Genomic DNA, 72,089 nt, shown 5'->3' on the forward strand with positions numbered 1-72,089 from the left:
AAGATACCAAGAGAATGAAGAAAATTTGATAATAGGAGTAAATTAGAAAGTTGCTTAAAATGTCATGCTCAATCTGAATCACAAAAGAATTTTTTGGTACAGTGTCCCTTTAAATCCTAAAATAGCTACAATATAATTAATCGTTATATTGTAGCTATATTAGGGTTTATTTTACAGGTAAGTATTTAGTTTTAAATAGGAATACTTTAGTTAAGATTTAATTTATTTCGTTAGATTAAAATTATATTTAATTTAGGGGGGTGTTAGGGTTAGACTTAGCTTTAGGGGTTACTACATTTATTAGAGTAGCGGCGAGGTCCGGTCGGCAGATTAGGGGTTAATACTTGAAGTTAGGTGGCGGCGATGTTAGGGAGGGCAGATTAGGGGTTAATACTATTTATTATAGGGTTTGCGAGGCGGGAGTGCGGCGGTTTAGGGATTAATAACTTTATTATAGTAGCAGCGAGGTCCGGTCGGCAGATTAGGGGTTAATAAGTGTAGTTAGGTAGCGGCGACATTGGGGGGGGGCAGATTAGGGGTTAATAAATATTATGTAGGAGTTGGCGATGTTAGGGGCAGCAGATTAGGGGTTCATATGGATAATGTAGGTGGCGGCGGTGTGCGGTCGGCAGATTAGGGGTTAAAAAAATTATTATAATGGGGGGGGGACCTCGGTTTAGGGGTACATAGGTAGTTAATGGGTGTTAGTGTACTTTAGAGCACTGTAGTTAAGAGCTTTATAAACCGGCGTTAGCCCAGAAAGCTCTTGACTACAGCCTTTCCATGGGCGGTAGGAGTTTTGTCGGTAGAGTTGTAACGCTCACTTCAGCCAAGACTCTAAATACCGGCGTTAGGAAGATCCCATTGAAAAGATAGGATACGCAATTGGCGTAAGGGGATCTGCGGTATGGAAAAGTCACGGCTTGAAAGTGAGTGTTAGACCTTTACCTACACGACTCTAAATACCAGCGGGCAGCCAAAAGCAGCGTTAGGACCCCTTAACGCAGCTTTTGACGGCTAACGCAGAACTCTAAATCTAGGCGTATGGGTAGTAAATTTATTAACAAGCAAGAAAGTGCAAGAATGAATTGAACTTACTAGCTGTAAGTAAAAAGTAGGCATATATAAAACAAGTCTCCGTGTATTCCCCTGATCCAAAACTGCATCAGGCTTGGAGTGATTGGAGTGAAGATTTTATAGGGCTAACCTGCGATGTAGTGGCCCTCTATACCACACATCCTTGGCATTGTTGCAATCAAAAAGAGCTTTGAATCTAGGCATATTCCCCCTGAACAACTACAATTCCTATTGTCTAACAGAATTCATACTAAATCACAATTACTTTGAGATTGAAAACAACTTTTTTTCCAACAAACCCAAGGGGCCGCAATGGGCACCACATTTAAGCCCTCATACGCTAATATTTATATGAGTCTTTTTGAGAATAATTACATCTGGACCAATAACCCTTACAGAAGTCATCTCATACAGTATTTTTGCTATATTGATGATGATATTATTGTCTGGAAGGGCTATGAAGCCGAAATTACTAGTTTTATTAAACACCTTAACGACAACAACATGAATCTAAAATTCACCCATAACATCTATAGAGAACATATTGACTTCCTAGACCTGACCTTGTTCATTGGTCCAAACAACAAAGTAGCAGTTAGGCATTTTAGGAAACCCACAGATAAAAATGAGTTCCCGAGTGCTAAAAGTGAGCACCTATCCAGGTGGAAAAGAAAATCCCCCTTGGACAGTACAAGCGGATTAGGAGAAATTGCACACTACAGACAGATTTCGATAGAGAAGCTGAAATATTAGACAATACAGGGAGTGCAGAATTATTAGGCAAATGAGTATTTTGACCACATCATCCTCTTTATGCATGTTGTCTTACTCCAAGCTGTATAGGCTCGAAAGCCTACTACCAATTAAGCATATTAGGTGATGTGCATCTCTGTAATGAGAAGGGGTGTGGTCTAATGACATCAACACCCTATATCAGGTGTGCATAATTATTAGGCAACTTCCTTTCCTTTGGCAAAATGGGTCAAAAGAAGGACTTGACAGGCTCAGAAAAGTCAAAAATAGTGAGATATCTTGCAGAGGGATGCAGCACTCTTAAAATTGCAAAGCTTCTGAAGCGTGATCATCGAACAATCAAGCGTTTCATTCAAAATAGTCAACAGGGTCGCAAGAAGCGTGTGGAAAAACCAAGACGCAAAATAACTGCCCATGAACTGAGAAAAGTCAAGCGTGCAGCTGCCAAGATGCCACTTGCCACCAGTTTGGCCATATTTCAGAGCTGCAACATCACTGGAGTGCCCAAAAGCACAAGGTGTGCAATGCTCAGAGACATGGCCAAGGTAAGAAAGGCTGAAAGACGACCACCACTGAACAAGACACACAAGCTGAAACGTCAAGACTGGGCCAAGAAATATCTCAAGACTGATTTTTCTAAGGTTTTATGGACTGATGAAATGAGAGTGAGTCTTGATGGGCCAGATGGATGGGCCCATGGCTGGATTGGTAAAGGGAAGAGAGCTCCAGTCCGGCTCAGACGCCAGCAAGGTGGAGGTGGAGTACTGGTTTGGGCTGGTATCATCAAAGATGAGCTTGTGGGGCCTTTTCGGGTTGAGGATGGAGTCAAGCTCAACTCCCAGTTTCTGGAAGACACCTTCTTCAAGCAGTGGTACAGGAAGAAGTCTGCATCCTTCAAGAAAAATATGATTTTCATGCAGGACAATGCTCCATCACATGCGTCCAAGTACTCCACAGCGTGGCTGGCAAGAAAGGGTATAAAATAAGAAAATCTAATGACATGGCCTCCTTGTTCACCTGATCTGAACCCCATTGAGAACCTGTGGTCCATCATCAAATGTGAGATTTACAAGGAGGGAAAACAGTACACCTCTCTGAACAGTGTCTGGGAGGCTGTGGTTGCTGCTGCACGCAATGTTGATGGTGAACAGATCAAAACACTGACAGAATCCATGGATGGCAGGCTTTTGAGTGTCCTTGCAAAGAAAGGTGGCTATATTGTCACTGATTTGTTTTTCTTTTGTTTTTGAATGTCAGAAATGTATATTTGTGAATGTTGAGATGTTATATTGGTTTCACTGGTAAAAATAAATAATTGAAATGGGTATATATTTGTTTTTTGTTAAGTTGCCTAATAATTATGCACAGTAATAGTCACCTGCACACACAGATATCCCCCTAAAATAGCTATAACTAAAAACAAACTAAAAACTACTTCCAAAAATATTCAGCTTTGATATTAATGAGTTTTTTGGGTTCATTGAGAACATGGTTGTTGTTCAATAATAAAATTAATCCTCAAAAATACAACTTGCCTAATAATTCTGCACTCCCTGTAGGTTCCTGGAAAATGTGTATGATAATACTCGTCTGAATGAAGTGAAAGCCAGGGTTAGCAATATAGATAGATAGTCAATGTTACAACCATCACAAAAAAAACATACAATACGAAGGATGAGAACATTCAGTTCATTACCACATATAGTCAAGGCAGTAAACATACTGAGCACATTTTAAATTCACACTGGGGCATTCTCAAAGCAGACCCCAGACTTGGGAAGTCCTTACCCGACAGGCCTATAGTTACTTATAAAAAGAATAAGGATCTGAAAAACATCTTGGCCGCTACTAAACTTACACCTGTTACTAAACAACCCATAATATCTAATAATATTTCTACTAATTGGCTGACCATTTCTAAAGGCACTTGGAAATGTGGGACACCACATTGTGGGATGTGTTCTCATATTTGTCAAGGTGACTCATTTAAGGATACCAGTGGTGTTAACGAACATACCATTTAAAAACAGATTCACATGCACCTCCACCTATGTAGACTACCTACTAAGTTGTGAATGCAATTTGATTCATATAGGGTGCACACAAACTTCAGAGAGCACAAGAATAACATCAAAAACAATTTGGACACACAGTCTGCCACAACATTTCAAATAAACTTTCTGGATTAGACCTATGAGTTGAAGTAAAAATTATTGAAATCATTCCTCAAGGGGTGCCTAAACTTTGCATACAAGTGTGTATGTATGTATGTATGTATGTATGTATGTATGTATGTATGTATGTATGTATGTATGTATGTATGTATATATATATATATATATATATATATATATATATATATATATATATATATATATATATATATGTGTGTGTGTGTGTGTGTCGTAAACTTTTTTTTTTTAGATTCTCAGTCAAAAATAAATACATTAAATGGAAAAACAATTTTATGGTGTACTCTCCCTTTAAGTACATTTGCCATGTAAAGGTGAGACACTATTTCCCATAATTTCAAAATAAACAGAAAATTATGATAGGATTATGAATCAATTTATTGTAAATATTCATTGCAGGCAGCAGGAAATCATTATCAGTCTTAACAAATGCTTGGAAACGACACTGGAAATTTTCATGTTACACAGCTGAGTCATCCTGAAAGAAGAAAAAAAAAATTAAATAGGTTTACAAAATGCTGACACAGATATACATGTTTACTGCTAACCAGTCATGGGACAGACAAGATAAAATAATCAGCTTATAGCAAATGGTATATTTAAGTTTTGTTTATAATAAATATCCAATATTTGTTAAATACTTTGTTTTTCAGATTTATTCACAGCATTGACATTTTGTTCATATAGCAGCCAGTACTTATATAATATATATGGCCCCACACAGCAGTGGCCTAACCCTTGATTTTCAGAAATAGACAAAGAGAAGGGTATTTACCTGTGATAGAAAATTATAGTCTTACAGCCAGCTATTTACGCTTAGGGTATAAAGTGAGTGAGTCACCCATGAGTGACCGGACCCACACTGCACCCTCTAAAAGTATGGTGGCAATTGGACTTGCTAAAATGTTTAACCCCTTAAGGACCGGGCATTTCAGACTAAAACTTCCCCAAAAGACCAGAGCATTTTTACCATCACTCCATTTAAACAGAAATAGAGTCAACCATGAGTGACCGGACCCACACTGCACCCTCTAAAAGTATGGTGGCAATTGGACTTGCTAAAATGTTTAACCCCTTAAGGACCGGGCATTTCAGACTAAAACTTCCCCAAAAGACCAGAGCATTTTTACCATCACTCCATTTAAACAGAAATAGACATTTTTTTTAAAATTTATCTATCAAAACTATATATACATTTTTTAGTAGACAACCCAAAGTATTGATCTAAGCCTATTTTGGTATATTTCATGCCACCATTTCACAGCCAAATGCAATTAAATAAAAAAAAAAAATTGTTAACCTTTTAACAAACTTTAGGTTTCTCACTGAAATTATTTACAAACAGCTTGTGCAATCATGACACAAGTGGTTGTAAAAGCTTCTCTGGGATCCCCTTTGTTCAGAAATAACAGACATATAAGGCTTTGCCATTGCTTTTTGGTAATTAGAAGGCGCTAATTGTAGCTGTGCACCACACCTATTTCCAGTAGTGAAGGGGTTTATTAGGTAGCTTGTAAGGTTAATTGTAGCTTTAGTATAGAGATCAGCCTCCCACCCGACTCTTCCCACCCCCTGATCCCTCTCAAACAGCTCTCTTCCCTCCCCCACCCCCCAATGGTCACCCCCATCTTAAATACTGGCAGACAGTCTGCCAGTATGCAGTTTCACACTTTTTTTTTTTATTATTGTCCTTAGTGTAGGATTACCCTCTTACCTTCCCACCTCCCTCATCACTCCCAAAAATCTTTCTAACCCTCCCCCCCCCCCACTCTAACTAATTACCACCGTCTTAGGTACTGGCAGCTGTCTGCCAGTACCCAGTTTTCCAAAATGTGGCAATTTTATTTAATAATAAATATATTTTTTTTAAAAAAACACTTTTCTGTAGTGTAGCTGCCCCCCACTTCATTTACCCCCCTCATAGATCACTCTCCCACCCTCTAATCCCACCTCCACTGTATGATCCCCCTCTTCCTCCTCGGAGAGGTTTTTTTTTCCTGCAGCGTAACCTAATTTGCTTAATGTGAAAAAATGCTTAAAGGGACAGTCTACCATAGAATTGTTATTGTTTTAAAAGACAGATAATCCCTTTATTACCCATTCCCTAGTTTTGCATAACCAACACAGTTATATTAATGTACTTTTTACCTTTGTGATTACCTTGTATCTAGGAACCTTCTGACAGCCCCCTGATCACATGACTGTGACTGTTTATTATCTATTGTCTTAAATTTTGCATTGTTTTGTGCTGAATCTTAAATAACCCCCTGTGCCTGAACACAGTGTTATCTATATGGCCCACGTGTACTTTCTGTCTCTCTGTGTTAAAAAGGAATTTAAAAAGCATGTGACAAGAGGCAGCCCTCAAAGGCTTAAAAATTAGCATATGAGCCTACCTAGGTTTAGTTTAAACTAAGAATACCAAGAGAAAAAAGCAAATTTGATGTTAAAAGTCCTATCTGACTAATGAAAGTTTAATTTATACTAGACTGTCCCTTTAATGAGCCAAAAAATGTTTAAATATCAATTGTCTTAAAACATTACACAGGCTAAGATTACCACTGTCCAAGCCTATTCTAGTTTTTTGTAATAGCCACGTCTTTGAGGCGCCAGCTTCTGCTTGTGCATAAGCACAGAGTATACGTATACTAGTCTGCGAGTAGCTGATGGCTGTTACATGATACAGACGGCTGGAAAATGGGTAAAAATAAATTACATTTGTAAGGGAAAAAAAAGGTACTGCTTATTTGAAAGTCAGAGCTTTTGTCTTTTTATTGTGCACTTGTTAATTATGCAGTTCTACTGTTCCTAAATATGCTATAATACAATATTCCATACATATTAAGAGACCTTTAGGTGAAGCACACTGAAATTATACGCATTGAACTAAGCCTTCTAAAGTCCGCTGTGCCATAACCTCTCCGCCTGCTCTGAGGCCCACGGACAGACATCGCCAGACATCAACCCGATTGAATACGATCAGGTTTATTGACACCCCCAGCTAGCAGGCGATTGGCCATGAATCTGCAGGGGGCGGTATTGCACCAGCAGTTCACCAGAACTGCTGGTGCAATAATAAATGGAGAGTGTATGTTGTCAGCATTTATCAATGTGCAGCAGACATGATCCGCAATATCGGATCATGTCCGCTCGCACAATGGTATTTCGGCCCCTTAGCATCAATTTTGCTTTGTTCTGTGATATTCTTAGTTGAAAACTAAAACCTAGGAAGGCTCATACGCTAATTTCTAAGCCCTTGAAGGTCACCTCTTATTTCAGTGCATTTTGACAGTTTTTCACAGCTAGACAGTGCTAGTTCATGTGTGTCATATAGGTAACATTGTGCTCAGCCCGTGGAGGTATTTAAGAGTCAGCACTGATTGGCTAAAATTCGTGTCTGTCAAATTTGAAATAAGGGGGCAGTCTGCAGAGACTATGGGGCTAATTTATCAAGCTCCGAATGGAGTTTGATGCCCCTGTTTCCGTGCGAGCCGCTGCTTCATAACTGGTCCACTGCCTCTGAAGATGCGGTCTGCAATCAGCCCAATCCTATACAATCGGGCTGATTGACGCCCACCAATAGCAGCCGATTGGCAGCAAATCTGCAGGGGTCGGCATTGCACAATTAGTTCTGGTGAACTGCTTGTGCAATGTTAAATGCTGACAGCGTATGCTGTCGGCATTCAGCAATGTCTGTCGGACATGATACACTACAGCGTATCATGTCGGACAGACATTGATAAATCGACCCCTTAGATACAAGTTAATCAGAGGTAAAAAAAAAAAAAAAAAAGTATTAATATTATAAAAAACAGTGTTGGTTGTGCAAAACTGTGGAATTGGTAATAAAGGGATTTTCTATCTTTTAAAACAAAAATTTTGGTGTAGAATGTCCCATTAAACACATTTTTTGAGTGGCTTAATGGGATATGAAACCCAAACATTTTTCTTTAATGATTCAGATAGAGCAGCAAGCGCTACCCAGGTGCTGAGCCAAAAATGTGCTGGCTCCTAAGCTTACATTCCTGCTTTTCAAATGAAGATATCAAGGGAACAATTTTTTTTTATTTTTTTTATAATAGAAGTAAATTTGAAAGTTTCTTAAAATTGCATGCTCTATTTGAATCATGAAAGAAAAAAAATTGGGTTTCATTTCCCTTTAAATGCCCAAACAAATGCCCTTTTCAGGGCAATGGGTAGTTTAGGTTTTTTAGTGTTAGGTGTTTTATTTGGGGGGGGGGGGGTTACTGTTAGGGGTGGGGGACTTTGTGTATTTTGAATGTAAATGAGCTGTTTAACTTAGGGCAAAGCCCTACAAAAAGCCCTTGTAAAGGCTATTGGTAGTTTAGCATTAGATTAGGGGGTGTTTTTATTTTGGGGTTGCTTTTTGATTTGCATAGGGATTAGGTTTAATTATTTTAATTCTTGATAATTTGTTGATTATTTTCTGTAATTTTAGATTCATTTTAACTTCGTTTTTTTATTTTTAAAGTAGTTAGGTTTTTTTATTTTAATAGTTAGTAACTTTAGTATTTTGTAATTTAGGTAATATGGGTTAATTTAGGGGGTGTTAGGTATTTGCATTGTGGGGGATGGCGGATTTAGGGGTTAACAGATTTAATAGTTTTATTGCTTTGTGGGTTAATGGCGGTTTAGGGGTTAATAGATTTAATAGGTTAATTGCGTTGTGGGTTAAGGGTTAATAGATTTAATAGGTAGTTTGCAATGTTGTGGTTGGCGGATTTAGGGTTTAATACTTTATTTTTAGTTGTGGGGTGGGTTTGATGGCGGATATAGGGGTTAATATACTTTATTAGTTATTGCGGTGGGGGATTGCAATTGACAGGTAGCTAGATATTGCGCATGCGTTCGTTTATTTTTGCAGGCAGTTTCGGGAGTTACGGTGCTCCCATACTCAGCGCAAGGCTTGCTGCGGCTGCCTTTGTGTGGCGAGGTAAAAATGGAGTAACATTTCTCCATTTTTGCCACGTTAATCCTTGCGCTGAATATTTGATACCGATTTGCGACGTGCTTCCATGTTAGCTTATGGGATTAAAAATGGCGGGCGACGGGTGAAATAGACGTGCCGCATTTATATGCGGCGCTGTATATTGGATACTAAAACTGCGTAAAAAAATTTGTCAACGCCGCATATGTAATGGGGCCCCAAATCGTCTCAAAACTTTGCACAGGCGAAAACAAAACAAAAATTTCAGACCTTTGGGTAGAAGGTATTAAACATTATACACATTTATTTTTTGTTGCCAGTTCTAAATGTTTAATTTAATCTGCTTAATGTGAATAACTTAATGTATTAAAAAATGGATAAACATTGATCAGTTGTCTCAAAACTTGGCAAATGCTAAATAATAAAAGTATTAGAGTCCCAATCTGCAAATAAATCTGGTTAAGCACATTTTGGAGTGCTTAATGTACATAAATGTAGCTAAAAATGCAAACCAAAATGTATAACTGTCCAAGCTTGCTCTAGAAATTTTATTTTGGAGTTTTGGATTAACACAATTCAAATAAATTATTTAAAAAGGGACATAAAACCTCTTTTTTTTCTCTTTCATGATTCAGATAGAATATACATTTTTCCAATATACGTCTATTATCCAATTTTCTTCTTCTAATCCTTTGTTGAAAACCAGGGATGTGAGCTCAGGAGTGCACGTGTCTGCAGGACTTCATGGCAGCAGTTTGGTAACAATGCTATACATAAGCAAAAGCACTAGATGGCAGCACTATTTCCTGTCATGTAGCACTCGAGAAATGTGCCAACTACCTACCTAGGTATCTCTTCAACAAAGAATAACATAACAAATTTGATAATAGAACTCAATTGGAAATTCTTTTAAAATTGTATTCTCTATCTGAATAATGAAAAAAAAATGGTTTCATGTCCCTTTATCTATTTTTCCAATATTAAAACATTTAGGGCCAGGTTACAAGGGGAGCGCAAAATATCGATTTCTTGAAAGCAATATTTGCGCTCCACTTAGTAATACCAGCACACGCTAATAATTTAATGAGCTTTAAAAAAAAAAAAAAAAAAAAAAGGCCTAAACATCAAATCGTCTCAACTTTGCACAGGCGAAACCAAAACTGTCTCCCACCTCACCCTCCGCACCCGCCTACACGATGCCGGCATATGCGACAAAGCCCTGGAAAGAATCACCTCCTTCCTCATCGGCAGAACCCAGAAGGTTAGACTCCCACCCTTCACCTCCAAGCCCACAGAGATCAGCTGCGGTGTATCTTCACAGAGCCCCACCCTATTCAACATCTACATGGCCCCTCTCGCCACCATCTCCTACACCGACGACACCCAGCTAATCATCTCACTCACCAGTGACCCCACAACTGCCAAGAGAAACGTCCATGAAGGGCCAAAAGCAGTCGCCATCTGGATGAGTGACAACTGCCTCAAGCTGAACGCAGACAAGACCGAAGTCCTCCTCCTCGGTCCCACTACATCTGCCTGGAATAACTCCTGGTGGCCCACAGCCCTCGGACACTCTCCAACCCCCACCGATCTTGCACAAAATCTAGGCATCATCCTGTACTCATCGCTTTCCATGGACCGACAAATCAACGATGTCTCCTCTGCATGCTTCCATATGCTCCACTTGCTGCAAAAGATCTTCAAATGGATCCCAACTGAGACCAGGAAGACTGTCACCCATGCCCTCGTCAACAGCCAACTGGACTATAGCAACACACTCTACGCCGGCTCCACTATCAAGCTCCAAAAGAGACTCCAGTGAATCCAGAATGCCTCGGCCAGACTCATCCTCGACATCCCTCGCCAATGCCACATCACCAAACAGATGCGGGACCTGCACTGGCTCCCCATCAACAACAAAAAATAACCTTCAAGCTTCTCACCCACACATTCAAGGCCCTCCAAAACATCGGTCCCGAATACATCAACCACCACATTACCTTCTACACCCCCACCAGACAACTTCGATCGGCCGACCAAGCCCTCGCAGTCATCCCCCACATCAGAAAAACCACAGTCTTGCATCCAAGACTTGGAACACCCTCCCGCTGTACCTCAAACAAGCTACCGCTCTAACAAAGTTCAGAAAGGTCCTCAAGACCTGGCTCTTTGACTGAACTGCAACCCTTAGCGCCTTGAGGCCCTTACGGGTGAATAGCCACACTTTACAAGAACTCAATAGATAGATAGATAGATAGATAGAATGTGTACAAGATGAAAGCAATGTGAGCTTGTATTCACATTGCTGGGAAGCAATGCGCTCATGAGAGCACGCTTCTATAGGATCAAATGGGAGCCTTGCTCTCATGCTGTAAAACATAGCATGAGAACTTGTGCAGCACAGGGGGGGGTTAAGTAGTGCATCGATGGCAGCAATTTGTATCTATATATGTATTTACACAAATACATATGTATACAGTATAAGCATATACTGTACATATATTTACTGGGTACACGCAGTTCCCCTGCAATGTAAAGGCACTTTTCAGTGCCATTTTTTTTCTAACACCCCACAAACGCCAACAATAAAGCCCCAAAACTGCCTAGTGCAGTTATTTTTTTAAATTAAAGAAACTATAATGCCCTCTATTTTGAGGGTTATTGGGGCACTTTTAGAAAATTAGCCAGAGATCTACCATGAGCTTGCAGTAGCAATAACCAGCCACTTGTAATAGTTGTTTTTTTATCGCGTGCCCACAAACTGGTATATGTGTGGGCACGCAATGATTTAGCGCACCACTTGTAATCTAGCTCTTAATGTAATCTGGTAAATGTGAAAATGCACTAAATGTTCCAAAAACTTAATTTCGAAAGTTTGTACAACATCCTATATTATAAGGCCAGGTATGTTTGTCTGATGCAGTCATGCGCAGTTGTTCGAGACTGCAGCGCGAGACAGACATACCTGGACATAAGGAAGGATCAGTCAGTGAGGATCAGATAGCAGAGAGGGGGGGGGCGCGACTGCTGCACTACAGTAGAAAAAAAAAGTGGATAAAGCAGCAGGGAAGGGGAAGGGGGGGGGGGAGGGAGAGGGGATCCAAGTGGATGGGGATTTTGGCCCTTGTACATGGGCTTTAGGACTAATAAGTTTATATTTGCCCTAGTTTATTCTAAAATTTACCTATCTGACTTGAAAGGAAAAGTTGTAATTATAAAATTGTTCTGCAGTTTAGCAAACGTCTAACATGCTGGGTTAGTTTGAAAATTATTTGAATTAATTATCACCTTGTTTGCTGCATTTGTTTTCAATAGTCAAATTCTACCTTACCTTTGCCTTATAGGAGCTAGACCGGTGTTACAGGAGTGGACACAGCTTGCCACCGTAATTTTTCTCACAAAACTGATTTTTTTTTTTAAATTTGTTATTAAAGGTTGAACTCAATGTTTTGTCTTTTTCAACCTCATCTACTATGTAACGATGCTATCTGTGCCAAATCTAACTAGGGAGGGACATATGTGTTGCATGGTTGGATATGAACTGAAAACATTTTTACATTTTCAGACTTAAAATTATAGGGGGCGAAATGAATAATAATCAACATTTTATATTACAAGGTATTTACTATCACTTTCATTACATGTAGGCACAGTTTAAATAACTAAAGACTTACATTAATGCAGCTATGTTTTTTTATTATAAAAATGAGATGCCTGAAATAGAGCAAGCATGAAGGTTCTCACAAAGTCTGAGCAGCATGCTTGATTGTTAGGGATGAGAAAGTCCTCAACAGCAGGGTAAATGCCAACAGCTGGCACTAGTTGATATGAACTACATCTTTTATAATGACTGGCAAAGCAAGAAAGCCTACAACTCTCTACCCCAAAATTAGGGGAAGGTAAATTTTCATGAATGAGTGCCCGGTTTTTAAAAATACTATTAAAAACAGGGGCACTTTCATTCATGAAATTTTACATTGCAGCGGTTTTGTTAAAATACTTACCTTATTCTTCTTTCAAGCCGGACCAGCAATCCCCCGCCCGCAGCTGCTCTGTACTTACGTCAGCAATGACGAATCAGGCTTCCTCCAATCATGGCTTCCCCCCCAGAGCAAACATTTCCTGAGGCTATGCCGGTTTCGTCATTGCTTTGAAAGTACAACAGAAAAAAGTGGGCGGGGGATCGCTGGTCCTGCTTGGAAGAAGAAAAAAAAAGTTAAGTATTTTAACAAAACCGCTGCAATGTAAACTTTCATGAATGAAAGTGCAATTTACCTTCACTTTAATCAATATCAAGTTAAGGTTGATTGATGCTTAGACATTTGTGGCACATTAAGGACCTTTTTTACGTTAAAGGGAAATTGTACTATAAAACTTTTTTTACCCTTAATCCGTTACAAATGACTTGTTAAACTTATTTCAGAGGATTAAATGTATGGGAAATTGTTTCTTCAGGTTTCTTTCTGTGTAGAGGCTGAGGTGGCAACCCTATTTGTGTGTACTGTGGTAAATTTGGTGGCAACAGAGACACATTATATATATAAGAATTGGACAACCCAAAATATTGATCTAGGCCCATTTTGGTATATTTCATGCCACCATTTCACTGCCAAATGCGATCAAATAAAAAAAGGTGACATTTTATCAGAAAGCAAGCCCATCTAAAAAAAGCTAGCAGGCCTCACACTGTCCCAAGCCCACTGTAAATTGATAAATCTGGAAACATTAAAATCGCTCTTCCCGATTGGGGCGGGGCGTCTTACAGCTGCAGCAGACGCAGAGAAGAGTTCCAGAAGTGTCACTGGTTTGTTTTGCAGACGGTCTCTCTATCCTGTACACTGCCAGAACAGAATATAAGCTTATGATCCCTGAGACACCAAGATTGCAAGGCTGTGCTGAGCGGGAGCTACGATGCAGCACTTCTACATGATGCGGCCCTGATCTTGGGAACCATTACACCGTCCTCATTCTACCACGCTACCTGGCTGAGAAGGAACGTCTATATGAGTCACAGGCAAGTACACACTGACTGATCATTTATGCCACACAAACAGACTCTCCCCCTTAAAAGCTATTCTCAAGAGGGGCACGAAAAAAATTAACTTACCAGCTGAGAGAACAGGGCTGCGAATCTCCTCCCTCACTTTCACCAGCTACTGTACCCAAGCCCTACCTGGAGGGGAAGAGAACGAAGTAAAAATGGGAAAAAAGCCACAAACAGACATCAAGATTTATTTGGATATATGGGTGGCGTGATTGTGGGTGGACTATTACATTCCATACATATCACTCTGCGGCTAATCTGTCTTAAACATGGAGTACTTAGACAGATGGGAGACAAAAGGCGGTGCAGTTACTAGATGACCACTTTACCTCCCTAGAGCGAGAACTCTGCACTTTATTCGAACTGGCGGTGAGGGTGTCACACCCTAGGGAGAGCCTACCGACACCACACAAAGTAAGTCAGAAGCACAGGCGAGATAACAACACCCTAGAGGAGCCCAAAGCCAGCAGCCCATCGGCTCTAATACCAAGGCAAGATTTCTGCCATGCAACAAAAGTTACAGCTTTTGGGTGCATTTACTGCATCAACCCTATCGGCAGATAGAAAAGAGGTTACGACAGTGACCGGCCCTCCCAAAATCGAATGGCCAAGTAATACTGGCGTTAAACCTACTAATGGGGGTACTTCGAAGCATATCCAGAAATACAAGCCTCAACTTACTGAGAATGGAGCCCTCCCACAATGAGGAACCAGACAGAACACGACTGTCTGCTAGACGATGGCTGGGGCTCAGGGAGGCTCATGTCCTCCTCAAGGCAGACCTCAAGCACCTATCCAGAGAACCAGAGCTCTTTAGGAAAAGGAGACACGGAGGTCCGGCATATCCGAATTTGGACACAGAGTGAGGATGATGAAAACGGCAGATGCCTGAGATGCATAGAAACATTTTCCCATACCGCAGTCCTAGTGTATTATATTCCCTCACATGGCCCCCTACGTAAATTGATGCAAGGGTACACGCCACAGAGCCTCAGAAAGCAGGAGTTGGTTAACTGAGTAATCCTGAGCGGTTGGGAAAAGCAACACTGCTGTATCCTGCTCTTTATGTGACTGGGTTCTGTTACTCTGGAAAACTTAGAGATTATACAAGTGTCTGCTTTACTGGACCCTGTGTCAATTTAGTTCCATTATTGATTTTGTTATGATGGTTTCTACTGTTAGTATATAATATGTTTATAGATGTTCCACATGTTTGCCAATAGCACCTTACAGTGTTTTCAGGAGCGAAATTTTACAGCTACCTATACGCAACCTAATTTAATATGTCTTTGTTATAGTCATATTGATTGTCACAGTTAGTCATTTCTACCTAAAATTATGGATATAGGGCTCAATTAACCATAAAGTGTGCTATTGTGGAGGTATGCATTTCACCTAATATGTACCCTAAATTATATTTCTCCCCCTAACGGCTATGCCCCAGTACCCCAGCTAAATATTGCTTATAGGCACCCTGAATTTTATTGGCTGATTAATTGCTTCTCCAGCTCACCTTCGCGGTGTGTTGTCATCACTGCCTCACCTTTAATAAGCTCTTTCTACAGGAGTAGTCTCTACACTATGACCATTCAGTTGAGTTCTCCTCACTTTAAGCAATTACAGGGCATTACTAATATTCCCTACTACAGCTTATTTATGCTTCCAGTTCTCCTTTTATATTAGGCGGGGGACACTCTCACAATAATGTTACATACCTCTCTGGTTCTGTTTCGAACTCCCACTTCATGTTTAGAAGTAAAGATCAGTGCCCTACTTAGTTGTGCAAGTTTTTTTTTTTTCTATAATAAATGCTCCTCCCTACATATATTTTACCACTAGCAGCCTATTACCACATAGCTTATATATGGGTAAGGATTCTTGCTTAGATTAGTTATGGACAGTGTTGAGAGGGTAACTTATATCACTACTTGCCTCCTCACTGAGATAGTTTACAATGAGGTCCCCACTGTCAGCGGCCGAGATAGTGGGGAATGCATTTTCTGGTTTTGATTATCAGTGGAAGCGTCACTCCACTTAACAAGTTCATTGTCCCTTTCCCTGAACTAACGATTTAACTTGTCTTGTCTACCCTAGACCCCCAGCCATAATCTCTAACACTCATTGAGGGCTACATCAACCTAATGACAATGTTTGGTCTCTCTCTCAAAGGCTGTATTGATCACTCACTCTCTAGTTTTGGCTTTTCTACTCCTTATACTTGTAATTCCAGTTCTAGGTCTAATTCGGAGTTTTCTATATCCTCACTATTATATTAACACTTGCAGGCACTCCTTTATTGCTATCTAGATAAATGAAAGCAGTCGCCCAGTTTAAATATATATGTCCCAACTATAGAGATACCTCTAAGCCTTAGTATCTGTTCGTATTAGGGTCCTTAATGTCTGTTTTACATGTATAATCTGTATGTGACCCCCAACATGTGATTAGGTTGGTGCGGGACAGCAAATTTCTGTAGTATCCCAGCACAGAAATATTATATATACACCCCAGACTCATATCCTTACTGATACCATTACATCTAGGTTGAGAAACCTAATTTGTGGGTGCTCCCGGACTACAGGGACCTAGTATACATAGACATTCTATATAGGTTATTTTATTTATATATATATATATATATATATATATATATATATATATATATATATATATATATATATATATATATATATATATATATATATATATATATATATATATATATATATATATATATATATATATTAGAAATAAGAAAAGCGAGGAACTGCAAAACTCTTTTCAAAAGTGGGTAATTTATTGAGCAGACAAGTGAGAGACACAGTCACAGTGTGCAGGGTTAGATCTGACGCGTTTCCCGTATGCTCACATGCGCTTCATCAGAGATCTACAGGTGTTCACCTGTGGTCAGGTTAAATACTTATGTTAGCCAATAGTGTGTGAACAAAACCTAATTTGTCTCATGTGAAAACATTAAGTGAAAGTAACAAGGTTAAAAATGTGTATAAAGCTTTCATAAAAATAAGTGTTCTTAAGTGATGATGTGAGTGGCATTAAATAATATTTAAAAATTGGCATAACTGGGTATTTCTAATAGTAAGGTATAAAAAGTGATAAAAGTGATCAAATATTCCTAAGGACTGAATACCAAATATAATTATTCAACAAAACAAAAAGTAGTAAGAGACTTAAATAATAATGCTTGCTGAAAAAACACAATAAGGCAGATTGAAAAAAGTAAAATAAGAAACAACATGTTATAAGCACAAACTAGGGAGAAATGGGAGACAACATATTATTTAGAAAAACATATCTTTTCCACTATTTGCCACTATTGGGCACTATTCAAGAGCTGAAAAATAAGAACTTTGTTTCTGCCTGTATGTACTTATTGTCTGCTTCAATTTTTATAAAGAGAGACAGAGCAGGTCAAGTAATAATTATAATTAATATTTTGGTTGAAAAAATTATGAGATATACTTAGTTGTGATGTTTCTGCCAACCTAGGTAGTGATGGAATAAGCACTAACTGTCCTGTATAAAAGGATCTCTACTGATACATAGGTTCCTAAATGATGGAAAGAGTGATAAAAATAGAAGTTAAGTAGTAATGGGAACAATTCTAATATGGCGTGTATATAGTAAATACTCGTAGACTGCCGCTTGTAACCCAATCCTAAATGTACCAATTTGTAAGGCACTTAGCGAGCAATTCTGCTAAAATAGGAAAAATGCTACGACTAAACTATACCTAAAGGAACTATAGACCTGCGATGTTAAAAACATCCTACAGGCCTACCATTACATCTAGGTTGAGAAACCTAATTTGTTTGTGGGTGCTCCCGGACTACAGGGACCGAGTATATATAGACATTATATATATATATATATATATATATATATATATATATATATATATATATATATATATATATATATATATATATATATATATATATATATATATATATATATATATATATATATATATATATATATATATATATATATATATATATATATATATATATATATATATATATATATATATATATATTTACAGCCCTGACATTTAGAACTGAACAAAAAACCCCAAGAGTGTTCTACTTCCATTTTGGTAACCTTTAGTTACCACCCTCATACAAACATTAACCCTCTCGTTAACCTATTATTGATGTCTGACTGTTCGCTTTTACTCACTATGTAGATTGTACTATTTTCAATGTCAAGACTTGGGCAGTGATAAACTGAGAGCCCTGACAAAATACCAAGCATATGGCACAAAACGTAGGACTCTTGTCTGTTTGACCTATAGCGACTGCAGCATTTGCACTGTTTTGTTTTTAACTTGTCACTTAAAAACTAGGTTTTATTTCATAAAGGATGTCTGCTTGGATTTGTAATACAGAGATAAACTTATCCTGTGCAAAGTTTTGTGGCAACTGATTGATGATTAGGCACATCAAGCAACATTAAGCAATTTCTACATTAAACATTTTGGGAAGTCCTGTGGCATTTGCTGGAAAAAATAATGCAACTCTAAATATATCCCTACAAAATGAGCATTGTGAAAGAATATCCACAAATCTATATCACTGAAAATATTGGAAATAAACGTTACTGAGAGAGATTCTCAAAAGCTCACAACTTATGCAAGTATATCTAAAACTATCTGCAATTACTACAATGCCCATCACAGGATACTAGAAAGGCAAATGTTATACTGAGAGCTCTCAGAAAATTCACTTTGTACTTTACGATTTAATAAAGGTTTACTTTGTATTTTATTTTTTAAGGGGGTTTTCAGACTTGCTCAAGGGGTGGACAGTGGCTTGTATCATGTTTATGATGACTCAAATTAAGTCACACCAATATAATTTATGTATTTTTAAATTACAAACTACATAGAATAGGCTGGTTGTGTTTTGTAGTTTTTCTATGTAAAATCAGTTTCACAGTCTCTGCATGATTGACATTCCTTGGGTGTGACTGAAGTTCTTTCACTAAGCATTTTACCCCTGCAAGTCTCACTGATTTACCTTGCCCATGGTATGCTGGTGGTTTCTAAAATGAACAAAACACTTATTACGCAGACAAGAAAGGTTATGTAGAAACTAGAAGCAAGTGCATGCTAAACTTTACTGAATTTGATTTTATGGGAATAGGGCTACATATTAACTGTGTAACTCTTTCACTCCAAACTGGTGAGCTTGAGAATCTAGCCCTAAAAGAAGCAATTAGTTGCCATGGTTATTCTTCTAAACAATCAAATTAACAATATTCACCTTAGCATTCTCATTTTCATATTTTTTCTGTCCCAAAAAATATATTAAAAAAGGGACAGTGAGTCTATTTGAATTTTTTTGTATTGTTTAAAAAGATAGATATTTCCTTGAATACACATTCCCCATTGCATAACCAACTAGACATGTGCATGGCGAAAAAATTCGGTTCGGATCGATTCAGAATTTTTCAAAGTTTGGTTCGGATCGATTCGAATTCGGCAAATTTTGAATCGATTCGGATTCAAAGAAATTCGGCTGGATTTGGTTCGTAAATTCGGCATTCCGGGAAGTGTTAGGTGGGATTAGACTAGTATTATACTGTATATTAGGTGTTAACCTAACATACTGTACAATACTAGTGTAATCTCAATGGCCATCCGAATTTACGAATCGATTCGGAAAATTCGGCAAAATTTTAATTCGGAAATTCGATCCGAATCGCCAAATTTTCCGAATCGAACATATCTATAACCAACACTTATATTAATACACTTTTTACCTCTGTGATTACCTTGTATCTAAGGCTTTTTATATTAGTGATTTTTACAAACTTGCATTTCAGCCACAGCCAGTAAGTGCTGCAACAGGAGTGAGCAAAATGTTATCTATATGAACTAGCACTGTCTAGCTGTGAAACACTGATAAAATGCACTGAGATAAGAGTCAGCCTTCAAGGGTTTAGAAATCAGCCTATAAGCCCACCTAGGGTTAGCCTCCAACAAAGAATACCAAAAGAACAAAGCAAATTTTATGATAAAAGTAAATTGAAAAGAGAGAGGCCTATATCTACTATTTGGGGACAACATTTGTTTTATTACCGGTTATGGATATATTCAAAATTTCTATATTGTTTAAAAAAAATAAATAAAAAAAAAATAAGGCGCCGTACTATTGGTTCCTATAAAGACCCTTACAGAAAACGGTATCTACTAATATTTATGCTGTTTCATAATATTTGTCCATTGTGATACTTGCTAAGCTACATATTGTATTGAATATCTGTATTTCTTTTTTTTTGCCTCAATAAAAAAAAAAAAAAAAAAAAAAAAAAAAAAAGGGAAATTGGAAAGTTGTTTAAAATTCAATGCCCTATCTAAATCATGAAAGTTTAATTTTGACTTTACTATACCTTTAATTTTTACAAATTACTTGTTTTATTTTGCGATTCAGACAGAGCATTACATTTTTAAAAAGTTTCCAATTTAGTTCTATTATTAAATTTGAGTAAATTATATAAAAGTCGTTTAAAATTGCTTGCTTTATCTGAATCATGAAAGAAAAATGTCGTGTTTCATGTCCCTTTAAGTTCATTAACATTTTCTGTTCAGTCCAAAGATGTACATAAGTGATTAAAAACACTTTATATATTAGTTTCAATATATAGTAAGTTGGATATTCTTGAATTCCCTAGCTTTTTACAAATTAAATTGCTTTGAAGATTTATATAGATATATAAAGCAAGTGTCAAATTCCCCAGTGAGCCTGTGCTCAATGCTGCAAGCTGTCAAAAAGTTATAGTAATGGAAGAAAGGGGCCAAGAATGATATAAAAGGAATCACAAAGGATGGCTGTAATACTCCCACAGGATAAGGGTAAAAAACAACCTTACATCCAGACGCTCTGAGCATTTAACCACACGTTGTTCCAACGGCCGCTTCCGCAGCTCTATGAGAGACGGAGTGCTTCACGAACCGGAAGGTTACCTCCTTAGCCTTTCTGGGGAGAACACTTGCCTTCCAAGCCTCCTGGGTTCCCACGCCGTATGAAGCGTTCAGCGTCTTGAGAAACAAGATCCTGCCCCTTTCTTTACCTTATGACCAGTTCCCCCTCCAATGATCAAGTAGGACTGTGCTGTAATAGGATTCTATGCAGACCCAAAGGTGCTCAGCTTTATAGGGAAAGTTCTTTAAGTGATACGTTTGAAAAAAAGCCGGCAAACACTTTCTTCTATAAAAGTCCAAATTTATTTAACATCCATTAAAAGGAGAACAATTAACAAATATATCAAACAGCTTTAGGTAGTACTTTTGTCTGACATGTTTCAGCCGTAGCCTTAATCATAGACATAGTTAAACCCATATGTGCAATTAAAATATATACCCTTAGCTTGTTACTCATTGGTTCAATGTAAATCACTTCACAGTCATAGGAAATAACTCCCATTAATGGATTTAACCCTTCATCTACTCTACATAACAGGGTAACTAGGATCATCTCTGTATTCACTTTAAACACTGATTATTTCTTCCGTAAGAAAGCAACATTCACTGCTATATGTGATAATTTATCAAAAACCATTTACACATACTATATACAGTATATACACCAGCAAGAATTCTTAGACATATTGAAAGATGGAATACAAATATATATATATATATATATATATATATATATATATATATATATATATATATATATATATATATATATTGTTAAACGCTGCAGCTAATGGTTACAAAACTCCCACAAAAAAAAAAAGTGCTAATCACTGCCATGGAAGCTAATAGTGGTATGTAAATAGATATTTTGCTCTATAATTATGCTCCATAATATACAAATACCAACACTTTAACAATACTATGTCGGAGTTCTCTTAAGTTGCTCAAGCACTAATGTTATAAAAAGGTACTAATATATTATAATGCAGTTCATATGCAATTATTCTGAGGTGCTTATGTTGTCACCACTTACACCATGTTGTCACCACTTACATTTATTCTCAGAGTATTAGCTTGACTTATATAGTGTAATGCCAGTGTGATGGAGTGCTAGTAATTACCATAGGTGTGAACTAAAACACAGATAAATTACTATTCTTAGTAATCCTTTTGTCGTACTTATTCAATATTAGGATTTACCCTCTGTGCTTATCTTTCTTACTATTGACATAATGAAAAAATGGTAAAGAGTCTTTTCTAAGATTTGTCTGAATTGTATAGTTACAACTCTATGGGTTACTCAACTCTTACAGGCTTTTAACCATTACATACTGAGAGAGCAACTCTTCCTATCTAAATGGGAACCTGTATATAGAACTTAACCTCTAATATGATATGTATATCTTATGGTTCATCATCAACGTCTGAGGAAACAGCAAGCTAGCTGAGAAACTAGTTGCATTTTAATACACAGTGATATATGTATACACTGTGCTTTTAAAAACCATTGTTTTAATAAAAGGGATTTTAAAACTTATCACTTGATTGAGAGCCTGTCCATGTTTGTTTGCGGTTGGAGACTACAGCCTAGACTGAGACATGTGGGAAAAGAACAGTGAGCTGGGACACTGTGAGATTCCAGTATGCACTACTAAGCACGAGTGAGTGCTGCCACACTTGTGAGTACCTGAACATCTGTTATCACATATTTGTACACCATCTGTACTTTATTACACTAGGAGGCGCCCTTCTGTGTGTTTGTTTTATACCATCACAGATTCCTGTATATAGAACTTAACCTCTAATGTGATTTTGAATTTAAGGGAGACCCTGATATGAATATCTTATGGTTCATCATTATAATTTCAACACATGTTGTTCACCTATTCCCAGAAATTGATTATATCATAAATGGAATTATAACCATTGGGAATCCTGGTGGCCAGGGAGAAAATCCAAAAGGCCTCTCTCTTGAACAATAGTTTGTTCAAGTCCCCTCCTCTTTTGTTTCGTTTTTTAGTTTTTCTATGATTCTCCACTTAAAATGTCAAATTGGAACTAGCATGTTCTTGTATGAAGTGTTTAGCTAGTTCTGATCTTGCATCATATCTTGATATCTGAGAGGTGCTGGTGAATTCTCTCCCTGGATGTACATCCAATGTACTGTTTATTTGAGCAGGTGCACCAGGCCATGTAGACTACAAATTTAGACGTACAATTCACACAACTTTTGATCTGATACTCTTTAGATGTCACATTTGATCTGAAGTTTTCTCCTCTTTGAATGAAACTACAGGGGATACACTGGCTATTGCCATACCTATACATCCCTTTTGATTTCAACCATGAACTGGTTTCATTATTTTGTGGTAGGTTACTGGGTGATAAAATATTACCTAAGGTAACTCCTTTTCTGTAGGAAAATCTACACCCTTTTTGGACAACTTCAGTTAGTCCTTTGTCTGCTGCTAACATGGGTAAATGTTTTGATTATCTTACATATGTCTCTGTAATTTGAAGAATATTGGGTGACAAATGTCACTTGCCTTACATCATGATTGTAGCGGTCTTTGATGTATCTCTTAACAAAATATTTCTGTCAGTCATGTCCACCCGTTTCTTCAATTTCTCTGTCATTTTCTTTTATTATACCCTCTGTCATGCAGTCGCTTTTTGAGATCCTCGCTGTGTTTTTTTTGTAGTCTTGGTCACTGGAGTAGTTCCTTTTTATTCTGACAAATTGTCCCTTTGTTATGGACTTTTGTACACTGACCGGATGGCTGCTTTTTCCATGCAAAAGGGTATTTCCTGAAATTGGTTTCCTATAGTTTGTTGTTTCTACCCTTTTGGTTACCATATTAGATGTTAATTTTAAGTCCAAATAGCAGATTGAGGATTTGTTGGACTCAAAAGTAAATTTCAGACCCCATATATTCTGATTGAGGTAGTTGACAAAGTCAACTGCCTCACTCACATTCCCCATCCATATGAAAATCAAATCATCTATATACCTATAGTATGATCTGAATTTATTGGCAAAATTGTTGTCTCCTCCATATATTGTGCAGAGTTCCCACCATCCCATTGTGAGATTGGCAAATGCGGGGCAAATTTTGCCCCCATCGCGGTGCCCCTTGTCTGGAGGAAAAAAAAAGTTCCCATCAAACCTAAAATAGTTATGTTTGAGAAGAAAGCTGGTCACTTCTATTATGTAGTTAATAAAGTTGGATGTATAAACAGTGTCCCTCTCTAAGAAAAACCTAAATCGCTCTTAAGCCCATTTCATGGGGGTATCGAAGAGTAAAGGGACACCACATCCACCGTTAGCCAACTATAGTGTGGTTCCCAGTTGCTGTTTTCTAGAAACTGCAAGAGGTGTTTAGTATCCCTCAAATAACTATTGAGTTTGGATACCAATGGTTGAAGCAAGCTATCCAACCATTCTGAGAGTGGCTCACATAATAAACCTATACCCAAGACGATAGGGCACCCTTTAACTTCCACTAGGGATTTGTGGACCTTTGAGAGGATATGAAAAATGGGTATAATAGGTTCCTGTAGAGTAAGATAGTCGCAAGTATCCTGATCAATATGCCCCTTTTCTAGGCCATCATCCAATAATGACTTAATCTCTCTTAAGAAAACTGATGTAGGGTCACCAGGGAGTGACCTATAATCGTCACGGCAGCTCAGTTGCCTTAAGATCTCATCCTTATATGCCTTCTTACTCCCACCCTTGTCTGCCATCTTAATTACTAGCTGGTCATTCTTTTTTAGGGAGTCAATAGCCTTTCTATCTTCTTTAGAGAGATTGGAATGGTAAGTGGCAGGTTCCTTGGCTAAATCTATTAAATCAGCTTCTATTCTTCTTTGGAAGCTTAAGAGAATATCTCCTCTCGATTGAATTGGGTAGAACACTGACTTGGGTCTAAAGCCCCATGTGAGTTGATCCCTATTTCTTGTGTATCTCCCTCTCCCACAAGACTTGTCAAACTTTCAATGGCCTGGAATTCAGAAAAGTCCAGATGAACATTGTCATTAGTAGGAGATATATATATATATATATATATATATATATATATATATATATATATATATATATATATATATATATATATATATATATATATATATATATATATATATATATATATATATATATATATATATATATATATATATATATATATATATTTATTTATTTGTGTGGTGTCCCTGCTTCCCAAATTGTCAGGTTGATCTCTGAAATGTTTCTTAAGTATCATATTGCGGATCAGCCTATTGACATCTACCATGGTCTGAAATAAATTATATTTACTTGTAGGTACAAAACCTAGTTCATAACTCAATACTTTAAGTTCACTGTTATTTAAGGGATACTCTAAGGTTAATCACATTGTTGTTAACAATAGCTGTATTTGTTATTGGACTAGCTACTTGTTCTGTCTCAGGTAATACTGTGAATAGTTCGTTCTTCCTCCTCTTGCTCCTCTTCCCTCCCCTCCTCTTATGGAGGGATTCAAAGGGGCGATGTAAAAAACCTGTTCAAGATCACTTACTTCTCTATTCAGGTTATGTAACTCTCTACAGGCACTGTGTTGGGAGGTAGTCTATCATTACCTGATTGTAATGCTTTATCTGCTAAATTGCCTACAAACTTCACCGTTCTTCATTCCTTATGACTTAAGTATCGATTTGGGGTTGGTACCTGTCTGACAGTTACCGTGATCGTTATCAGACAATTCATTGTCTGCATGTCTCGTTCCCTCCGACTCTGAACCTCCCAAGTTAGAGTCTGAATTTTCAGTATTATGATTTCCTCCCTTTCCTGGGTGTCTTCTCCTATTTCTATCTTGTGATCTATTTTAAGGGAATCTTTGAGATAGATAGATCCTATTCTGGGAATAGTCTTGTTGGTCTCATGAATTTTTCATGTTTGGTCTCAATGAGTTCTTTTTTTAATGCCGCTATGGTTTCCTTCAATATAACGTCATATTCTTTGTATTTTGCCTCTGTGACGTGTGTGTCTAAATCAGTCTGTAATTTTTCTATCTCTTCTCTTACTCCCAAAAGTTAGGAATCCTTATATTCTATGATCATTTGCATAAGTTTAAATGAACATTCAGACAAATTATTATTACAATTGTCTATGAATGTCTTATCTTCTATTGCAAATGTTGGAAATTTCCTCATCCTAAGACCCCAGGGGCAATTCTTAAGCGAATATATCTTTCAACGGTCCATTTATCCCATTTTAGTTTAGTTTCCTTTTTTATCAATATTTCCAATGTCTGAAAACGTCCACTCAGAGAACTTGTGACTATAGTGTCATTAAAGATCTGTTCAAAATCATTCTCTAATTGTTCCAGTTCAGCCATTGAAATTTGTGAATAGTAGCAATTACTTGACCCTCCTTCTCTATTGGAGGCTTCCATCTTCAAAGCCCAAATGTTCTTATGATCCTACAATTAAGTAAAATAAGTAGTTATTGGGCTTTTATACCTATGCTCATAGAAAATATAAATTAATGCTGTAATAGAATATATTATATAGGGGCCCAACTGTGGTTTTGAAACCCTAATTTGTAATTACTTTGGGTTTCCTTAGAGTACGTGAATAGAATGTATTATATAGGAGCCAACTGTGGTTTTGAAACCCTAATTTATAATTACTTTGTGTTACCTTAGAATACGTGAACTAATAAAAAACACCTTAGAACAGACTTAAAATATATAGAGGTTAACCTGTTAGAATACTTATATCTTAATCTGAAATTCACTATCTCCTCAGTCTATGGTGTGTGCTTTCAAATAGATTTAAAATATACACTGGCTAGGGGGTTAATAAAATTCACATTTATAAAGTGTATTCCCTCACAGCCATTTATATACATGTGCTGGCTTAGGAGTTAATATATCACCTATATGCAATGTCAAAAACCTAAGTAATTGATACTATTGTTCCTAAATGCATTACTGTTTTACTAATCTTCTGTTCCCATGCTTAGAGGAAACATGAATAATATTTGAAATTTATTGTACCAACTGCAATTCAGGACCCTGTTGGTTAATTGCTATGGGATGCCTTAATGTAGAAAGCCCCCTAAAAGCTAAATCAATATATGGAATACACAAAATTGAACCCTATACCTGTATCCAATGATATATAGCTATTCTCAAATTCAAAATCTGAACAGTATTTCTATATGCATAAAAAGAAAGAACGAATCGAGACCAAACATGAAAAATTCATAAGACCAACAAGAATATTCCCAGAATACAGTATATATATATATATATATATATATATATATATATATATATATATATATATATATATATATATATATATATATATATATATATCAAAGATTCTCTTGAAATAGATCGTGAGATAGAAATAGGAGAAGACATCCAGGAAAAGGAGGAAATCCTAATACTGAAAATTCAGACTCCAACTTGGGAGGTTCAGAGTGGGGGGGGGGGGGGACGTGTCATTCAGACAATGAATTGTCTGATAACGATCACAGTAACTGTCAGACAGGTACCAACTAGTGATGTCGCGAATAGTTCGCCGGCGAACATAGCATGTTCGCCGCGGCGGGCGAACATATGTGATGTTCGATCTGCCCCCTATTCGTCATCATTGAGTAATACTTTGACCCTCTACCTCACAGTCAGAAGACACATTCCAGCCAATCAGCAGCAGACACTCCCTCCCAGACCCTCCTACCTCCTGGACAGCATCCATTTTAGATTCATTTGGAAGCTGCATTCTTAGTGAGAGGAGGGACAGTGTAGCTGCTGCTGATTTAATAGGGAAATTGATAGCTAGGCTAGTGTATTCATTGTCCACTACAGTCCTGAAGGACTCATCTGATCTCTGCTGCTGTAAGGACAGCACCCCAAAAAGCCCTTTTTAGGGCTAGAACATCAGTCTGGTTTTTTTTTTCCCTGTGTAATCTAATTGCAGTTGCCTGCCTGCCAAGCCACTTGCCCAGTGCCACCACTCATATCTGGTGTAACAGTAGTGTAAATTATAAAAAAAAAACACTTTGACTGTGAAACATCAGTCTGCTAGTGTAATCTAATTGCAGTTGCCTGCCTGACAGCGTGTGCGCCAAGCTCACAGCGTATACTGTGTCCCACTTGCCCAGTGCCACCACTCATATCTGGTGTAACAGTAGTGTAAATTATAAAAAAAAAACACTTTGACTGTGAAACATCAGTCTGCTAGTGTAATCTAATTGCAGTTGCTTGCCTGCCAGCGTGTGTGCCAGGCTCACAGCGTATACTGTGCCCACTTGCCCAGTGCCACCACTCATATCTTGTTTAATAGTAGTGTAAGTGTACATTTTAAAAAAATAACAGGCAGAGGCAGGCCACCCCACAGGTGCCGTCGTGGTGCTGTGATTCCCTTTGGCCCTAGAATAAATGCCCAGTGTTCAGAGGCCACGTACCATGAACTCGAAAAGTTCTGAGGACATAGTTGACATTTTAACACAGGACACCCAATCTTCTATAGCTTCCGCTCCGAACCTTGACGCACCATCCTCCTCCAGCTTATCTTCGGGCAGCACCTCTCAAGTTACCACTCGCCCGCCTGCCGCCACCACCAACACTAGCACCACAGCCGCTTCACTTGATCTGTCAGAGGAGTTATTTACACATCAGTTGGAAGAAAATGAGTGATGCGCAACCATTATTGCCAGAGGATGTAGATAACAGGGATATGTCTCAGTCAGGCAGCATTACACACATGGACGTACGGTGTGATGATGTTGTACCCGCTGCGGGAGTTTGGTCTGTCACTGTGAAGCGGGCGTAACCCTTACACTACCTGATCGATACAACATCATACCTGATGTTTTAAAGCACGTTATTCCAAACAATTTAGGAATGTTAGGTGATTTATGCCCTTTATGGATTAAAACCAGACTCTGTGGGAGTTTTGCCATGGATCCCCCTCCGGCATGCCACAGTCCAGGTGTTAGTACCCTTGAAACAATTTTCCCATCACTATTGTGGCCAGAAAGAGTCCCTGTGGGTTTTAAAATTTGCCTGCCCATTGAAGTCTATGGGGGTTCGCCGGTTTGCAAACTTTTGCGGGAGTTCGCGTTCCCAAATTTTTAGGTTTGCGACATCACTAGTACCAACCCCAAATCGATACTTAAAAGTCATAAGGAACAAAGAACGGTGAAGTTTGTTGGCAATTTAGCTGATACAGCAGTACAATCAGGTAATGATAGACTACCTCCCAACACAGTGCCTGTAGAGAGTGACGTAACCTCAATAGAGAATAGAGAGGTAAGTGATCTTGAACAGGTTTTTTACACCGCCCCAGTGAATCCCTCCCTAAGAGGAGGAAGAGGAGGGGAGGGAAGAGGAAAAAGAAGAGGAGCAAGGGGAGGAAGAACAAACCCTTCACAGTATTACCCGAGACATAACAAGAAGCTAGTCAAATATCAATAACAAATACAGCTATTGTTAACAACAATGTGATTAACCTTAGAGAGTATCCCTTAAATAACAGTGAACTTAAAGTATTGGAGTTATGGACTAGGTTTTGTACCTACAAGTAAATTTAATTTCAGACCCTGGCAGATGTCAATAGGCTGATCCGCAATATGACACTTAAGAAACATTTCAGAGATCAATCTGACAATTTGGCAAGCAGGGACAATGTTCATCTGGAATTTTCTGAATTCCAGGCCATTGAAAGTTTGACAAGTCTTGTGGGAGAGGGAGATACACAAGAAATAGGGATCAACTCACATGGGGGCTTTAGACCCAAGTCAGTGTTCTACCCAATTCAATCGAGAGGAGATATTCTCTTAAGCTTCCAAAGAGGAATAGAAGCCGATTTAATAGGCTATTGACTCCCTAAAAAAGAATGACCAGCTAGTAATAAAGATGGCAGACAAGGGTGGGAGTAAGAAGGCATATAAGGATGAGATCTTAAGGCAACTGAGCTGCCGTGACGATTATAGGTCACTCCCTGGTGACCCTACGTCTGTTTTCTTAAGAGAGATTAAGTCATTATTGGATGATGGCCTAGAAGAGGGGCATATTGATCAGGATACTTGCGACTATCTTACTCTACAGGAACCTATTATATCCATTTTTCATATCCCCCCAAAGGTCCACAAATCCCTAGTGGAAGTTAAAGGGCGCCATATCATCTCTGGTATAGGTTTATTATGTGAGCCACTCTCAGAATGGTTGGATAATTTGCTCCAACCATTGGTATCAAAACTCAATAGTTATTTGAGGGATACTAAACACCTCTTGCAGATTCTAGAAAACAGCAACTGGGAACCACACTATAGTTGGCCAACGATGGATGTGGTGTCCCTTTACTCTTCGATACCCCATGAAATGGGCTTAAAGGGACAGTATACACTCATTTTCATATAACTGCATGTAATAGACCCTACTATAAAGAATAAGATGCAGATAATGACATAAAAATCCAGTATAAAATGGTTTAAAAACGTACTTAGAAGCTTTCAGTTTAACTCTGTTGAAAAGGCAGCTGGAAAGCCCACTGCAAGTGGGAAATAAGACACTCCCCCCCCTCCCTTCTTTTGCATATGAAAAGACCCTTTACACAAACAGGAGCAAGCAGGAGAAGGTAGCTGACGGTATTCAAATAAAACTTTGGGGCTTGGTTAGGAGTCTGAAAATCAGAGCAATGTTATTTAAAAATAAGCAAAACTATACATTTAAAAAAAAAAAAAAAAAAAAAAAAACTTTATGGGCTTTATAAATAGATCTACAAAACATTTATGCAAAGAAAAAATGAGTGTATAATGGCCCTTTTAGAGCGATTAGGTTTTTCTTAGAGAGGGACACTGTTTATACATCCAACTTTATTAACTACATAATAGAAGTGACCAGCTTTCTTCTCAAACATAACTATTTTAGGTTTGATGGGAACTTTTTTTTCCTCCAGACAAGGGGCACCGCGATGGGGGAAAAATTTGCCCCGCATTTGCCAATCTCACAATGGGATGGTGGGAACTCTGCACAATATATGGAGGAAACAACAATTTTACTAATAAAATCAGATCATAATATAGGTATATAGATGATTTGATTTTCATATGGATGGGGAATGTGAGTGAGGCAGTTGACTTTGTCAACTACCTCAATCAGAATATATGGGGTCTGAAATTTCCTTTTTTTAATAATTTTTATTGAGGTTTAATTAAAGGCATACATAAAACATCATAACAAATTCTCATGTCACATGAAATAAGGCTTCAATGGTACAGGAGTAATAAAAAGAGACATAGAAGGGACGTATAGCCAACAAGTTACATAGCTTGTAAACATTATACAGATAGAGTGTTGATCCTTCAGGAACCTTCTATATGACATAATAATTCACTTTTGGGCCAACAAAAGCAACAGGTAGTAATGAAGCGAAAGAAGGAAATTATAACTAAGGAGACCACTTTTGGATCTCATTAATAAACCTCAAATTTTTTAATTTTTAGAATAGTTAGGGATTGGTATTGGGAGCAATAATAAGAGTAAATATATAAACTTGCTGTGTAAATAGAGTGATAAAGTATGTAGGTATAAGTGGTTAGAGTATGGCATAGACAAGATAAGCCATATAGATAGCCCCCCAACATTGGGAGGTATATTGTAAGGGGAGTGGGGGGGGGGGGAGGTGGTAAGCTAGCTAAGAGAACCCGCTTTTTTAATTCTTCTGAAGTTAGGAGACAAGATAAATACTATTTGTAGTGAATATGCCAAATATGGAGGTACATTATAATATAGTGGTGGAGGAGGTGGTTATTGAAGCAAAGTAGATAGCTTATAGGCTAAATATATATTGAGTAGATACAATACTTGGTCCATGTATAACTAGAACTAAATATAAGGATGAGAAATTGCACAGTTTAATGTTATTGCAGGTCCAGCCTGCGATGGAAAACAGGGCATCCTGGGGTAGTGGAAATTCGCCTATGGGGTAGACTTAAGTAAGCCATGTAATTGCAGTACTCCCATATACTCCCGCAAATAGAGTTAATATTGAAATCTCAAACATCTATCCATTTTATACATCAGTTGTAAATAGAATACTGAGAGCAAGTGTACAGTTTTAGTATGAGGCAGAGGATAAAAACAGAGCTTATGTACAACAATTTGCATTATGGTGCAACCCTATACTATGAAGCTATATTTTTGTAACAAATAGGTATCGCGCCGCCCCGGCCGCAAGTTGCGAAGTAGGCAAGTTCGCTTAAAACTCCATGTATGTACATAAAGTATGAGAATGTTGAGATTCTAATTACCTAAGGAGGTGATAATCTAGTCTTATATAGAAAAAAAAAAAAAAAAATGAACACAGGAGTAAATAGGGATGATCTTACATTCAATTGCTAACAATAACCTCATGAGCTTAAAAAAGCTGTGAACAGCTTGGACATAGGGCTGAACTATGCAGGAGAAGTATTGGGCCCTGAAGTAGGAAAATCTTCTCATCCTTATCTGTCACCTGTTTATAAAAATGATTTACTTCCTCTAAGAGGACTTAGCAGGTAAATACCATAACAGAGCATAAGATAGCCATACATTGCAGCAACGACTCAAATATATACACAAACTGTGAAGTAGTACATTTATGTCTGGATATGCTAGCTACAAAACTCTCTAAACATGCAGGAAGTCTGGGTTCATTACATTGCTTGGGATAAATAAATACTGTATGTGTGCCACAAGGTAGCTTAGCTGATAGATATTATAACTAGGAAAAGCATATCAGTAAAATGCAGTAGTAACAAAGATACATGAGTAAGCTTCTTGGTGCTCAAAGTCTTGTTATGGACGTTACAGCTTAGCGGATATGCTGTGCTCTAAGCTGCAGTATAATAAGTGTTAGTCATTTCACTCCAAAGTTAGTATAGGAGGTACTTGCACAATATACATTAAATATGACTGAAATAATCTTTACCGCCAGCCATAAGTTCTAGTAGGAGGCACAACTTTTTCTAGCCAACTCCAACTCTAAGCAGAGCGCTGCCTCTCCAACTTAAGACAGTATGGCACCGTGTATCCCTCTGAGGCCAGGAGAATTGAGGCAGGCAACACTGTCTCCTTGCAAGGGAAAGCTGTTGCGATGTTAGAATGTGGAGCGGTATACGAGTGTGTTCACAGTGTTCAACATTACCATGCAAAGATCCTTGCCGGATGCGGGGTGGTAGTAATCGCGGACCTTGTGGAAGTGGCTCTGGCACTGGCCGAGGATATCCCTTAGTCACAGTATTGCGGTCTGCCTCCTCTAATAATTTACAGGCTCGGCCTTCATTGTTTGGGGATCGCAGGTTCTCACTGACAAAAGCTTTGTCGCCTATCTCCTCAACTGCTGTGCTGAATTCTGTTATCATGCGTGTCACTGTCAAAGAGATCTGTACCTGATGCAGAGGGGATGTCAGGACCCGCGATCTCGGCTCATTCACAAACCCCGGGGCTTCAAGGCTAGTGCGCGTGTGAGTAGCGTGTGCTGCTAGCGTTGTGTCTATCCTCCGGGACTCCATTATAACTTGGCAACCGAGCACATTTCCACACTTGTTTAAAAGGGCATGCATCTGCCCTAAAATGTGCTCCACATCAACCATATTCAGACAGGACAGTAGTTCTTTAGATTAGAGGTCAGCAGTGATAGTCTTCAGCTTCTTACTAAATGAGCTGTTTAGGTCGCAAAATGGCTGCCGCAGTTCGCGTGTTCAGCACACTCAGGATGTAAAGGTCCGTGTTTGTAGAGTTACTCACACCAAGATTCTTGCTAGGAGCAGGTGCTGTTTCTGGTCTTCTCTAATGAGCATAGGAGTAAATGAGAAGTCATAGACGGCCGCAAAGTTTAATTTTTTTATGTATATGTTCAGAGCTGTGGAGATATGCGACCGTCTTGCTTCAGAGTTGGCTCCGCCCCCCCTGAAATTTACTTTTGAGTCCAACAAATCCTCAATCTGCTATTTGGACTTAAAATTAACATCTAATATGGTAACCAAAAGGGTAGAAACAACAAATTATAGGAAACTAATTTTTGGGAAATACCCTTTTGCATGGAAAAAGCAGCCATCCGGTCAGTGTACAAAAGTCCATAACAAAGGGACAATTTGTCAGAATAAAAAGGAACTGTTCCAGTGACCAAAACTATAAAAAAAAAACACAGTGAGGATCTCAAAAAGCGACTGCATGTCAGAGGGTATAATAAAAAAATGACAGAAATTGAAGAAACAGGTGGACATGACTGACAGAAATATTTTGTTAAGAGATACATCAAAGACAGCTACATCAAGACACAATGATAATGTAGGGCAAGTGACATTTGTCACCCAATATTCTTCAAATTACAGAGACATATGTAAGATAATCAAAAGACATTTACCAATGTTAGCAGCAGACAAAGGACTAACTGAAGTTGTCCAAAAAGGGTGTAGATTTTCCTACAGAAAAGGAGTTACCTTAGGTAATATTTTATCACCCAGTAACCTACCACAAAATAATGAAACCAGTTCATGGTTGACATCAAAAGGGATGTATAGGTGTGGCTATAGCCAGTGTATCCCCTGTAGTTTGTGTGAATTGTCTAAATTTGTAGTCTACATGGCCTGGTGCACCTGATCAAATAAACAGTACATTGGATGGACATCCAGGGACAGAATTCGCCAGCACTTCTCAGATATTAAAAGATCTGATGCAAGATCAGAACTAGCTAAACACTTCATACAAGAACATGCTAATTCCAATTTGACATTTTAAGTGGAGAATCATAGAAAAACTAAAAAACGAAACAAGAGGAGGGGACTTGAACAAACTATTGTTCAAGAGAGAGGCCTTTTGGATTTTCTCCCTGGCCACCAGGATTCCCAATGGTTATAATTCCATTTATGATATAATCAATTTCTGGATGGATGGGATGATGATTGATGATGACGACGACGACGACGACCCATACAATATACATATCACATTTGAGGTTAAAGGGACAGTCTACACCAGAATTTTTATTGTTTTAAAAGATAGATATTCCCTTTATTACCCATTCCCCAGTTTTGCATAACCAACACAGTTATAATAATATACTTTTAACCTCTGTGATTATCTTGTATCTAAGCCTCTGCAAACTGCCCCTTTTTTCAGTTCTTTTGACAGACTTGCAGTCTAGCCAATCAGTGCCTGCTCACAGATAACACTGTGCTCGTGCACGAGAAGTTATCTATATGAAATACGTGAACTAACACCCTCTAGTGGTGAAAAACTGTTAAAATGCAATCTGAAAGAGGTGGGCTTCAAGGTCTAAGAAATTAGCATATGAACCTCCTAGGTTAAGCTTTCAATTAAGAATACCAAGAGAACAAAGCAAAATTGGTGATAAAAGTAAATTGGAAAATTGTTTAAAATTACATGCTCTATCTGAATCATGAAAGTTTATTTTGGCCTAGACTGTCCATTTAAGTTCTATATACAGGTTCCCATTTAGATAGGAAGTGTTGCTCTCTCAGTATGTAATGGTTAAAAGCCTGTAAGCATTGAGTAACCCATAGAGTTGTAACTATACAATTTAAACAAATTTTAGAAAAGACTCTTTACCATCTTTTCATTATGTCAATAGTAAGAAAGAATGAGACTCCCTGGCTTTTTATTTGAATTTAATTTTAGTGAATAAAAAGCCAGGGAGTCTCATTCTATTATGAAGAGTAAGTAAAAGCAGGAATGATTCAGCCCTCTGTGGCATAAGGACTGTAGTGTTAGGACCAGTCGAAATGGGGCACCTTGTAAGTGGTGACTGGCTAAGCAAAATATGGCCATATTGTGTGACTAAGTTCCCAATATTATTTAAAAAGAATAGTTGTCTCTTGATGTATTTGCAGGCAATTTTTTGCAGCAGTTCAAAAAATTATGTGCTTTTGAAAATGGATGTGCACTGATACCTTTTTGTTTGTGTAATTACTGGGTCATATTGGCAGCACTCCCAGATGTGGATTTAAACTTTTTGTAACGTGTGCTAAAAAAAAACCAAACAAATTATTTATTTATATATATATATATATATATATATATATATATATATATATATATATATATATATATATATATATATATATATATATATATATATATATATATATATATATATATATATATATATATGTGTGTGTGTGTGTGGTATGTGTAAATGTTTTTGATAAATTATCACATATAGCAGTGAATGTTGCTTTCTTACAGAAGAAATAATCACAGTGTTTAAAGTGAATACAGAGATGAGCCTAGTTACCCTGTTATGTAGAGTAGATGAAGGGTTAAATCCATTAATGGGAGTTATTTCCTATGACTGTGAAGTGATTTACATTGAACCAATGAGTAACAAGCTAAGGGTATATATTTTAATTGCACATATGGTATTAACTATGTCTATGATTAAGGCTACGGCTGAAACATGTCAGACAAAAGTACTACCTAAAGCTGTTTGATATATTTGTTGTTTGTTCTCCTTTTAATGGATGTTAAATGAATTTGGACTTTTATAGAAGAAAATGTTTGCCAGCTGTTTTCAAAGTTATCACATACATACATATATATATATATATATATATATATATATATATATATATATATATATATTTTGCTGTATAGTCTCAACATACAGTAAAAACAATTATTTTATACAACAACTGTTTTTTTTTTTTAAAGGCTCCTTTGCCTTTAAGAAACAGATTGGCACATTGTGCACACTCTCTGTGCCAACACCAGAGGAATTCTGACTGGCACTGTTCATGTACACTTAAAGCATGGTATAATGAAACGTGAGCTTTGCCCTCTAACTCAGAAGCTTAAAATGAAACACAGAACTGGAGCCAACAGAAGTGCTGTGATCAAAAGAACTCACAGCTCTTAAAAAGTGAATCATTGCCACATGGAACCTACACTATACCATCATCTAAAGGAATGAGAAGGGGCTGCTTATTAAATATGGGTGAATATAGGTCATGCATTTAAACCACTGCATACTTTAGTTTTGTCTATAGCATTTGTTATCCATTTTAGGAAAATGTCTGTTTAGAAATAAAATACAATATATACACACTAGTCCTAAAGCCCGTTCACACGGGCCGTGTTGAGTTGTTGTTATCTATATCTCTCTCTCTCTCTCTCTCTCCTGTGCTGCCCGGTCCTCGCGCTGCTGTCGGGTGGGTGCGCGTGCGATCAGCTGCAAGTGTTTGTCTGAACTGCGCATGACGGCTTCAGACAAACTCTTGTCTTTTATATGCATTGGAGCTGATTTTATTTATACAGGCATTAAAAAAACGTCCCTTTAAACTTACCTCATTACTCTAGGGCTCCTATTTTTTGCAGCGTGTTCTGCAGCTCTCCGTTATTCTCCTGAGACGTCAGGTCTGAGCATCCACCAATACAATTTTCTCCTATAAACACCCGAGGTACCTAAAGAAAGAAACATATATAATAGTATGTACTTTATAATGTCCACAGATCAGTTTTGGAAAAGGCGATTATTTTTATTGATTTTTAATATTTAACCCCTTAACAACCACAATGTACCCTGGGATTATCTGGCTATAATAGCGCAAGTCTTGTATGAAAGGGTAGAAAACATAAAATAATTTAGTTTTTCCAGACATTTTCTCTAAGAACACATTTTACTGCATATTATATAATATTTCTTAACCAGTTATTGGTTACTAGGCTTGGGAAATAAGATTTTATGATCCTGCAAAAATATAACCAAATATGTACCCCCTACTTTCCAAAGACAAGCTTATATTGGCCTGGGCAATATAGAAGCAGCTTACTACAACTCTCCTTCCAATCCTGTTTATTTTACCTACTGTTCAAGGCTGTTGACTGGTGAAGTGGTACTTTCTAAAATAAATGTGTGTGAGAGTTCCTTTGGCAGTTACCAGGCTGTGAGAATAGAGCACAGGACTCTGAGGTGGAGGGTGTGCCAGTACCTGTAACCTACAGTGATCCTGTTACTTCTAACTGCTATTTTTTTTACATAATGTTGTAACCAAGTGACAAGTGTGTTTGTGCATGTATAAATAATAGGGTATGAGAGAGTTGCCGGCTCAGGTGAAAGACATGGAGTTATAGTGACAGTCTACTCCAGAATTTGCATTGTTTAAAAAGATAGCTAATCCCTTTATTACCTATTCCCCAGTTTTGCATAACCAACACCGTTATATTAAAATACTTTTTACTTGTGTCTAAGCCTCTGCAGACTGCCCCCTTAACTAAGTGCTATTGACAGACTTTTATTTCAGCCAATCAGTGCTGACTCCACAGGAATGAGCACAATGTTATCTAGGGCTGTATAGCTGTGAAAATTGTCAAATTCAAGGGCTCATAAATTAGCATATGAGCCTACCTAGGTTTAGCTTTCAACAAAGAATACCAAGAACACAAAGCAAATTTGATGATAACAGTATATTTGAAATTTGTTTAAAATTACATGCCCTAACTGAATCATGAAAGTTTAATTTTGACTAGACTGTACCTTTAATTAACAATATAGCTAAACACACAGTTTTGTGTTTTAAAAGATTTGTTAAGTGTACATATACGATAGTGAAAAGTAATAAGTGATTATTATTATTAGAAAGCAAGAAGTACTAATGTGTTATTTTTGATTGGAGAGCTGTAATAAAACTAAAACTGAGGGTCTGAGACAAGGACGTAACTAGACATTACTGGGCCCCAGAGCAAAGGCTGCAGCAGGCTCCACATTTCAACAGCAGCCGTACGGGAGAAAGGAACTGCTTTTATGGGCCACATTTATCAATGATCTGGCTGCAGGCTTGCATGAGTCTACTTGAAGCTGGAGAGTTAAGAAGCAGAGGTCAGACTTTTCCAACTGGGGAGATTGACAGCCCATGCTCACGCATGATTGGCTGCATGCGAGCAGGGGGCGGCATTGCACACTAGCCGTACAAATAAGTTTGCAGGTTTTTCTGTTCAGTAACACTGATTCAAACATGTTGGAAACACTTTAAAGGAAAATCCATGCACTGTCCTTAAATTGTGAGCTTGTGTTTTTGCGCACAGACACCCAGAGGGGCTGGATTTGATGCATGTGCATTCTGGTCCCCTCCAGGCCATCCTTAAAGTGAAAGTCAATCCTAGCGTTGTACAAACGCTAAGATTGACTTTTGAAACAAATAAACGGGACTTTCAGTCATGAAGTATAAGATACTTTGTGTAGAAAGCTCCTTTATTTGTTTTAAACAGCAGCTCACGGCTAAAAAAAATTTTTAGCCAAGAGGTGATGTTTTCACCTCTTAGCCAATAGCCGTGCAGTAAACTCGGCACCCATGGGAGCCGAGCCAGATTTACTGCACGGCTATTGGCTAAGAGGTGAAAACATCACCTCTTGGCTAAAAAAATTTTTTAGCCGTGGGCTGCCGTAGCAGCTAAGAAAGGCGATCGATTGAAACAAATAAAGGAGCTTTCTACACGAAGTATCTTATACTTCATGAATGAAAGTCCCCTTTATTTGTTTCAATAGTCAATCCTAGCGTTTGTACAATGCTAGGATTTACTTTCACTTTAAGCAACACCACTACAGATTGCTGGCTCTTAAATCACATTAGTGACCCAAGCAAAGTTAAAGGGACATTAAACCCAAACATTTTCTTTCATTATTCAGATACAATTTTAAACAAAATTTCAATTTACTTTTATTATCTAATTTTCTTCATTCTTTAGATATCCTTTGTTTGAGAAATAGCAATGCACATGGGTGAGCCAATCACACAAGGCATTTATGTGCAGCAACCAATCAGCAGCTGCTGAGCCTATATAGATATGCTTTTCGGCAAAAGATATCAAGAGAATGAACCAAATTAGATAATAGAAGTAAATTAGAAAGTTGTTTAAAAAAAAATTTCTTTCTAAGTCATGAAAGAAAAAAAAAATTGGGTGTAATGTCTCTTTAACTCCTAACTGGGAGTGGCAAACATTGTAGCTCCTCAGGGGAACATGGGCAATCATCCAATCAGAAGCAGCAGTCACATCAACCTGCAATCACTGGTCATGTTCTCCTCAGGGGCTGCAATGACTGACTGTGGCCTGACTTCTATGCTTAACCCCCTTGCAGTGGCTAATTGCGTAGTAAGTTTGAGTCACTAATGTAAAAAGGATATGCTCTAATGAAGAAAAATGAATCTCTTAAAAAAGGGACATGCCAGCTAAAATTGGAATCCACATGGATTTATTTCAATTTTGAATAGAAGCATTTTTGTAATATACATGTATTAGTAAATATGCTTCTAATAAAAGCTATAGCTGTTTCAAAAGTGTATTTAAGTATGCACTGTGCACCAGCATTTTAAACGCAGAAATTGCTCAGAGAGCCTAAGGTGCTTGTACCATGTGGTAATGACTCAATTTTTTAATTGCTCACATGATACAAGCCCCACTTGCGCTAAGAGCAGCTACAGTATTTAAAATGTTGGTGCACTGATAATATCTAGCTATGCTTCACAAGTACGTGCAGAGAAAAATGCCAACACTAAAACATTAATAACTTTTACTTGAAGTATTTTTGCCAATACATTTATATTGCAAAGATATTTCTCTTGTCAATGAGAAAAACAAATTCCCAATAACTTTTTACAGGATATTTTAAAACTCTATACAAGTCTCGTTTCTAGGCTGTTTAAAAGTCTTTTCTTTAACATCTTCAATGCAAAAGACCTGTTGTGGTTATATGCAGTGTGTCACAGATGACCTGTGGACATCACAAAGGGGACCACCAATCTGAAGCCGTTTTCTGTGATACCCCGCCCACACTACATGCGATGCTAGACTCCCAAAGATTCAATGGGAGGGCCAGTGACGTTCAAAAAGGATCTCAAAAGAATTATGCAAATTTGACAATAGAAGTAAATTGGAAAGTTTAAAAATGATTTGCTCCATCTGAATCATGAAATAAAAATTTTGGTTTTCATGTACCTTTCATTTAGAATTTATTAGCCTGTAGGTTTTATTTTTGCTTTGGCCATGTATCTTTTGCTTCCATAAAGGTAATTGACAGAAATACAGGTAGGAAGGAATTGTGGTGAAACACTAGAACACAAAAGGTGAATACCTGGATAAAGTGTAAAATATTTAAAACAATACTTATTCATGTACACTCCCCTACTCACAAGTATAAAAACAAATGTAACAGAACATTAATACTGTGGTCAATCTGCTACCAAAGAATATACTCCAACTCTTTGGATCGGCATGTGACATCACCACCCATCGCTGTTTGCAATGTACCACCTTCCTTCTCGTGGCTCAACCTTAAGCGTACGGTCTTGCAGTTATGAAGGGAGGTTCATCGGTTCATATGAACTGAGAAAATTCTGCAAATGGCTATATGTATGTGTGTATGCTTTATCATTGTAGAGCCCTCAGATGTTTGGGTATAATTTACTATGTATGCTTGGTTGTTCCTAACAGCATTACATATTAGTGCTGGATATCTGCATTATACTGTCATGTGTCAGGGTATCTGTGAATGTCAGTAGAGAGAGAATATATATATATATATATATATATATATATATATATATATATATATATATATATATATATATATATATTAAGATAAAATAAGTATGCAACCTATCAAATATTAAATTTGAGCATGCTCATTTTATCGCTGAATACATTCTGTGTATTGCAATTCTGAGGTCAGACATGAGATGCCTTGCTGACTACACATCAATATTCAATCCTTCCCCTTCTTCATGGTTACACAGGAGAGAACAAAAGGATTTAGACCTTTGTATAGATAAGACCAATGGGCCACATCAAAGTAAATATTAACATTATGGAACCCTCAGATGTGTATGCCCATACATGGGTTTCCTGCCCAAAATGGATAATAGATTTACAGACCCCCTCACTACATCTAAGAGAGAGACAAAGGGAAAACATTTGGTTCAATTAGTGAAGATAGACAATTAACCAAGCCAGGATACATCATGGGATGTTGGAGACAAGATTCTCTACATAAGTCAGATAAGCAAACAGAAATTCTGAGAATATAGTAATTAGCACAGGCCTGTTAATTGCCCCTGAACCTCAGATACACATCTGTGCTGGCTAGCAGAAACATATGTTCTGCATTGTAACTTTGAAATTAATTTTAAAGTACAACTTGTGTGTAATTTTCAGTATTGTATAAAAATGTATGTTTGTGGATCTAAGAAGCAGTGCCTAACAGTAACATATTAGATAAGTATTTGCTGAACTTAATAAGTAGCTGTATAGTAAATGTAAATAGATAAGTCTGAGAGATTGTCTGTTTCGATAATATTAAATATGAAATAAATTGAGTATAAATTCATATAAGCTAACGTTCTCCACACCCAGACTATATTAACATATATGTATTGATCTGAAACATACTATATTGGATAAATGTCTGTTGTGTTGAATAATAGCTGCATTGATAGATGTATAAATGTTTGATTCATTACAAAATAACACCTGTTTCTTTATTTTTCAGACAACAAGATGTCCTATGAATATTGGTCATAAACATAAGTCCATGCACTCAAAAATTATTAGAAACATGAAATATACTGTATTCATATTAAAAGATACAAACAATGCCAGGATGTTGAAGGCTATGATTCTGTGAAGAAAAATAATTAACAGTAAATTGCTTACTAGTATGATGCTAGAAGTATACTCATATTTAGTCTCTATAGATACATGATAAGTCATATTAGATGGGACAGATATGTGACCAGACAGATTTCTTAATATCAGGAAATAATGGGTATATTAAATATACAGGTAGCCCTCAGTTTACGCCGGGGTTAGGTTCCAGAAGGAATGGTTGTAAATCGAAACCGTTGTAACCCAGTTTATAATGTAAGTCAATGGGAAGTGAGGGAGTTAGGTTCCAGGCCCCTCTCAAAATTGACATAAGTAACACCTAATACATTATTTTTAAAGCTTTGAAATGAAGACTTTAAATATGAAACAGCATTATTAACCTAATAAAATAGATTGTATCATCATCAAACTAAGTTTAATGAACAAAAACATTTGCTAACAGCACCTAATAAAATTATCACACATACACAGACTGTATCATCATCATCAATCTAAGTTTAATGAACAAAAACAAAATAATCACACTACAGACTGTATCACCATCAAACTAAGTTTAATGAAGAAAAATGTTTTTTTTATTGTCTTTTTCTGCAGCTAAGGGAAGTGGCTGCTAGATCTTGTTCCTTTAAAAATGGCTACATTGCTTAGGTCTGGTTATACACTGATTTCAGCCTGCCTGTGTTTAATCACACAACAGACTGTATCATCATCAAACTAAGTTTAATTAAAAAAAACGTTTTTCACTTGCCTTTTTCTGCAAACAGTTCTCTGCATTGAGTCTGCAGCTAAGGGAAGTGGCTGCTAGATCTTGTTCCTTTGAAAGATGATCCATTGATCATGTCTGGCTTGCTTTTCTTTGCATGTGTTTGCTGCAACACAAGCGGACAGCTCCACCTACTGGCTATTTTAATGTATGCATGTGCTAATGCTTTCAATAGCAGTCAATGCTTTTCAATAGCAAAAAAAGGGCATTATTCTGAAACGGCATAAATTGAACCGTCGTAAATCGAGGGCCACCTGTACACAATTAAAAGATACATAGTAAACTGTACTTACTGTAGCAGTATTGATAATGAGACTGCATTTCTGGTTGTCTGCTGCCACCTATAGTTCAAAGATGGTATCACAACCAAAATATAAATGGCTTCTCCGGGAGGCATCTCCCAAATAACCAAGAGATGTTCAGCTCGAAGGGCCTATCACAGACAAGCTTCCGTGGTGCGTATCCCATATTCACCAATGATTAAAATAAAAAAGAGTGGGGTATATCACGTGATATAACTTTATTCAAGGAGAAAGAAAGGACCTTTGCTGCTGAATTTTGACTGACAAACTGTTGCCTTGGAATCCAGTCTCTATAAAGCAAATCTGGACCTAACTTCCTTATCCATATTGCAAAAATACCTCTCTTAATTTATGAGGTTAACTTCAATTTTATCTGGTAACATATATAAGGTTATTTCATACTTTTATATTTAAATCAAAGATATTCTAAAGATTTAATTCGATTGTAATAAGTATACTGGTATAAAATATTAAATGTTTACAAAGAAATATAGATAGATAGATAGATATTAGAATTTGCCTCATTGTAGCTAAATAAAAGATCATTTCAGGTCAGACATATTGGCATATAAATTGGCTGTTTGCATTAATAATATATACAATTTCTGGAGTTTTTAATTGAAGTTATATAGAATCATTTGTGGGCTAAATAACTTAATTATACTTGTCTGAAAGTTATCTTAAATCTATTGAAATCCAGTAAGATTTGGGTGAAGTATCTTGTTATACTGTTTAACTAAACACTGTTAAGCTAACAGTCCATACTCTGGTATTTTATTGCTATATTTTAAGGTGACTATTGTGAGTAAAGTTCATTTTAAAAAGATTTTTATATATATATATATATATATATATATATATATATATATATATATATATATATATATATATATATATATATATATATATATATATATATATAATCTGTTGTACAGAATATTGTAAATGGAATAAGCGTGCATAGTTGATTCAAAGCTAGTCTCTACTTAAAGTGTCAGTAAACTTTAAAAATAATGCTATATATTCTGCACATAGTGCAGAATTATATAACATTATATTACCCAAACATTATTAAAACATAATTTCCCCTCTTAATTTTTTTTAAAAAAAGCGCTGTTTCACAGACCCGCTCTCTGCTGAGCGGGTCTGTTATATTTACTCAGCGCATCGGGCCAGCTGTATAGTCACAGCCTGGCCCGACCATGCAATAAGACTAAGTGCAGCTCGCTCCTGTCAATATATAGTAGTAGTGGTATTCTAGCGCTAAGAGTGCCCTAAGCTGTGACCAAAAAATGGGGTCTAACCTACCCCAGAAAAAAAGGGTTTACTGAGACAAAGGAATCAGTCCAGCGCCAAAAAAGGCCAAGGGACAAATATACAAAACTGCCAATACTTTAAAATGTGGATTTATTACAATCAAATACAGCGATATACAGTAAAATAGGAGTAAAAACAAAACAATGGCAATGGATGCCGAGCATATATTTAAAAAATGCAATAAAAGAAAATCAGTTTAAAACAATAAAATTGCTAGCAAAACAAAAATCGATATCAGCCTGACAAACTGGTTATCAGCATAGAAGTCTTGGGTACATATCGGGTAAACCAAGCTGTCTAAGCATACAGAGCGTAGGAGGCTGTGGGTTGTGGTTGTCTGTTATGGATCCATAGTGTGGTGTGCACCGTGGTAAAAATAAGGGAGATTCGTGTTGCGTGATGTGTAGCGTGATGTGAATGATCCAATGAAAGATCAGACCTGGGTGTGGATGCTTACAAATTACAACAACAATAAAAACAAAAATACAAAAATACAATGTGGCAAGTTACAACACAATAGAAATTTGTATAATGATGAAAAAAACATATAATTATGAAAAAAACATCATGAAAAAACCAAAAAATGAAACCAAAAAAATGATGCTGAGTGGAGACTCCAATGCAAAAAGGTAGTGATCGATCCTGAAGACAAGTGAAAAGTCAATCAAAAAAAGGCAAATAAACAGTCAATTAGAAGATCAGAAAAAAATCAGAAAAATTTTCTTCAACAAAGGATGGTGGAGAACAAAGTTGATGTAAAAAACAGTACAAAAATTTTTGCAAAAATCCAAAAAATTCCAAAAGTTCAAAACAATGAATAAAAAGGAATAAAAAGGTAAAAAAGGGGGGGTGGCAGAAAATTTGACCAATCCAAATAAAGGCACAGTGGTGTGCTAAAAGACAAAGTCAAATGAAAAAGGTCTATTGAGGACCGAAACGCGTTAGACCCTTTGGTAAGCATCTTTCCATTTGATTACTACTATAAATTAAACTGTATCACGCTATGTTGCTATTTTGGGTTACAGGTATCTACTAGGGACGACATTAAGAGCCGCTGATTGCCTAAAGTTTTTTGGGATCCTTGGAATTTATCCTGTCACACCTTTATATATTTTTACATTCCTATTTCCTCACTTTGCTTTGTCGTGGTTTGACTTTGTCTTTTAGCACACCACTGTGCCTTTATTTGGATTGGTCAAATTTTCTGCCACCCCCCCTTTTTTACCTTTTTATTCATTGTTTTGAACTTTTGGAATTTTTTGGATTTTTGCAAAAATTTTTGTACTGTTTTTTACATCAACTTTGTTCTCCACCATCCTTTGTTGAAGAAAATTTTTCTGAATTTTTTCTGATCTTCTAATTGACTGTTTATTTGCCTTTTTTTGATTGACTTTTCACTTGTCTTCAGGATCGATCACTACCTTTTTGCATTGGAGTCTCCACTCAGCATCATTTTTTTGGTTTCATTTTTTGGTTTTTTCATGATGTTTTTTTCATAATTATATGTTTTTTTCATCATTATACAAATTTCTATTGTGTTGTAACTTGCCACATTGTATTTTTGTATTTTTGTTTTTATTGTTGTTGTAATTTGTAAGCATCCACACCCAGGTCTGATCTTTCATTGGATCATTCACATCACGCTACACATCACGCAACACGAATCTCCCTTATTTTTACCACGGTGCACACCACACTATGGATCCATAACAGACAACCACAACCCACAGCCTCCTACGCTCTGTATGCTTAGACAGCTTGGTTTACCCGATATGTACCCAAGACTTCTATGCTGATAACCAGTTTGTCAGGCTGATATCGATTTTTGTTTTGCTAGCAATTTTATTGTTTTAAACTGATTTTCTTTTATTGCATTTTTTAAATATATGCTCGGCATCCATTGCCATTGTTTTGTTTTTACTCCTATTTTACTGTATATCGCTGTATTTGATTGTAATAAATCCACATTTTAAAGTATTGGCAGTTTTGTATATTTGTCCCTTGGCCTTTTTTGGCGCTGGACTGATTCCTTTGTCGCAGCTCGCTCCTGTCACAGCGCATTTTTTTAAAAAATTAAGAGGGGAAATTATGTTTTAATAATGTTTGGCTAATATAATGTTATATAATTCTGCACTATGTGCAGAATTATATAACATTATTTTTAAGGTTTACTGTCCCTTTAATATATTTCAATGTGTATATAAATCTTAACTAAATCTAAAGAATTTAGGAATAATTATTCATTTCAATTGTTTCATATATACATTTTAATTGGAGGTTGTTTTAAAGAATAATATAAATAAATTGTATTATTACTCTGGTATATACTGACACATGTTTACAAAGACAAAACTTAGGATGCTTTTGAGGGAATGATTAACAGACACCCCTGAGTAAAGACACACCTAGGCAGCTGCTTAATTACAAAATTACATGCCTGTCACTGTGGCTGACTGGGGTTGCCAGGTTGCCTGTATTTCCCTGGATAGTCTAGTACTTTAAAAAAGAGACATTAAACACTTTGAGATGGCAATATAAAATGATATATAAAAACAACTCTGTAATATACTTTATTTATTTTGTCCCCCTTTCCTGTAATTCCATTATGAAATTGTGAGCATTTCAGTTCCTACTAGAAATGGAAGTGCAGAACACTTATATTCCATGCAGGCATTGGCTGCAAACTCTTGTGACCTATTTATGACTGTCCCTAATTGGCCACAGCAGAGAATGTAATCCAAGTTACAACATGGTGGCTTCCATTGTTTTATAAACATTACAACTTTACACTTATGTTGTCACTATTTAAACAACTTTTAAAAATCCATCTACATGTTTTTTACAGGCTATTCTTTTCTTTGAATGCATCATTCTATCTAGCATGTATTTAGTGTTTAATGTCCCTTTAACTATCTGTCATTTAAAATGAATGTAAAAATAATTACCGCTCATTAAAATAAATGCTGATCTGGAGTCAAATATAGAAATAAAAAAGGGGTTGTAAGGCAATGACCTCTCATCTGATGTCCCAGATGGGCCATGGGCCAATCAGCAGCAGGAAATGGGGTCTGATCTGTGGTTTCATGTGCCAATATGGCAGACAGCTGTTGCAGAATAGGTCTGATCTGATGACCCAATCAACTGTCTCCTCAAGACAGTCCACTATTTTTGTAGAGGACAAATGGAACCATATGACTGTTAGCGAGTACACCCTGTATATATTTTTGTTTGGATTGGTGTAGGAGTGCTATATTCATAATGCAGGATTTGCTATTCCTGATTCTAAACTACTTTTGGTTGTTCTTCTCAGGTTGTACAACACAGGATTCTTAATTCACATTTTTGCTTGTTCACACACTTCCTTTAGCCTCAAACAACTTCAAATATTGGCCTTAACCTACTTTTTTCCCCAATGTTACATAAATAACTTGACAGCTTCTGAAAATAAAACTTGCTGCTACTTGTCATTTTGAGTGTTCTATCGGATGTGTACCGCTTATAAATAATTATATTTGTAGTAGTTCCTGGTTAATTACACAAATAGTAATGCTTTGTAGATATAGATGTCATTTAGTACAGTACCGTGAATGAATTACTCTCGGAGTGCTGCTCACTACTCATGGCTGGGCGTGTATAATGAAATTAATATTCACCCTTCTCAGTGGATACTAGAATATAATTGAGCTTCTTGCCTGAATTTACAGGGTATTGAAGCGTCACTTACTACTGTTACTACCATGAGTATGTAAGTACCATTGGAGTACCATTCAGTAACTCTCCCACATATCATAAAATGTTATTACTACCAAATGTAAACGTGGGGAAAGATGGCATCACTGTCATAAAATATATATGTTTGTAAAATAACAAGATGCACTAATGCATTAGAACACTTTCTTAGTGCAGTATTGCTTGCCTACATACATAGTTAAACTCTGCTTCGGACGTGAGCTGAACACTACAGGTGACTGGCAGCTATGCTCAGATACTGACACTGCTAGGCTTAGTGGCTATATTAAAGTGCCGGTAAAGAACATTCTAAAGCATTTATATAGTGTCTGTGCCTTAAATATTGTTAAAAACCCAGGACATACTTGAAAACGATAGAAATCTCTATGTATCCTGCCTGCTAAAATAATAATATTTATAAATAAATAATAACTGTTAAGCAAATTTTTAGGTAATGGAGCATCTGGCTGCCCCTAGTCCTGCTATCTTTATTTGTATTTATTTTTGCTTTTCTGCGTTGATTGAGGGTGCAGTACAGCCAATAGGGCGGCTCCTCTTCCACGGAGCGTGCGGCTAATGTCTGTCTGCTCAGCCTCCTGACGCACACTTGCAGCTCTCATCTACATACAGTAATCTAAACAAAATAGCAAGTTAATGGTGATAGCCTACTCATAGGGGCCTATTTAACAAAGGTTTGTCGGACCTGATGCGACAGGCAGACAGGTTATGGTTTTTCTGGTGAACCAACACAGGGCCAACTAATGACATTTTTTTTTTTTTTTTTTTTAAAGTACACTGGCTTGTGAGAGCAGTAAATGAGTGGTATTTGCAGGTATAGTGCTCATCTATTATTGAAGTTGTAATGTTCAATAGTCATCAGTTAAAGTGTTACTTAAAATGTTTACTTTCCCTTTAAGCATCAGAACAGTAGTGCACAAAATTGGAATCCACATGAATGCATTTTAGTTTCCAATAGAAGCATTTTTGTAATATATATGTATTAGCAAAAATGCTTTTAATAAAAGCTATAGCTGTTTCAAAGGTGTATTTAAATATGCGCTGTGCACCAGCAGTTTAAGCAAAAGCACTTGCTTAGAGAGCCTAAAGGTGCTTGTACCATCTGGTAATGACTCAATTTGTCCCACTGGAGTGCTGAGCAGCTGCAGTATTTAAAGTGCAGGTTCACTGAGAATATCTAGTTGTGCTTCACATGTACGTGCAGAGAAAAAATGTTAACACTAAAACAGTGATTACTTTTGCTAAAAGCAGTTTTGCCAATTTGTGAATATTGCAAATATGTTTCTACTCAAAGATGTAATTCATATAAGTGCATTACAATTTTAAAATAATAATAGTAATAAAAATACAATGCAGCAACAATCTGAGTTTCAGCAGAGCATCAGATTTTTCTGACAAAATTTCACAGCTGTCTTTAATTTTCTAGTCGCCTGACAGCCATCAGACTCATATATGCATATGCTCAGTAGCAGCTGATGCCTCAGAAAGTGTGCACAATAGAATTCAATTTAAAAAAAATGTTTTTTGTTGTTTTTGTTTTAAATGTATTGATCTATCTGCATCATGTAAATGATAATTTTGATTTAGTGTCTCTTTAACTCTTTCTTCAAGGTTATACACATAAGCAAGCAATGAATATGAAAATACCATAACGCATTGCAGCGCATTTTCTTACAGTAACTGTTAATATGACAGTAGAAGTGTCTAATGTAATGCTTTCATTTGTTACAGTAGCTCACAGTGCACTACACCAGTGAATATGCTATTCAGATACTGCTTAACTCTTTACACTACCATTAGTAAATTACAGGCTTGCCCACGGTGTAGCAGCTGATTACTCACTTTGCTATACGATTGTAGCTGAATCATCTCTCGATGCCCTGATATGAATTTACAGGCCGCTGTAGGTGTATTATCACTCACTACTGTTGCTGCTACAATAAATGTTTGTAAATACACATGGAATACCATTTAATCTGCGTCAGATATTATAAAGACAATTGAAACCAGAATTGTTTATGCCATCATCTTGAGTTTGAATACAAGGAGTGTCACAGCCATAACCTGAGATTATAGGATTAGATATAACTGCAAATATATTAGATAAAATGTTATATGTCTATAATATTATAGCTGGAGGTGAAAAAACAGTTAGTCATCTCAGTGTAAAATCTAAGATAGTCTGACTATAACCCTTTTAATAAAACACAATTAACTCACCGTCCTGGCTCCAGTTTTTTGCTGAAAATAGTCTTGAATGCTGCCCATTAACTCATGGCTGGAGATATTAATTATTTCCAAATGGCCTTCCTTGAACTTGTATTTCTCTAAAATTTCTTTTGCACTTATACAAAATGGACATGAAGGCTTTTCAAATAGAGTGACTTTGCCTGGCTTCAGTTTGCTGTCTACAAAGATCTGTGCCATTGTCTAAAATGCCTCGTTCCCTGTGTACAAAGGCGAAAGTAGTTGCACTGATAGAGTGGGGTAATGGTCTTTTTCTGCAGGCTTGTATAACCATGACAAAAAAGGGAGGGGTGCAGAGGGCTGGACTTACCGACAAAACTCTTGTGGTTTCAAGTTTCTTTAACACTGTCCCTTCTAGATAAAAATGTCATGCAAACACATCATATACAACAACAATCTATCAATGCATTATGTTTGCTTTATAATGGCTGAATTTATGAACTGATGAAACAAATTATTAGATAAATAGCAAATAAATATAAAAGTTTCTTGGCATATGTTAAAGGGACAGTCAATGTATTTTAAAATGTTACATATTTTTGCACTATGTTATGTAACATTGGGATATCCTTTGCTTTTAAGAAAAAATATTTGAAAATATAGAATTAGTGAGCTAAAAGTTTATTTACCTTGCAGCTATTTTTAGCTCACTAATTCTATATTTTCAAATATTTTTTAGAAGCAAAGGCTATGCTTATGTTACATATGTAACAGTTTAAACAATGTTGCCTGTTCCTTTTAAAGCAATTTAAGTTAACTTTATGTTATGACACAAGGTTTTAATTCAATCACTGGTAAAAATGACTTTAATTACCATACAGGTGTCACCAGCTTCTGCAGCTTCAGCTATTATTCTGTGCAGTATATTTACAAAAGCTCACTCATCCATACGTTCTTTAGTTAATCAGCTTCTTAGAATAGTATATTAACTGGTGAAGCTGGTGAGACTGGTTCAGCAGAAGATACCACTTAGTGAATTTTGACCTCAGAATACATTTTTGTTTCATTTGCTCTCTGGGGCTGAACCACATATCAAATGCCTTTTTTCTGCGTTGGATCCTATAATGTCACTGTATGTTCTCTATTCTATCATCTTTGTTTTTTAACTACAAAATGGGATTTCAAAATTGAAGTGTGCATGGGTGATTTTCTATTTGAATAGAAACTACAACTTCCCCTGGAGTTGCAGGTGGCGTGTATTGTGTCAGTGAAGACAATTTGTGTTATACAAGCCACCACTGACTGTTTGAGAAGGTTAAATGCTAGTGCATGGGGTACTCTCAGCATATGTGCATATGCCACTGTAAAACAGCAATAACTTTTAGTAGAAACATTTTTACAGACATTTTTGTATTCTAAATTTAGATGCATTCATGCACATCTCATTGTAGGTCTTTCTATACTCCTTTAACCCTTTAATGACCAGAGCACTTTTCCATTTTCTGTCCGTTTGGGACCAAGGCTATTTTTACATTTCTGCAGTGTTTGTGTTTAGCTGTAATTTTTCTCTTACTCATTTACTGTACCCACACATATTATATACCGTTTTTCTCGCCATTAAATGGACTTTCTAAAGATACCATTATTTTCATCATGTCTTATAATTTACTATAAAAAAAATTATAAAATATGAGGAAAAAATGGAAAAAAACACACTTTTTCTAACTTTGACCCCCAAAATCTGTTACATATCTACTACCACCAAAAAACACCCATGCTAAAAAGTTTCTAAATTTTGTCCTGAGTTTAGAAATACCCAATGTTTACATCTTCTTTGCTTTTTTTGTAAGTTATAGGGCCATAAATACAAGTAGCACTTTGCTATTTCCAAACCATTATTTTTTCAAAACTAGCGCTAGTTACATTAGAACACTAATATCTTTAGGAATCTCTTAATATCCATTAACATGTAAATATTTTTTTTAGAAGACATCCCAAAGTATTGATCTAGGCCAATTTTGGTATATTTCATGCCACCATTTCACCGTCAAATGCGATCAAATACAAAAAATCGTTCACTTTTTCACAAATTTTTTAACAAACTTTTGGTTTCTCACTGAAATTATTTACAAACAGCTTGTGCAATTATGCCATAAATGGTTGTAAATTCTTCTCTGGGATCCCCTTTGTTCAGAAATAGCAGACATATATGACTTTGGCGTTGCTTTTTGGTAATTAGAATGCTGCTAAATGGCGCTGCGCATCACACGTGTATTATGGCTAGCAGTGAAGGGGTTAATTAGGTAGCTTGTAGGGAGCTTGCATGGTTAATTTTAGCTTTAGTGTAGTGTAGTAGACAACCCAAAGTATTGATCTAGGCCCATTTTGGTAATATTTCATGCCACCATTTCACCGTAAATGCGATTAAATAAAAAAAAAACGTTAAATTTTTCACAATTTTAGGTTTCTCACTGAAATCATTTACAAACAGCTTGTGCAATTATGGCACAAATGGTTGTAAATGCTTCTCTGGGATCCCCTTTGTTCAGAAATAGCAGACATATATGGCTTTGGCGTTGCTTTTTGTTAATTAGAAGGCCACTAAATGCTGATGCACATCACACGTGTATTATGGCTAGCAGTGAAGGGGTTAATTATGTAGCTTGTAGGGAGCTTGCAGGGTTAATTTTAGCTTTAGTGTAGAGCTCAGCCTCCCACCTGAAACATCAGACCCCCTGATCCCTCCCAAACAGCTCTCTTCCCTCCCCCACCCCACAATTGTCCCCGCCATCTTAAGTACTGGCAGAAACTCTGCCAGTACTAAAATAAAAGGTATATTTGTGTTTTTTTTTTTAGGTTTTTTTTAGCATATTTACATATGCTGCTTTGTAGTATCCCCCTTAGCCCCCAACCTCACTGATCCCACACCAAACAGCTCTCTAACCCTCCCCCTCTGCCTTAGCGGGCGCCATCTTGGGTACTGGCAGCTGTCTGCCAGTACCCAGTTTAGTAAAAAAAGGAATATTTTTTTCTAAAAAAAAACCCTTTTCTGTAGTGTAGCTTCCCCCCCCCCCCCCACCAACCTCCCACAAGTTGCAGATCACTTAGAAACTGTATTGAACATTTTTGTTTTCTTATTATTTAGAGCTATTCTCAGATTTTTTTTCTGTAGTGTAGCGGTTCCCTCCCGCTCCCGCCCTGTGCACGCGCCCGCCCGCCGCCCCCCGTGCACGCGCGCGCTCACATGCGCGCCCCCGTCGCTCCTGCCCCCCTGCACATTACACCACGCATCGATGGCCGCCCACCCGCCTCCCAAGTTCGCTCCCACCCACCAACGATACCGGCCATCGATGTCCGGTGCAGAGAGGGCCACAGAGTGGCTCTCTCTGCATCGGATGGCCATTTAAGGTTATTGCAGGATGCCTCCATATCGAGGCATCACTGCAATAACCGGAAAGCAGCTGGAAGCGATCAGGATCGCTTCCAGCTGCTTTCCACACCGAGGACGTGCAGGGTACGTCCTCAGGCGTTAACTGCCTTTTTTTTGAGGACGTACCCTGCACGTCCTCGGTCGTTAAGGGGTTAAGATTACAAGTGGAGCAGTGTTTAACACTACCACTCGAACACTAACTGTTCTAGAAGTAAGCTGTTTGCGCTCGTCTGATAGCGCTCGCTTTATAAGTTAAAAGTAAACTGTTTTCGCCTGAGGCCTGTAAAAAGCCACTTAGAATACTGAGCACGCAATAGCGTATTTCCCAATAGAGCAAAAAAAATGTGAACAAAAAAAAAACCATACTCGCACGCAAACCTGATAGCATATTCTCAAATGCGCTATCCTGACATGAAAATATTAATATTTCACATTCCATTGTTCTTCGCATAGCAGAATATGTTCTATTTATTCATAAATACATATTTCTACATATATATGATGGTATTTCAGGAAAAAAAAAAATATATATATATATATATATATATATGTGTAGATATATGTGGATGGACAAATGCTGAAAAAATATAATAGTGAGGCTGTTGTCAAAATGTAAGCACTAAAGCAGACTTTAGAGCCAAAAAATGCCTAAGTTAGGCCAGTGGTGCAGACCCTTAAGTATGAATTACACAAAAATTCAAGGAAAGAAGAGATTGAATAATACGAGCATCATTCTTCCAAAAAAGACAGGGAATTCAGCATTCTTTAGAAAAATAAGACAACCTGCACAAGATCAAATAGCAAATTCTTTACTTCGAGATGTGCTGGCAATTGCTTTTTTTGAGTAGCTACTTAACTATTTATTTCTCCAGCCATATATAACACGCTCATATATGTTATGAAGCTTATGCTCAGCAACTACTTGCTTGGATAAGCAATCACAGACAACTCCCCTTCTGTACTTTTCAGCCCAGACATTATCCTCCTTGCTTTATCTGGGAGGGTCTGTGTGCTGTTTGGGTGTAGTTGGTATTGGTTTTATCCTTCACTTATTGATGTGATTTTTTCTGCTGTTGCTAACATGACTGGTCATTGTCCTTAATGTATAGTATATATGTGTGAGTGATGTATGTTTGTACTGCAGCTATAACATTTATTTGCTGTTTTACTTAAAGCTGTGTATTTCTTTATTATTTTATGTGTAATACATTTTCATATTTCTTTTTCCAATTTGATCTTGTGCAGGTTGTTTTATTGTTCTAAAATCTTTTTTTTTTTGGAAGAATTATACTAATTGTACTTATATATATATACAGTATCTCACAAAAGTGAGTACACCTCTCACATTTTTGTAAATATTTTATTATGTCTTTTCATGTGACAGCACTGAAGAAATGACACTTTGCTACAATGTAAAGTAGTGAGTGTACAGCCTGTATAACAGTATAAATTTGCTGTCCCCTCAAAATAACTCAACACACAGCAATTAATGTCTAAACCATTGGCAACAAAAGTGAGTACACTCCTAAGTGGAAATGTCCAAATTGGGCCCAATTAGCCATTTTCCCTCCCCGGTGTCATGTGACTCATTAGTGTTGCAAGGTCTCAGGTGTTAATGGGGAGCAGGTGTGTTAAATTTGGTGTTATCACTCTCTCATACTGGTCATTGGAAGTTTAACATGGCACCTCATGGCAAAGAACTCTCTGAGGATCTAAAAAAAAGAATTGTTGCTCTACATAAAGATGGACTAGACTAAAAGAAGATTGCCAAGACCCTCAAACTGAGCTGCAACATGGTGGGCAAGACCGAAGTTGGGGGAAACGCGTCAGGCCAGTTACCACAAGCTACCATCCAATCTGGGAAAGCAGAACAAACAGTATGCGGAGGTCAGTCACACGCTCAGGTTGAGGATCCGGATCACCACTACCTGATGTTGTCTGACTGAGACTTGCAAGGAGGTGGACCATCTGTGCCAATATTACAGAAGCTGCAGATCCCAGGAGCATTATTTTAATGCAGATTTTTTATCTATCTCTAGTAAGTGCATTTATACTTGTGCGTGTGTTATATTGTAATAAAACCTTTACACTTGAATCGTGCCTTGTGCGCCTGAAAGAGGGGAGATGGAGAGAGGGGAGAGAGAGAGGGGAGAGAAAGAGGGGAGAGAGAGAGGGGAGAGAGAAAGAGAGAGGGGGGAGATAGAGGGGGGGAGAGAGAGGGAGAGAGAGAGGGGAGAGAGAGAGAGAGGGGAGATGTGGAGAGAGGGGAGAGAGAGAGAGGGGAGAGAGAAAGGGGAGAGAGAGAGGGGGGGAGATAGAGAGAGAGGGGAGCGAGAGAGAGGGGAGCGAGAGAGAGGGGAGAGAGAGAGAGGGGAGAGAGAGAGAAGGTAGAGAGAGAGGGGAGAGAGAGAGGGCAGATAGAGAGAGAGAGAAGGGGGAGAGAGAGAGGGGGGAGAGAGAGGGGGATGGAGAGAGGGAGAGGGGAGAGAGAAAGAGAGAGGGGAGATAGAGAGAGAAGGGAGATAGAGAGCGCAAAAGAGGGGGGTGAGAGAGTGCAAAAGAGATGGGGGAAGAGAGAGCGCAAAAGAGAGGGGGAAAGAGAGAGCGCAAAAGAGAGGGGGAGAGAGAACGCAAAAGAGAGGGGGAGAGAGAGAAAGCAAAAGAGAGTGGGAGGGAGAGAACGCAAGGGGTGGGACCACTGCACTGCAAAAAATGGCCCGTGTGAACGTTCTTTAGGACTAGTTGATAATATTTCATTTGTCCATGGCTCCTGCCTCTGCGTAGATGGTACCTGTTCTGTGGGGTAATATTTAGGGTATGTTAGACATTTATACCCCTTCCTCGCCCTGGGGTACCTCCATCTCTTCGCCCTCCTCCCCTGAAACCTCCCTGTATCATGGGAAAAACCTGTTCTAGATCACTCTCTTCCCTATTCCTACTCATTGGTTGCTCTTCCCTTGTATGTTCCTCACTATATTTGTGGGAATGTCCTCTACCTGTATACTTCAGAATAGGGGTAAGGTGTGTGCTGCCCTGTTTGGGTCTTAGACTATCCCATGTCTCATTAAACATTGATCCATCCTCATTATTCCTATTAGGAAAATCCTCCTCCCCTCCTGATGCTGATTCTTCCCCCTGGGATTCAGCTTCACTCTCTGAAAAGGTTACCACTTTTTCTTTTGATAGTTATTTTTATTAATTCTGTTTGATCTCCTATTGGACCCTCTGAAATTTCTAGCACACTCACTCCAGTTTCCCTGCTGTTTATTGAAATTCGCCTGTTTCTTGTTCCAGACGTATACCGGGCCATTGTCATAATCTGACTGATCCCTTAGATATTTCCTATGCTTTACTTGCATTAGTAGGATTTTAGCTTCTTGAATAATCCTTATTCTCACATTGTATGTTCAATTCTTGTTGTTTTAAGCTAATCTGTGTTTTTACATTCGCTAATAAAACAGATTTATAAGCAGTGATTAACTTGATGAGTTTTAAAGAACAGTCCGTGAAAGTGTATTCCACTCTTTTATAAAAACTCTGTCCTCTGTAATGAAGGTTGGGAACTTATTTATCATCAGGCCCCTTGGGACAATCCCCAATGTATGGTAATGTTCTAATATCCAAATGTCCCAACTAATCTTTTTCTCGTTGATCATTAGAGTCTCCATTTCTCCATTTTTTGACGTATAGTGTTGCATGTCTGATACAGCCTTTAGAAAAACTGGAAGACTGCGACAAATGCGGTGGTAATTTACACTCAATTCCGAAGAATAGTTTCTGTAGCAATGCCAGCTGCAAGTATATGTGTTTCGTTTTGAAAAAGGGTACACCATGTTGTTTGTTGGAAGTATTATTTATTCAGTCAGGAGTAAAAAAAATACACTTTCTTCAAATTTTATGCAGTATTTTTTAAATCTGATGATACATACACATATAATAATGGTGTATTTTGACTTTGCTGGGTCTGCTGAAAACAACAATATATAGTTTGTATAGTTTATTCACACAAAGTTTGCTTCTAAAAGTGTTTAAACATGAACTAAAAGTGTTTAAACATGAACTAAAAGTGTTTAAACATGAACTAAAAGTGTTTAAACATGAACAAAAAGCTCAAAACCAGCCTAGCACACAGGTGGGAAATGGCTTAGCAGCTAAAGAGTTAAAGAGATAGAATGTTAATAAAATGTGTTTCCTGTGTCACTAAAAGTTTGATGTATGTTAAAATTGCTTAAGAATAAATGTTTGGAGTGAATTTACAGTATGCAAGTTGATATAAGTTTGCAAAAGCTGGCCTTGGTGCTTTTTTTATCTGTGTTTTCTGACTGGTAATTAATGTAACTATGTGTGTATCAGTGTTTCTTAGCTAAGAAATCTGACGCTGTAATGATTTGCTTTAAGTGTTATTGCTGAAACTTGATTTTAAGTTTTAAGTGACATTTGTTTTATATATGTAAGAACTGAAGAGAGATTTAATGTGTTTCCACCTGTTTCAGGGATATAAAATATATTGTGAACTAGCTAAGGCCTAGATTTAGAGTTGGGCGGTAGCCGTGAAAACCAGCGTTAGAGGCTCTTAACGCTGGTTTTAGGCTACCGCCAGTAGGAAAGGGTCTAACGCTCACTTTGCAGCCGCGACTTTTCCATACCGCAGATCCCCTTACGTAAATTGCGTATCCTATATTTTCAATGGGATTTTTCTAACTCCGGTATTTAGAGTCGTGTCTGAAGTGAGCGTTAGAATTCTAACGACAAAACTCCAGCCGCAGAAAAAAGTCAGTAGTTAAGAGCTTTCTGGGCTAACGCCGGTTCATAAAGCTCTTAACTACTGTACTCTAAAGTACACTAACACCCATAAACTACCTATGTACCCCTAAACCGAGGTCCCCCCACATCGCCGCCACTCGTTAAAAATTTTTTAACCCCTAATCTGCCGACCGCCACCTACGTTATACTTATGTACCCCTAATCTGCTGCCCCTAACACCGCCGACCCCTATATTATATTTATTAACCCCTAATCTGCCCCCCTCAACGTCGCCTCCACCTGCCTACACTTATTAACCCCTAATCTGCCGACCGGACCGCACCGCTATTATTATAAAGTTATTAACCCCTAATCCGCCTCACTAACCCTATAATAAATAGTATTAACCCCTAATCTGCCCTCCCTAACATCGCCGACACCTAACTTCAATTATTAACCCCTAATCTGCCGACTGGAGCTCACCGCTATTCTAATAAATGTATTAACCCCTAAAGCTAAGTCTAACCCTAACACTAACACCCCCTAAGTTAAATATAATTTTAATCTAACGAAATTAATTAACTCTTATTAAATAAATTATTCCTATTTAAAGCTAAATATTTACCTGTAAAATAAATCCTTATATAGATACAATATAAATTATAATTATATTATAGCTATTTTAGGATTAATATTTATTTTACAGGTAACTTTGTATTTATTTTAACCAGGTACAATAGCTATTAAATAGTTAACTATTTAATAGCTAAAATAGTTAAAATAATTACAAATTTACCTGTAAAATAAATCCTAACCTAAATTACAATTAAACCTAACTCTACACTATCAATAAATTAATTAAATAAAATACCTACAATTACCTACAATTAAACCTAACACTACACTATCAATAAATTAATTAAATACAATACCTACAAATAACTACAATGAAATAAACTAACTAAAGTACAAAAAATAAAAAAGAACTAAGTTACAAAAAATAAAAAAATATTTACAAACATAAGAAAAATATTACAACAATTTTAAACTAATTACACCTACTCTAAGCCCCCTAATAAAATAACAAAGCCCCCCAAAATAAAAAAATGCCCTACCCTATTCTAGATTACTAAAGTTCAAAGCTCTTTTACCTTACCAGCCCTGAGCAGGGCCCTTTGCGGGGCATGCCCCAAGAAGTTCAGCTCTTTTGCCTGTAAAAAAAAACATACAATACCCCCCCCCAACATTACAACCCACCACCCACATACCCCTAATCTAACCCAAACCCCCCTTAAATAAACCTAACACTAAGCCCCTGAAGATCTCCCTACCTTGAGTCGTCTTCACCCAGCCGAGCCAAATTCTTCATCCAAGCGGAGCAAGAAGAGGCCCTCCATCCGGTCAAAGTCTTCATCCAAGCGGGGCAGAAGAGGTCTTCCATCCGATTGAAGTCTTCATCCAAGCGGGATCTTCTATCGTCATCCATCCGGAGCGGAGCGGCAGGATCCTGAAGACCTCCGTCGCGGAACATCCATCCTGGCCGACGACTGAACGACGAATGACGGTTCCTTTAAATGACGTCATCCAAGATGGCGTCCCTTGAATTCCGATTGGCTGATAGGATTCTATCAGCCAATCGGAATTAAGGTAGGAATATTCTGATTGGCTGATGGAATCAGCCAATCAGAATCAAGTTCAATCCGATTGGCTGATTGGATCAGCCAATCGGATTGAACTTGATTCTGATTGGCTGATTCCATCAGCCAATCAGAATATTCCTACCTTAATTCCGATTGGCTGATAGAATCCTATCAGCCAATCGGAATTCGAGGGACGCCATCTTGGATGACGTTATTTAAAGGAACCGTCATTCGGCTAGTAGGCGTCGGGAGAAGAGGATGTTCCGCGTCGGATGGAAGATGATGGCTCCCGAAGAAAGAAGATTGAAGATGCCGTTGATAGAAGACTTCATCCGGATCATGGACCTCTTCAGCTCCCGCTTGGATGAAGACTTCAGCCGGATCATGGACCTCTTCAGCTCCCGCTTGGATGATGACTTCAGCCGGATCATGGACCTCTTCAGCCCCCCGCTTGGGCTTGGATCAGGACATCGGAGGAGCTCTTCTGGATCGATCGGTGAACCTGGTATGGTGAAGATAAGGTAGGAAGATCTTCAGGGGCTTAGTGTTAGGTTTATTTAAGGAGGGTTTGGGTTAGATTAGGGGTATGTGGGTGGTGGGTTGTAATGTTGGGGGGGGGCGGTATTGTATGGTTTTTTTTTACAGGCAAAAGAGCTGAACTTCTTGGGGCATGCCCCACAAAGGGCCCTGTTCAGGGCTGGTAAGGTAAAAGAGCTTTGAACTTTAGTAATTTAGAATAGGGTAGGGCATTTTTTTTATTTTGGGGGGCTTTGTTATTTTATTAGGGGGCTTAGAGTAGGTGTAATTAGTTTAAAATTGTTGTAATATTTTTCTTATGTTTGTAAATATTTTTTTATTTTTTGTAACTTAGTTCTTTTTTATTTTTTGTACTTTATATAGTTTATTTCATTGTAGTTATTTGTAGGTATTGTATTTAATTTATTTATTGATAGTGTAGTGTTAGGTTTAATTGTAGATAATTATAGGTATTTTATTTAATTAATTTATTGATAGTGTAGTGTTAGGTTTAATTGTAACTTAGGTTAGGATTTATTTTACAGGTAATTTTGTAATTATTTTAACTATTTTAGCTATTAAATAGTTCTTAACTATTTAATAGCTATTGTACCTGGTTAAAATAAATACAAAGTTACCTGTAAAATAAATATTAATCCTAAAATAGCTATAATATAATTATAATTTATATTGTAGCTATATTAGGATTTATTTTACAGGTAAGTATTTAGCTTTAAATAGGAATAATTTATTTAATAAGAGTTAATTAATTTCATTAGATTAAAATTATATTTAATTTAGGGGGGTGTTAGTGTTAGGGTTAGACTTAGCTTTAGGGGTTAATACATTTATTAGAATAGCGGTGAGCTCCAGTCGGCAGATTAGGGGTTAATAATTGAAGTTAGGTGTCGGCGATGTTAGGGAGGGCAGATTAGGGGTTAATACTATTTATTATAGGGTTAGTGAGGCGGATTAGGGGTTAATAACTTTATTATGATAGCGGTGCGGTCCGGTCGGCAGATTAGGGGTTAATAAGTGTAGGCAGGTGGAGGCGACGTTGTGGGGGGCAGATTAGGGGTTAATAAATATAATATAGGGGTCGGTGGTGTTAGGGGCAGCAGATTAGGGGTACATAAGGATAATGTAAGTAGCGGCGGTTTACGGAGCGGCAGATTAGGGGTTAAAAATAATATGCAGGGGTCAGCGATAGCGGGGGCGGCAGATTAGGGGTTAATAACTGTAAGGCTAGGGGTGTTTAGACTCGGGGTACATGTTAGGGTGTTAGGTGCAGACGTAGGAAGTGTTTCCCCATAACAAACAATGGGGCTGCGTTAGGAGCTGAACGCGGCTTTTTTGCAGGTGTTAGGTTTTTTTTCAGCTCAAACAGCCCCATTGTTTCCTATGGGGGAATCGTGCACGAGCACGTTTTTGAGGCTGGCCGCGTCCGTAAGCAACTCTGGTATCGAGAGTTGAAGCTGCGTTAAATATGCTCTACGCTCCTTTTTTGGAGCCTAACGCAGCCTTTATGTGGACTCTCAATACCAGAGTTATTTTTATGGTGCGGCCAGAAAAAAGCCGGCATTAGCTACGCGGGTCCTTACCGACAAAACTCTAAATCTAGCCGTATGGAATTTGTAAGTGCAATGCTGTGCGTGATATTAGGTCTGGTAAGGTAAATAAGAGAGTTTTTCTGGCAAGTGATTAATAGGTTGATTTAAGTATCTCCAAGATTTATGCAAGGAGTTTGTGAAAAAAAGAGCAAAGAAAAGACTATGGGCTAGATTACGAGTTTTGTGGTAAGAGGGGTGCCGTGCTAACTTGCACGTTATTGTCACTGCTCACTTCCCTACAGCGCTGGTATTACAGGTTTTTAAAAACCCGGCGTTAACAGGCAAGAAGTGAGCGTAGAGCAAAATTGGTCTCCATACCCCACTCCAATATCAGCGCTGCTGAAAGCTGCGGGGAGCTGGTTTTATGTGCTCGTACATGATTTCCCCATAGACATCAATGGGGAGAGCTGGCTGAGAAAAAGTCTAACACCTGCAATAAAGCAGTGTAAAGCTCAGTAACGCAGCCCCATTGATTCCTATGGGCAAACTAAATTTATGTTTACACCTAACACCCTAACATGAACCCCGAGTCTAAACACCCCTAATCTTACACTTATTAACCCCTAATCTGCCGCCCCCGACATCGCCGACACCTACATAATGGTATTAACCCCTAATCTGACACTCTGGACATCACCGCCACTATAATAAACATATTAACCCATAAACCGCCACACTCCCACATCTCAAACACTAGTTAAATATTATTAACCCCTAATGTGTTGTCCCTAACATCGCGCCACTTACCTACATTTATTAACCCCTAATCTGCCGCCCCCAATGTCGCCGCCACTATACTAAATTTATTAACCGCTAAACCTAAGTCTAACCCTAACACCCACTAACTTAAATATAATTAAAATAAATCTAAATAAAACCTACTATAAATAACTAAATAATTCCTATTTAAAACTAAATACTTACCTATAAAATAAACCCTAAGCTAGCTACAATATAACTAATAGTTACATTGTAGCTATCTTAGGTTTTATTTTTATTTTACAGGCAAGGTTGTATTTATTTTAACTAGGTAGAATAGTTAGTAAATTGTTATTAACTATTTACTAACTACCTAGCTAAAATAAATACAAATTTACCTTAAAAATAAAACCTAACCTTAGTTACACTAACACCTAACCTTACACTACAATTAAATAAATTACCTAAATGAAATACAATTACCTAAATTTCAAAAAAGACCCCACTAAATTACACAAAATAAACAGACATTATCAGATATTTAAACTAATTACACCTAATCTAATAGCCCTATCAAAATAAAAAAAATAAAAAAAATTAAAAAAAAACCCTAGCCTAAACTAAACTACCAATAGCCCTTAAAAGGGCCTTTTGCGGGGCATTGCCCCAAAGAAATCAGCTCTTTTACCTGTAAAAAAAAATACAAACAACCCTATAACAGTAAAACCCACCACCTACACAACCCCCCAAATAAAACCCTAACTAAAAAACCTAAGCTCCCTATTGCCCTGAAAGGGGCATTTGGATGGGCATTGCCCTTAAAAGGGCATTTAGCTCTTTTTCAATTGCCCAAACCCCGAATCTAAAAATAAAACTACCCAATACACCCTTAAAAAAACTCTAACCCCCGAAGACCACACAGTTTTGAAGACCTGACATCCATCCTCAACGAAGCCGGGAGATGTCTTCATCCAAGCGGCAAGAAGTCCTCAACGAAGCCGGGAGAAGTCTTCATCCAAGCCGGCAGAAGTGGTCATCTTCTATCATCATCCATCCGGCGCGGAGTGGCTCCATCTTCAAGACTTCCAGCGTGGAGCATCCTCTTCTTCCGACAACTAAACTAATTAAAGGTGAAAAATTCCTATTGGCTCAATCCTATTGGCTGATTGGAATTTTTCACCTTTAATTCCGATTGGCTGATAGAATTCTATCAGCCAATAGGAATTCAAGGGATGCCATCTTGGATGACGTCACTTAAAGGAACCTTCATTCATCGTTAGTCGTCGGAAGAAGAGGATGCTCCGCACCGGATGTCTTGAAGATGGAGCCGCTCCACGCCCGATGGATGAAAATAGAAGATGTCGTCTGGATGAAGACTTCTGCCCGTCTGGAGGACCACTTCTGCCGGCTTGGATGAAGACTTCTCTCGGCTTCGTTGAGGACTTCTTGCTGCTTGGATGAAGACTTCTCCCGGCTTCGTTGAGGATGGATGTCCAGTCTTCAAAACTGTAAGTGGATCTTTGGGGGTTAGTGTTAGGTTTTTTTTAAGGGTTTATTGGGTGGGTTTTAGTTGGGGGCGGCAGATTAGGGATTAATAAATGTAGGTAGGTGGCGGCGATGTTATGGGGCTGCAGATTAGGGGTTAATAATATTTAACTAGTGTTTGCGAGGCGGGAGAGCGGCTGTTTAGGGGTTAATATGTTTATTCTAGTGGCGGCAATGTCCGGAGCGGCAGATTAGGGGTTAATAATTTTATTTTAGTGTTTGCGATGCGGGAGGGCCTCAATTTAGGGGTTAATAGGTAGTTTATGGGTGTTAGTGTACTTTTTAGCACTTTAGTTATGAGTTTTATGCTACAGCTTTGTAACATAAAACTCATAACTACTGACTTTAGATTGCATTACGAATCTTGGCGGTATAGGGTGTACTGCTCACTTTTTGGCCTCCCAGTCAGACTCGTAATACCGAAGCTGTGGAAGTCCCATTGAAAAAAGACTTTACGCAAATTGTGTAAGTTAATTTGCGTTAAGGCTAAAAAAAGTGTGCGGTGCCCCTAAACCTGCAAGACTCGTAATATCAGCGGTAGTGAAAAAGCAGCGTTATGAGCCACAACGCTGCTTTTTCATTCATACCGCAAAACTCGTAATCTAGCCGTATGTTTTTAAATGTATCTAAAGTATTTGGGTCTGTTTCTTTTGCAAGTAGAGTAATTCATTAGAGTTTTAATATAAACTGGTAACATATTGCAGTGTAATATTATTTATGCTGTGATGGCTCTCGTTTAAATATATGCAGGATATGATACAGTAAAGAAGTAGAATTTTAATGGTAAATAATACAAATTTTCTAAACATGGCTAAGTTATATATGTAATATACATATTATAAATAGTCAGCCCTTAAAGGGACAGTACACTGTAAAATTGTTTTTATGTTGATTTGTTTTCAATGATTTGTTACACCAGCTGTATAGTATCAAAATGTAGGAGAAATTACATTTTCAGGTTTATTTGTATATATGAATTAGCTGCTTTTGTTTAAACCAAAGCCTATTACAATGGGTTGAGTTTCAGGTAATAGCATATCTCATTGTCCTTATCTGATATTTGTCTGGAAAACTGGAGTTCATTGCTTAGACAGAGCAATAGAAATTTATCATTTTATTACTTAAATTATCCTGTACCCAATGGAGAGTGTAAATTCTTCTTCTGGCTGTGTTTACTTAGGCTATTCAATAGATGAGACTCCAGTATATAAACTTTTACTATAAGTGGGTATACGAAATTAGCTGTTTCGAATGCCAAAATAGGGGTGAAGGAGATACTTGTAAACAATTAAATACACTCCATCAGGTAAAATGGATCATTGGGAACAATTTAAAGCGGAGAAAAAAATTGGGTAAACTGTCCTTTTTTTTTTTTTTTTAATATAATTTTTATTGAGGTTCTTAAGTTAGGCATACAAACAGTATAAACACAAATGAAATTGCCATTCAGTACAGAAGGTAACATGTACAATCCAGCTTAGTTCCATATCGGTATAATTAACATTCTGCACAGCTCACCAATGACATAAAAAAAACAGTTATAGATTGCAAAAATAGATACATAACGCCTATTCGTAAGGTAACCTTCCATAACAATGCTAATATGCCGCTCTTGGGCCTCAACCAAGAAAACATATCTAGTAGTAAGGGAAGGCATAATGGAATGGAGAGACCACTCTTGGATCTCACTATGCTAACCTCATGTTTTATTTTTCTAAATGATAGCGCGGGATACACCCTTAGTTATAGCCATCTTATTTTGCAAAACTATAATCCCCAAAAAAGAAAAACAATGGCCTCTCTTGGACCTTAACCTATAGTATTTGTTGATAGGGGAGCTTGATAAGGGGTATGAAATAATAATGAAACACATAGGGTTTTTTTTTTTTTTAACCCTTAAAACAATAGTATATATTAGACAACCTTGCAGAACTAATAGTAGAGATGAGCTAGGTGTATTGATATACTGCAAGATTTTGCTAGAGATAAAGGTAAATAAGGTGCGGTATATGCAAGATAAACCGCGTATTTAGGCCTTCTACTAAGGAAGGATTATTATAGGGGGTGGGGGGATAGGAGGTGGTAATTTTCATATAGTAAATAGATAAAACATCTGATTATCTTACGAGTGTGCCGAATAATTGTACCTGTAGGGAATTGCAGTTGAGATAACGTGTGTAACATCAGAATTCTCCTGTAGGTGTCCAACATGCCCATCCGTGCTCATTTTACAAAGTGAATTAAACTACGTGAGACATGCTAGTCATCCAACTATACCAATACTAATTTTTAAAAGTATCATGCTGATAGTATAGTGCTCTATTTGTTAAACCTGGATGTATAATAACCATAGTGCTCCTCCAGTAGGTAAGTAGGGTGAGTAAAATACCGATGACAGCACCCAATGTAGTTAACCACTATTTGGTGCTAAAGGGTAGGGCATTGACCAGGCCATATGAGTTTAGAACAAAAGAGAAATAGGTGAGTATAAAAGTAGTTAAACCATTGAATAACTCCTCCCTAAGAACATAAATACACTAACTCCCGGATGTGGGCCCACCATCCAGGACCAGAATATCAGATATGATTAACACCTAGGGAAAGGGAATTATAACAGCCTGTGTTGTGCTGTAGCTTAATTTTAATGTTAACAAATGACACCCTGCCTGGCATGTCTAAAACTATAATGTAGGAACTTCCCCACATCACAATTCAACCATCAGGGCTATGCAAGAAAACCAACAGTGTATTACAGAAATGATGTCAGAGTACATGCCCTGAAAACTAACAGTTATAAAAATTAGGCACTGTGTGAACTCTATAAGTAACTACATATGTCAATTACCTTATTAAGCAAGATATTAAAGCATCTAAGGGAGCCAGATTGATATCGTTCTTAGGTTCAGGATTTCACTGGCATGCTGCTATCAGTTATCATATAGAGGGATGGAGAAATGATAGCCATGATAATCCAGTATAAACAAACTTGTTATAGCATAGCACACATATTAGCAACACAAATATTACACAGGTGCTCTCAACCAGCCACACACTACTTTAAAACATTTATCTAGTTTAGCATTCAACATTTAGTATATTATATAGAAATACAATGTAATGCTTAGCCGAGATGCAACACTGTAGTAGCCGATTCAATTAACAACAAGCAGTCATTCAAATAGATATCCAGGTCCATGGGTGAACTGAAGTATGAGGATCCTCGTTAGAATTGGCAAAAAGATATAGAAAAAACACTGTTAAGCCATATTTGCACAGCTAAGATGGAATGTCCGCTTTTACACATGGACCCTCCAAGCAGATAATAGTCTGGATGAGAGAAATGCCATGGCGCAACATACCATAGGAGTAAGTCCTTTACCCCACACCAGAACGTAAAGCTGAAGGCAATCTTGGTAAACTGTCCTTTTAATCTATTAGTTTAAATTATTATTTTTTTCCGAAATTCCCTTTGTGTTGTATAAAATTGTTATATTTAATCAGAGAGCTGCAAAATATTGAATATCAAATTATATATAAAAATGTAATCAAATAATTGTGTATTTAGTAAAATCCTGATTATATTAAAGTGTGGCATAGCATGTAACAGTTACGTAGCTGGTTGCCTTTGCCAATAGACTGGGTTCTAAAGCTTTTCACAAATTATTTGTAACAAACATGATTCTTTAACAGTGAGTTTGCACTGTGCATACAAGCAGAAACCATAGAGCAGCGACAGTGCCCTTATTATCTGACCTTTCCCAGAAGTACTTGTGTTAGTATGTTCCTTTATTATCAGGTATTATTATCAGGTATTTGTAGAGCGCCAACAGATTCTGCAGCGCTTGCCTATTCATGGTTAGGGATTGTATTTGTAAATGTGCAACTAGAGTTTATTAATCTTCGGAAGTGATTGCTTTATTAGCATGATCTCCTAGTATTGTGCGGAGTAAAATTTACAAAACCATAGCTAAAGGTTGTTATAGAATCTGAATTATTTGCAGTGCTTTGTTTCAGTGAGTGTAAGTATATGTGTTTGATTTCAGGTTGATTATGTTTGTTAAAACTTTGTGCTGGCTGTTAATGTTTTGCTTTGCGTAGTGGAGAGTTGTTTTTAAATGCTTACTTAGAGAATGTTTTTTATGTTTTTATTTTCAGGGAATGTGTGTGGAACGGTGCTGTATGAATGTGAAATTGAATATTGAGGTGTATTTGATTTTGCCTGATTTTAAGGATACTACCGCCTAGATTACGAGTTCTGCGTTAGCTTTAAAAAGCAGCATTAAGGGGTCCTAACACTGCTTTTTAACGCCCGCTGGTATTACGAGTCAAGCAGGAAAGGATCTACCACTCACTTTTCTTCCGTGACTTTTCCATACCGCCAATCCCCTTACGTCAATTGCGTATACTATCTTTTTAATGGGATTTTGCTAACGCTGATATTACAAGTCTTGGAAGAAGTGAGCGGTACAGCCTCTACCTCCAAGACTGTTACCGCATATAAAAGTCAGTAGTTAAGAGTTTTATGGGCTAACGCCGGAACATAAAGCTCTTAACTAAAGTGCTACAAAGTACACTAACACCCATAAACTACCTATTAACCCCTCAACCGAGGCCCCCCCCACATCGCAAACACTAAATTAAAAATTTTTAACCCCTAATCTGCTGACCGGACATCGCCACCACCTACATTATACCTATGAACCCCTAATCTGCTGCCCCTAACATTGCCGCCACCTACATTATATTTATTAACCCCTAATCTGCCCCCCCAACGTCGCAGCCACCTACCTACACTTATTAACCCCTAATCTGCCGACCAGACATCGCCGCCACTATAATAAATTTATTAACCCCTAAACCACCGCACTCCTGCCTCGCAAACACTATAATACATTTTATTAACCCCTAATCTGTCCCCCCCCCAACGTCGCCGCCACCTACCTACAATTATTAACCCCTAATCTCCCGCTCCCAACGTCGCCACTACTATAATAAAGTTATTAACCCCTAAACCTAAGTCTAACCCTAACCCTAACACTGTCAGGGCTATGACTTGTTATAGCATCACAACTGCAGACTGCTACAACCTTTTGGAAATGTATCACTTAATCACAGAACTAAGATGGAGAATTAGTCCTCAGTGACCTCAGTGAGATTTGATAGTGGATATGTATTTTGTTTGAACTGTGGTATCACGCAATTGTCACAGAGTAATATGTAGTATCAATTCCTATTTGTAGAGGAATAAGTAATAAGGTATGCACTAAGTAGAGCAAATTCCCTTAATTCACTTAGCATGGTATTGTAAGATCTGTTATTAGAGTTCTTTCACAAGTACCAACTGAAGTTGTAAGGAAACTATACTGCTGAGGACAATGCAGTAAATTATGCTGTGAAGGAGGAAAAGCAGTATTACTGTTAATACAAATATGGCTCCTAGGGCATCACTTTGTTTGCAGACTCTATTTGGTGCCAGAACGAGTGGATGAATCTATAGGTATTCACAGGACTGAAGCATCTGGAGGTGCAGGCTGACAGAGTATGTGTGGCTCAGTTGTCTCAGGCTGCATGGAGCTAGGCGTTCTGCCTTTGTGTGAGGAGAGCTGTCAGAGGGCGCAGCTGCTGCATTCAGCCCGGAATTTGAGCGGGGGGCGTGGTCAAGTTCCATGACCGGAACGTTATTGAAACAGATATCACAGTCCCAAAAGGCAGAGGGAATAAGCAGGTACCGTTATTATCCTATTATGGTCCAACACAGTGAGAGTAGGTGCGGAGTCCTCTGTGAGAAATCCTCTGTCATTGATCCTGTAGCAGAAATCCTGAATGCTGAGGTAATACAGCTGCTTGAGAAGTAGGTAGGTATACTCGGGTGCAATCCAAGGTAGTTCACCAAGATAGGATTTAAGTAAGTAAAGACCGAAGCAAAAGGTAACCGAAATGCTAAGTCTGAAGAGAGACACAGCTTGGGCGTAGTTTCTGGTTGCAAACTCAAGCACCTGTTTAAGGTGCAGAGAACACTTAAATAGGGGAGTGGTAAAGCTGAGCAGGAATTCTAAGGTGAAAGAGAAAACCTGGTGTGGAATCCTGACAAACACCCCCCTAAATTAAATATAATTTAAATAAATCTAAATAAAATTACTATCATTAAATAAATTAATACTATTTAAAACTAAATACTTACCTATAATATAAACCCTAATATAGCTACAATATAACTAATAGTTACATTGTAGCTATTTTAGGATTTATATTTATTTTACAAGCAACTTTGTATTTATTTTAACTAGGTACAATAGCTATTAAAGGAACAGTCTACACCAGAATTTTTATTGTTTTAAAAGATAGATAATCCCTTTAATACCCATTCCCCAGTTTTGCATAACCAACACAGTTATAATAATATACTTTTAACCTCTGTGATTATCTTGTATCTAAGCCTCTGCAAACTGCCCCTTTTTTCAGTTCTTTTGACAGACTTGCAGTCTAGCCAATCAGTGCCTGGTCCCAGATAACTTCACGTGCACGAGCACAATGTTATCTATATGAAATACGTGAACTAACACCCTCTAGTGGTGAAAAACTGTTAAAATGCAATCTGAAAGAGGTGGGCTTCAAGGTCTAAGAAATTAGCATATGAACCTCCTACTTTAAGCTTTCAACTAAGAATACCAAGAGAACAAAGCAAAATTAATGATAAAAGTAAATTGGAAAATAGTTTAAAATTACATGCTCTATCTGAATGATGAAAATGTATTTTGGCCTAGACTGTCCCTTTAAATAGTTAATAACTATTTCATAGCTACCTAGTTAAAATAATTACAAAATTACCTGTAAAATAAATCCTTACCTAAGTTACAAATACACCTAACACTACACTATCAATAAATTAATTAAATAAATTAACTACAATTATCTAAAATAAAATACAATTAAATAAACTAAACTATATTACAAAAAAAACAAACACTAAATTACAA

General features: G+C 37.4%; 1 protein-coding gene across 1 annotated transcript; it reads right to left on the minus strand.

Annotated features, from left to right (window-relative positions):
- Positions 1-4,382: 4,382 nt before the first annotated feature.
- On the minus strand, positions 4,383-51,259 carry GLRX (glutaredoxin). The gene is made up of 3 exons (XM_053701503.1): positions 50,963-51,259; positions 37,303-37,420; positions 4,383-4,500 (listed from the first exon to the last, which is right to left on the minus strand). Exons 1-2 carry the CDS (start codon positions 51,167-51,169, stop codon positions 37,307-37,309), a joined length of 321 nt encoding a protein of 106 aa, XP_053557478.1. The 5' UTR covers positions 51,170-51,259; the 3' UTR covers positions 4,383-4,500; positions 37,303-37,306.
- Positions 51,260-72,089: the final 20,830 nt, after the last annotated feature.

The sequence above is a fragment of the Bombina bombina genome, chromosome 2 (assembly GCF_027579735.1).
Source record: "Bombina bombina isolate aBomBom1 chromosome 2, aBomBom1.pri, whole genome shotgun sequence".
Taxonomy (NCBI): Eukaryota; Metazoa; Chordata; class Amphibia; order Anura; family Bombinatoridae; genus Bombina; species Bombina bombina.

Bases quoted from the DNA above. Each gene is read 5' to 3' on its own strand.
- GLRX (XM_053701503.1), bottom strand. From the start codon at position 51,169: ATGGCACAGATCTTTGTAGACAGCAAACTGAAGCCAGGCAAAGTCACT. The intron at 37,421-50,962 runs GTGAGTTAATTG...TTCTTTCTTTAG, and splicing joins AAAAAACTGGAGCCAGGACG to GTACCTCGGGTGTTTATAGG.